Source organism: Sorex fumeus, unplaced genomic scaffold (genome assembly GCF_029834395.1).
Source record: "Sorex fumeus unplaced genomic scaffold, SorFum_2.1 ptg000037l, whole genome shotgun sequence".
Taxonomy (NCBI): Eukaryota; Metazoa; Chordata; class Mammalia; order Eulipotyphla; family Soricidae; genus Sorex; species Sorex fumeus.
Window position 1 is genome coordinate 62036211 of NW_026606094.1, and position 72089 is coordinate 62108299.

A 72089-nucleotide genomic window follows, 5' to 3' on the forward strand; every position below is an offset into this window, starting at 1 on the left:
ACCACTTAAAAATAGCGTTCGGAGTATACTATCTCGTATTCTTTCCTCTTCTCACAAATAACCTTGATCACTAATCTCTTATTTTGACATAGCCCACAGAATTCCATTTACTCTTGAAATATGTAACAATATGATATTCCCTCATCAAGAGCATTTCGCTACACAGAATAAATTGTGAATATAATTGAACACATATTAAAGAGAAACCATATTGAGAAAGAAAATGTTTATGAGTGCCTAAAAAATTGACAGGGTGAAATGTACTACATATGAATTATATCTTAATAGAGCTACTATGAATATGAAACTAACAAAAATGCCATATTTGTCAGCATATTCTTTTCATGATGCCCTAATTTTTCCACTGGTCTCTTAAAATCATTCAATTCACTGTTCATATTGCTGTTCCACTTTCCCCTTGGGCAGCATTTGGGGGTTATTACTGATTCAAGAGAGAAGATAAAGGTCTCCAGTGAAAAAGTCAGACAGCTAAGAAAGATAGAAATACCACTGACCTTGGGCTTGCTTCTGTAATTTCATTCAGGGCATGTTCAAAGGATTTTATGAAGCTCTTTTTTTCACTGGCCGGCCATGCTCTTTGATCCTAACTTTACAGTTTTCATCCTGGAAACTACTCCTCCATCCATCTCTCCAGCCAGCTTCTCACTAGCAGCAGATCAGGTGTAAATACCAGAGGATCACATTTATTTAACACAGAATGAGCAAGTAGGAATAACAGATCTGTACATGGTACCTCCTGGACAGGTGAACCTATTGCCTTGAAAAGTTTCAAATATTCTGTCATATTATCAATTTTTAAAATGGAATGGAGAGGTTAAATTTAGGTGATGAAATTCCATTTACTTTGTGTTTGACTTAATGCAGAAATTTAGAAAAGCAGATCCCTGGGCCACTGTTAGCATTTAAAAGATCAACATCTTGAATTACAGGTGAGGTAGAAAGATTTCCTGGTATAGGAAATATTGCAGAGGTTAATCTGAAATCACACTTTTTCATGTACAATTGCTGTGAGTCTCCCCATTATTTATCTCCTATATCTTGGAGAACTAAAGCTAGTGAAGGTGACCTGGACAGAGTCTCCAGGAGGGAGCACATAACAAATGAGAAAAGAGCTTGTTGAAAGGTCACAGACTAAAGATATTGCTGATTGGGCTCACTTATGAGCAGAAAACTTAAATTGGCCCAATCAGAGGAACTTTTCATGTGTAGTTTTCAGAAAATGCTCTGATACTGACTACAAGTCATCCTGAATAGGATTGGCAGAACACTAGATGAAAGACAACCATGCGAGCAAACTGGGTTCCGCAAAGGATTCAGCATGATTGACCATATCCACATGATAACCAAGCTCATTGAGGTTTCTCGGGAGTTCAAGATGCTGCTCTGTCTAACGTTCATTGATTTAAAGAAGGCCTTTTATTCTGTTGCAATGAAAGCAGTCATCAAAGCCCTAGCCAAACAAGGCATTCAAACTCAATACATCAGGATCCTCCGTGATCTGTATTACAGCTTGACTACCAGGATCTCACCATTCTACAAAGTGATCATCCATGTCAAGAGAGGTATTCGGCAGGGTGATACCATTTCACTGAAACTCTTCAGTGCCACCTTAGAAAACGTCATGAGACAACTGGAATGGGAAGAAATGGGAGTGAAGATACATGGTCGGCAACTACACCACCTCCACTTCGCTGATGACATTATTTAATAACACGAAACATTAGCCAAGTGGCACAGATGCTGGCTGACTTCAACCGTGAGTGTGGAAAGGTCAGACTACAGCTGAATCTCATGAAAACAATGTTTATGAGAAACAGTCTCGTTCCTCGCATTCCATTTTCTCTCAATGGAATGAACATCTCCAAATGCAACAGTTATGTGTACCTAGGTCGAGATGTCAACATGATGAATGACCTGGCACCTGAGTTGCACAGGAGGAAGAGAGCGCTTGGAATGCCTTCAAGAGCATCGAAGAAATAGCTAAGAGGACGAAGAACCTCTGGCTTTGGACACATCTCTTCGATTCCACTGTACTTCCTGCATTAACATATGCCTCAGAGACCTGGGCCTTACAAAAACAGATGAGAACGTTATTCGGATCTCTCAAAGAGGAATCAAAAGGGCTGTGCTTGGAGTATCACACTTCACTCAAATGAGAGAAGGAATCCAAAGTTTTGACCTCTGTCGATGGTCAAGAATCAGGGATGCTGTCTTGTTTGCCAAGTCATCGAAAATCAAATGGGCTGGACATGTATGAGAGTTGGAGACAACCACTGGACTAGAGCCTTTACTGACTGGATTCACGGGATGTCAAAAGACCCCGTGGCTGACCACCTACAAGATGGTCAGACTTCTTTGTAAAGACCCTAAATGATCAGTTTGAGGCTCTTCGTGTTCCTAGAATGAGCAGATGCCATTGTGCTACACTAGCACGTGACAGGGAAGAATGGAGATGTTACTGGTTTCCGCTTGACCAAATCGATGAGTATTAGGATGTCAAGTGATCAAGTGATCAAGCTCTGATTGTACAGAACTTGGGTTTTTTAGAAAACTACAACAAAGACTTTGGACTGTGATGTAACCTGATTTAATTTGTGAAAGGAAATAAAAACTTCGGTCTAATAAGTAGTTCAGTGTGTGGTGCTGAGCCTGAAAGTAAAGACTGATAAGGCCAAGGGAGAGAAAAGATGGAAGTGAACTGAGGGCAATGAGCATCTCTGTTTATCAGGCATTGGTACCTAAGACTGTCCTTTGCCAACAGGGATAACTTGGAGAAAAACCTAACTCACACAACTGGCTGAGATTTGATAATAGGAAAGAAGAGAGCCGAGGGGCATAGGAGCAGCAGCAGCAGCCTCCAGGTCCAAGCACATTTGTAGGGGGGATGCAACTGGGTCCAACCGATCTCCAATTTCCAAGATGTCAGTGATTGGTGCAGCACTGTAAACTTCCAAATCCCTCACTGATTTGTTGTCAAACTAAAACAAAACCATTGTTTTGTTTATGCATCCTAAAATTGAAACTCTGGGGAACTGGGGTAGGGGAAACGTAAGGCTGACTTTTTTGTTGTTTTGTTTTGTTTTGTTTTGTTTGCAACCCCCTTGTCCCAATATTGGGACAAGTAAAATAGTGGGCTGCTTTGTGAAGCATAAGTATGAAACTAATATAAGCTAAGACAAAGAAGTGAAGGGAAGAAATTTTATTACCCTTTCGAAGCAGTAACTCTTGCAATGCCTGAGATTATCTATGGAGTGTTCAGGTACAAGAGAAAATAAATTCTCTGTCCAAAAGCAAATTTGAAATAGGCGTTCTAATACCATTTCGCAAAAAAACACTAAACGACAATCTTAACATAGTACTGAAGTGTTTGCTTTAGCTGAATATCTTAGTAGTTTAAAAGATAGTATTAAGTAATATTATATTCCTCCTAGAGAAAACAACAGTTATTTTGTATTTTTTGCTTGCTATAATAAGGACTGGAGTGATAGCACAGCAGTAGGGCGTTTGCCTTGCACGCGGCCAACATGGCTGACCCGAATTCGATTCCTCCGCCCCTCTCGGAGAGCCCGGCAAGCTACCGAGAGTATCTCGCCCGCACGGCAGAGCCTGGCAAGCTCCCCGTGGCGTATTCGATATGCCAGACACAGTAACAACAAAGTCTCCAATGGAGACGTTACTGGGCCCGCTTGAGCAAATCGATGATCAATGGGAGGGCCTTTACTTACTTATTTATAATAAGGAGAAAGAGTGAAAGATATTTTTCATTAAACAAAAAGGCCAGTACAAAGAGAGGAAGCAGTTTCCATTTTGTAAAAATGGTCTCGTTTAATCAAACCATAATCTATTTCTTTACTATTTCCCCATCACATTTGCTGTGTTTTTTACCACAAAATATGTGGTAAAGGTACATCTGGAATATATATTTCCTCTGAGAAAAAGTAGGTATTTTTAATCAGTAGAATGAAACTTCCTATTTGTTAAGAATTAGTTTGGCTTTACTAGTTTATTCCTTAACCTAACATGAAAAACATCAATATTACACCAAAGTTTCCTGCTCCAAATTCTATTTAAAAGACCATTTGCTAGAACCCAACCAAAAACTACCAAGGTATGATTTTCAACTACTATCTTATTTGTTCCAATAAATAATAGGGGTTAAATTGGAAAACCTGTAAGAACAGAAAAGGAAATCATAGCTTTGCCACAGAAGAACAACTATAAAGTAAATACGGCAGAGAATGAGACTTGTTACATTCATGCTCAACCCCACGTCCCTTCTTGAAGTCATCACCCCTTTAACAGAACTCCCCACTGGAAGAACATCCAGCTACCTATAAACACATGACTATAATACTGCAGTCTCTTTATAATTTAATAATCAAATGAAGTATATGTATAAATGAATGCATCAATGACATCAAGAGTAGTTAAGGTAGTGGATGAGAGAATTTGTACAGGGATCATCATTTGCATTCTATATTGCCAACCCTTGTTTACTTCCTGATACTACATATTTTCCCTGAACACCACAAAAAGCCAAAGCCAAAACCAAAATAAATTGAACTTTTATTCAGCAGAGAATAATAAATTTAAAAAAGAAGCTTAACCAGTAAAGGGCCAGTAAAAACAAGACTTTTAAAAATAAATATTTTACAGAAAGATGTGCTTCACTGATTATATTCTGCAAAATCGATTTAACATAGTTATTAAAATGTCTCCAATTATTGATAGACCACTTTTATTGAAATACTGACATTTCAAATGAGACACAGAAGCCTAATTAGTTTAATTAGCTTTATAGTAAAAATTATTATTTTCAGGCTTTTGAAAAAGTCATTATGAAACTTCAACTTACATAAAAGTATCTGTTACATAATGCAATTTTGTTTTCTTTTCACTATGACAATAACATATTTTTTTATCCTAAAAGTAAGTTGTTTAATAAAGAATACTTTTTTTTCCTATAGAGATGAAGAAGATTGTCGTGAAATGATTTTCAAAGTGTCTTTCTTGGAGCAGCAGCTTCTGAGTCACCCTGAGGTTTAATCAAGGTTCAGATGCCACCTCAGATGTGCCTACAGACTCAGAGATCCGGAGTTTGGCCCTGGAGTTACACTCCAGCCAGTCCAGCCAGTCCTAATTTAGGTGCTTTTGCTTTTGGTAAAGTTCGAAATCTCTCAAGTAGCAACAGATACCTAGTCTAAGACGTCTTAAACTTTTTTCACCCATGACTCCTTTTTTACCTGAGAAAAAATTTTAATTTTTTTGGTTTTGTGCCACACTCAGTGATGCTCAGGGGTTAATCGTGGCTCTGCACTCAGAAATCATTCTTGGTGGTGCTAAGGGGGATCATATGGGATGATGGCAATCAAACCTGGGTCGGTTGTATGCAAGGCAAGTGCCTTAACCTCCATGCTATTTCTCCAATACCTTTACTTGAGAAAAAAATTTTTCTTGCTTTTTTGGGTCACACCAGCAATGCTCAAGGGTTACTTCTGACTTTGCACTCAGGAATTACTCCTGTCAGTGCTCGGGGGACCATGTGGGATGCTAGGAATCGAACCCTGGTTGGTCGAATGTAAAGCAAACACCCTACCTGCTGTACTATCGCTCCAGCCCCCTACCTGAGAAATTTTTATGCCCTCCAGATATACAGGTACAGAAAACAAGTATAAAAATCAATATTGACAGGTAATAAGTCATAAATAAATCTATTTTAAAATGAAAACTTTTTTTGCAACTCCTACATTTAGTTACAGGTCCCCATATGTGATCATGATCCTGCAGATTAAGAAGTGAGGGACCATGGCAAAGAGACTGGAGCAATGCACTGTTAGCAGCTTCCTATACAACCACTGCCCAGCTTCTAAATCACTACTCAGTGTGATAGTCTAATTTGTTTTAAATGGTTAAGTTTCCGAGTATTCAAAAGTGCATATTGCATAATCAATTTCATTAGTTTTTTGAATAATAAATGAGGTAATTACCCAAGTGCTTAGTGTGTTATGTGTGCTATGCTTCACACAAAAGAAACATTATTTAAGATAAGTGGAATCCAAATTTCTAGACTTTAACTCATATTCTGTTCCTTAATAGCAAAACATTTACATACATATGTATGTACTTGTATATAGAAACATGGAATATCATATACACTATATAAACATAGACATTTAAACAGAAGGGGAAGTTAAGAGTTTACCCAGTTCAAGTTCCTTATTTTACTAATGAGCAACCTGAAACCCGGTGAGACTGACAGACAGACTGACAGGTCAAAAGTGTCATAGAAAGTAATAATTAAAGATTAGAGGACACAATTCTCAATTTCTGGAGTAAAGTTGCAGTCAATGTCATTTATGTTGTGTGAATCAACATAACAATAGTACTCCTTCTGGAATTTTCTTTTTTTTGACATTACTAGTTACTATTCAATGCTAACCCTTACATCCTTACACATTCGTATATAAACCAAAATTACTGTAGGAATTGTGAACCTCCTAAACATGTGTAATTCTAAATTACACATGCTTAGCTGTATGAAATAGAAAATCAGTGTGCGATATACACACAAAACCCACATATTTCTATGGCATTCAGTAAATCCATTATGGTAAATAGTGGATACATACAAGAAAGAAGATATGTACAAATCCAAGGTTTCTGTTTATGCATAGTCACTTTTTATTTTATGCTGTCAACCAATTAGTACCAATTAAAACTTTAAATAAATTTATTATTTTATACTGAAGAATGGATTATAGTTACCCACATCTTGCATAAGCTCAGCATATGATTTTGGGGACTTCAATCACTATAGAATAGCACTTGGGAAGAAATATACAGAAAAAATGGCAAGAAAAGTTGCTCTTATTGAATACTAAATATTTTAATTAGAAACACCTTCTAAAAATTACTTTGTAATAGAAAGTCTTTCTAATTAAAATGTTTCCACAACTATATTTTCATTATTCTCCTTTTCTTACATATTGCCCCACATAGTCTCAGTCACTAAAAAAACTCAAGAAAATACAATTTACAGTAGCAAAGTATGAAAATTCTAGTTTTGATACATCCAATTAAATAATTCCACAACTTTAAAGGTATCTTATACCATATTCAAGGTTGCTTATTAGCATTGACAACTTTTAGCTCAATGTCATCAATTAATACAGTGCATTCTACTCTTCCCAGAACTATAGCTCTTTCTAAATTCAAGACTTGACATGGAATTTTCTACACTCTAGTACATGAAAGTGTGTTCTCTCCTTTATTTGTTTGAACAGTTAATGACCTACTGTTGCACACACCTCCTTAATTGGCTTCATTTGAAATCTGAAGAAAGAAAATGAGCTAGAGATGGCACAAAAAAAATTGTTACATTACAAGCTGAGCTGAACTAAAATTTCATCTGAATGCATCATTAGAGGGAAAGCCTGGAGAACTGAAAAAAATTTCTGTGCTGTTTGCACATCTGAAATGCTTTAAGGAGATTTTGATTAATGGTTTTTGTTGCTTTCATGATTTCAAGATAAGATTTAAGGGCCTTATTAATGTCCTTGGTTTACTGCTCAACATTATGATAACAAAATTAACCTTTTTTGATTATGAAAATTCATTATAGGAATATAAATATAAAAGTCAGTGGTAGAAAGAATTTATAACATTACAATTGTATTTATAAGAGCAGAATATTTTGAAATAGGTTTAAAATTCCTCTAGAAGAACTTGCTACAAATTCATAAAATATCTTTGTGTATTAACATTTGAACCACTGATTCATCCTTAAATTACATAGATTGATTTTTGTTTTTTAATTTGTTCTTATCCTTCCCAATTACAGTCACAGCACATGATTCAATGTAAACCTGAGCTGATTTATTTTGTCTTAGCCTAATCAGCTAACAAGATGTCTTGTCTTCTTAGAGCTTGAAGTCTGGAAAAACCCAGTTATTAATTTCTTACTATTCCTTCCCGAAATTCTCTGGTTTGCTGACATGTTAATAAGGTTCCAAGAATGTTCTAAAGAAAGCAAAATCACCACTGAAAATGATTGTGTCTTGAATGTACAAATTGTTTTCCTTTTCCCTCTCCCTGAATTTATTTTCAACTAAAATAAATCCTGTCCTTGAATGTGCTACATAACTCCTTAGGCAGGCTGTGTTCTCTTATCATCAAATATAAATATGGAAAGCCTTAAAGATTGTTCTTGAACCCTAATTCAAATTACCTTAGCCAACATACCAAATACCCCAGGGTAGGTGTATTAAAAGCTCTAAGAAGATTCTGCTTTTACTTTTTAGCCAAATGGACATGTTTTATTCAGGATCCCTAAACAAAATCCTTATTCAGCTCAACGCCATTAACTTCAAGGGTGTGTCTCTCTTTTTCCAATTTTTCATCTTCCAGGCTCTTCTAATTGGCTCCCTGTCCTCCTGAGATCTCCTCCTTCCAAGGACTCAGTCCAGTGGGGATCTCCCTTCTTTACCTTCCCTAGACCAGAGGCAATGATGGATCATTCTTCAGGCTCATTATTTCCTTTCTAGGTAAAACTTACCAGACCTCTCCACCTCATATGATATCACCTTGGTTATATGATGTGGCAACTTTTGCAAGTTGTTAATATAAATTCTATTTTACACTTCACTTTTTTTGTATTATTATACTTGTCTGTCTCTGTCTTTTAACACTACTGAAGTCAGAGCTCATGTTGATTTTTCACCATTATTAACATCAAGGGTATGCACAGTCTATTAATCAACTGAAAGACAAAAAAAATGAGTGATTGTCCAAAGCACAGAAATACTGAATGCCTTTATGAGACTGAACATAAGGGTAAGTATAGGCCATCTCTTTGTAAACTCTAAAGTGCTTTACGTTTACAGTGACCCAAATTCCTATATAATCTTTATCTTCCAAAAGCTCTGTAAAAACTCTTATGTACATGTGCACATGTGCACGTATGAATACACATATTCATGTGCATGCCTGCCTGTATGCTTATATACCCAGGCACAAGCACAAACATACACATTTTGGCATGAGAATGTGAGCACACACAGATATCAATTAAGAATGTTGTAATAAGCAATAAATAATATACAAAGTAATAAGCACTGTATCTTTAAAAATAATCCTTATTATTAACAATTTTGAAAAACTAAAGGACACTACATACTGTGATCCTAAAGAAGAAGTCTAGGTAAAGCAGGTTTAGCTATGTTGCAAGATGCTGAGGGAAGATCACTACTACAGCTCATATCAGCAGATAGAAGATTCTGGTGTCAAGTCATATTTTCATTCTGTCAGTCTTTCAAGAGTTGGTGGAAAATGACAGTGAGCTTCATTCAAAATGAAAAAAACCCTGCAATTTCCCTATAAATGTTTATATACATTTAAAAATTTTAATGTTCTTACTATTCTGCTATACAGTGTGTTTTTCTTTAATGCAACCAGATATTTTTTAACAGAAACATTATTTCCAATTAGTCCTGTATTTAATTTTTTTACATTAAAAATGTGAATAATGCTGTAAAACTATGGGAGGTATAAAAAGTATATAATGCTGTGTCTGCAGGCATATAAACAAAGTGCGGATCAGCTGCTCCCATCTTCTTCCTTGCCTCTTGGAAAAGAGGAGGTTTCTACATTCAAAGCCTTCAGTTGATGTGGGTATGTGTATGATGAAATTATTCTAATATTTTTTAATTTAAAGAAATGAAAAGCCTATTTGAACAGGAGAGATCATGGCTCCTTTCACAACAAAGCAGTTGAACGTATACACTTAAATATATATGTATATAATATAAATATATGTCTGATTATAAACCCATTTTTATATTTTGGGATAGCACATATTTTCACTGGGAATATTTTTCAAACTTGAAAAAAATAGGTAATACTCTTCTGAGATTCTTTCACATAAACATACTCACATGCGTGCACACACACACACACATACACACAAACACACTCATGCCCTTTTTTGTCTTTGTATTCCCCCACATCATCTCAGTCCTCCCCCAAACATTCTCATCATTTTTATAATTCCTCAGAAAAGGAGAATGCACTTGCTCTCAAAACCTCTAAAGAATTTATGAGTATTAAGGCTCCAGTTAAGTCTCGCCATTGTTTAGTCACAGGGCTTCTCATTCTGTCCAAAGTTGATTGAAGGTCTTGTAACATCTCTCTGTGGCTATTTTCGTAGTGAGAGCCCCAAGTATAGAGAAAATCATAGGCAGGTTTCCACATCATCTATAAAGAAAAAAATATATAGAAGTAGTATAGAAGTAAAACAGAGAAAAAATAGATGCTTTAATTAAAAAGATGGAAAAATCTATTAAGACTTAAAAATAAATGGAATCTCAATTATGCATAAACTTATACTGATGTCATAAAAAACATGTTTTAAAGACTATCAATTACCTATGATATTCCTAATCCTATAGATTTTTGACAAGTAAAAATCTTTCTTGTCATCAATATGTTGGGCTATCATCTATATGTTGTTCATTTTTAAGATATGAATTTAAAAACTTCCTTATATATTTTTGGATATATATTACTGAGGTGAATTTCATTTTCTGACTTTACACTTAAAGATATAATTGATTTAATTATGATTATCCAGGGTGAACTTTATGACTGAATATCTATGATGGGCCTATAGATAGTATTAAGTAGCACACATTTACTTGAGCAAGTTAAGTTAGAAAAAAGACAGTAGATTCATGACCAAGTCAAAAGGAAAGAAAAAATATATTTCTCAATTAATGAAATAACTTAATGACACATGTTATGACCAAAATAAAGATCGACAATTAACACTTCATTATACTTTCCCTGCACACCTAAATCATACCAGTGACATCATTGTTTCCATAGAAATAAATGTACGTCAAAGAGGAACTTCACATTCAGGCGTGTATGTAATGGTAACCAAGGCAACCAGGCTCAGCACAGAGACAAAGACGACAGACAAAATAAGATAAACTGTGGAATACACACACACGCAACTTAAAATGAATTTTCTCTAAGAAAATAACAAAATAAACCTGCACCGATAATTTTAATATAGAATATTAACTTTATTACTTGCTACTTTTTCTGGTTCACTAAACTAATTCATTTGTATCGTTATTTTTTGCAAATTGCAGTAACACAGGCTGTGAGCTGGATATGATGCTAAATTGCTCCCTTAAAATAGAGGCAACATTAACAGTAATACACATGAAGTAGATCCTTGGGATATAATATTTCAACCTCCTCTGATATCTCCTTACACAACTGCAGTGAAATTAATAAAAGACCTAAATAAAGAATTTCACTGTGTTTCAATCCAATCTGTATAGACTAGATATCAAGCTCAGAAGACAATCAGATAGCATGTGTCCAGAGTGTCATTACTGGGAGCCATGTATATCTCACAGTTCTCCTTCTAGACAATACTCAATTGTGGAAGGGAAAGGATGGAGGATAATGAATAGAATTACACTGCATCAAGGTGTGTATGTTGCTGCAATAGAAAACATCCCAGATGTGTATATTTTCCACTTACCAAGCTGATTCTATGGACTCTACCTTGAATCACTGATGGAACTTAAGTTAAGTGTTCTCTGTATTTCTGTGAATACTCCCAATGAAACCAAAGCTTCCAAAGTTCAGGTCAACACTTAAAAATACCCTACACACGGGGCTGGAGCAATAGCACAGCGGGTAGGGCATTTGCCTTGCATGCGACTGACCCGGGTTCGATTCCCAGCATCCCATATGGTCCCCTGAGCACCTCCAGGGGTAATTCCTGAGCGCAGAGCCAGGAGTAACCCCTGTGCATTGCCGGGTGTGACCCAAAAAGAAAAACAAAACCCTACACACCTAACTGATGCCAGTGACATCATCGGGCTTACGCTGATTAATGGACTTGATCTTGCCTGCCACTGTTCAAATGTAAAATACCACTAAATTATTCAATTGTTATGTACTGTACTTGTTGTAAATTTTGCAAAAATTCAGGCCTGTATTCTATGTAGCATTCAACTAAAATTTCTTGCTGATCAGCTAGATGCTATGTTATTTTTCCAATTTGTCATTTAATATTTAAAATTAAAATGGTAATTATAACTAATGACTCCCAAGACTTTATTCTGTTTCTTCATGATTTTCACAAAAGATGTTTGTTGCAGATATTTTATCATAGCAACCGAGAACATGTTAGTACCAAGGTGTCTTTTGAGAATCACAGAAAAGTTTTGGATTGTTCAATATGAAATTCAAATTCCCAACATAGAGACAGGCTCAAAGACCCTACTTACTTTCCTGCATAGAAAATATCTACATCTTATCTCTTGCTTCAGTATTGTGGGTTACCATGTATAGAAAAGACCTGAAGAATACCCAGTCATGAAGCAGTCTCAGTGATGCTGAAGCAGGAAATATTTGAAAGTGATTTAGGAACAGGAAATGACAAATTCAGAAGTTCTACAGCTCATGTTCCTACTCACTTATTCAGAGGAGCACAGAATCTCCCCACCTTGGTAATCTGTATCAAGAGCTAAACATTGTGGCCAGTTCCTAAAATTTGGAATGATTTGGTAGAACTCAGAGTCCTGGATCCTAATTAGGACTCTAAAAAGTTTTTTTTTTAAAAAAAAAAAAGTTCAGGAATCCCATAATTAGTCAGAAATTCAAGGAGGAAGATGGCCCTTAATGAACTTATTAAAAATTCCCTAAATTCCAAACCCTAAGCTCGCTAGAAATGGGTGTATGAGTTTTGGATAGAGAATACTAGGATAACAACAAACTTCCTAATACAGATAACAGAAAAATACTATTGTTACAAATGCAAAGGTACTAGAATTACCTATTTTTTAATTATTTTATTTATCCAACATCTAATAGGGTAGTACATGCAATTCTAAAGAATTTTAATATATAATAGAATAAAAAGCTGTATATATCCAGGATTTTTTTTATAAGGGACATAGATACTTTGATAAACAGTAACCCTATGTTTGAACAGACAGAACATGCTCACTAGTTACAAAAAAATGCCAAAATAACATGGACAATTTAATTCACTGAGATAAAAATGAAAGTTTTATTGCCTGAAAAACACTATGACACAAAAGAAAGAATAATAGATTTTGGTGTCAGAGTACCAAATCCTGATTTTGCATTTGAGTTCTACTGCCTGTTGGGTGGGTCAATTTGGGCAACATAACTGAACTTGGAATTTCTAATGTAAAAAATATAAAATTCCAAATTCCCTCATGAAAATCCTGGTATATAACTTACATTTTATACATTTTAATAGAATATGAAAAAAATGGATACTTTTGGGGCGAGATAAAAAATTGCCTGATAACAAGTTATAAAATGGAGATGACCTCTATAAAACAGGCAAAGACTCAGCATTGCTCATGATAGTGATTATAAAAGGCATGGATTTGAAGAAAATTCAGAACAAAAAAGTATATTCTTCAAGTAAGGCTAAAGTTATAAACTATAGGTAGTAAACAGAAGCAATAAATAGCATTCTTCAATTAAGTGTACAGATAAGAGCTACAAGTAATAAACAGAAGCAATAAATACAACGGAGAGAAGTGGAATTCGGGGTGATAGAAAATGAAGCAAAAACCAAGGATTAACAGCATTGCAGAGGGTTTGCTGGCATAGATTCATAGCAGTTTCCCTTAGGCAATCATTCACATAGCCTCCAACTCTATGTTCAGAGAAATGTGTTACATAGCAGATTAAAACCATCCATGTTGGAAATACACCATGGGAACAAGCAAAAGTTATAAATTAATGTTTTTCCCTTCTGGAGAAACACTAATGGAATATTTACAAGCATTCCACTTCTTTCTGTTATCTTTGCCTTAACATTAAAGGAAAAGAGAGAAAAGCCATAATAGGAAATTAATATGACTTTGGTAACATTGGGAAAGACAGTTTCAAGGAGAATGGTGGAAGATATGTGAAGATATGGATGAGTACTCAACTTAGGGAAGCTACAAAATAACTACAGTTAACTACAGTCCTCCCGTTGTTCATCAATTTGCTCGAGCGGGCCCAGTAACATCTCCATCATGAGACTTGTTGTTACTGTGTTTGGCATATCGAGTACATCACGAGTAGCTTGCCAGGCTCTGCCGTGCAGGCGAGATACTCTCAGGAGCTTGCCGGGCTCTCCGAGAGGGACAGAGGAACGAAACTCAGATCGCCCATGTTGGCTGCATGCAAGGCAAACGCCCTACCGCTGTGCTATCGCTTCAGCCCAAATAATAAATTACTATTAAAATGTAAATGTTAGGCAAGTGCATCAGCAGCTTGATGGCACCTTCAGACTTCCAGATACCCCCAAATTGCTGCTGTGCCTTTGGCCAGACCCCAAAAACTTAAATGGCCAAAAGTTCGGTATGTGGGAGACACACCCACAAACCACCTCTGACTCAGCTATGTAATTGGAGGCATAGCCTCTCTGTTTCCTAACCGAAGTGCTTAATGGGCATGATCCCAGAGACTCAGAAACAAATCTCAAAACCCAGCAGCTTTTGGCAGAAATGCGTCCAGTCCCACAGTAGGTCACAGGAGCCGGGCCACACCAGGTGGGAATAGGTTTTGTGCCTTGGCCTGTTCCCCCTGGCGGCCCGGTGGCCGCCATCCTCCAGAGGCCATTGGACAGTCAGGTTTGGGCCCGCAGTGATGAGACATGCGGGGCCTCATGGGCTGGGGGTGGAGCTGGCCCTTTCCTCTCCATCTACACAAGACCCTGAGTCGCCACCCATGAACGGCCTTTCTGGCTCCTGATCAAGCTGCCATGATCCAAGAGACTCAGGAACAAATCTCGGAACCCAGCAGGTTTTGGCAGAAATCCCTCCATATTTAATAGTTAAAATTTAGGAATTTCAAAATCGTGCAGCCACTACTGCAGCCATGCAACATCATAAGTTATTCATAACCAGCAAGAGAAAACAAATTGCCTACTGTTGCATTTTCAGCAGATCTGAGTCTTGGGGTAAAATCCCAAATAATAATGGTGGGTCTCATGTCAAAATATTTAATGTAATCAAAGTAGAGAGAGAGAGAGAGAGTAATGTGGAAATCATCTGCCCCACAGGTAGGGGGAGGGCGTGGGCTGGGGGTTTTGGGGAGTGGAGAATGGGCACTGGTGAAGGTACGGGTATTTCATTGTATGACCGAGACTTAAACCTGAAAGCTTTGTGACTGCTCTCACAGTGATTCAATAAATAAAATTATAAAAAATGAAAAAAAAATGTAAGAGTTAAAGGAAGATAAAGCGAAAAAGAGAGGCAGTATAGAACCAATATATGTTTAAAATGGAAAAATCATTAAATGTAGCACTGCACTGTAGCATTGTTCATTGATTTGCTCAAGCGGCCACCAGTAACGTCTCCATTGTGAGACTTGTTTGTTTTCAGCATATCAGATATGCCACGGGGAGCTTGCGAGGCTCTGCTGAGCAGGCGAGGTACTCTTAGTAGCTTGCTGGGCTCTCCAAGAGAGACGGAGAAATCTAACCTTGGTCGCTTGCTTGCAAGGCAAATGGTCTGCCTGGGTCATTTACTTGCAAGGCAAATGATCTGACCAGGTCACTCGCTTGCAAGGCAAATGCCCTACCCACTGTCCTACCACTACAGCAATGTAAGTATTCCACAATTCAAGGGAATGCTTGGTTTTGAAGATAAAGAGGGAAAATTATATAAAATATTTAAGAATATAGTTAAACTTAATGAAGGTAAAGAATACAGCATTAAAATAATTATGAAGTTCGGATAGATAATGAAAGGGACAAGTATCAAGGTAAATTGAAAAAGAATGGAATTAAATACTCATGCACTGATTAAAAAAATTAAGCTTGGAGAATTATGCTTTTCTTTATTATGAAAGTGTCTGCCAGATATTATATATATAACTTTTTCTCTTTGAGAACTGGCTCAACAGAAAGACACAGCACTGAATCACAGAAGACAGCAGCTCACCAGTGATCTCTCTGGACCCCATACTGAGCCATTTTAACCTGGGCACCTCAGATGGAGAAGGTCTGCCCTCACTGCCTGCTCTAGATTAAACCTCCATGGCCACGATCTTCCAGAAGCAAAACCCCGGAACGCGGGTACAAGGACTAAGACTACAGGCATATGGGAGCAGCTAAGATGGACCACCCTTTCCCATCTCCCCACCCACTAGGGGTCCTGGCTGTCAAGCCCATGATCTGCCTATGGGTGCCATTTCAGCACATCAGCAGCCTCAATCAAGAGGTTCCCAAATGAATCTCAAAATGGATAAGCTCCCGACAGAGATGTCTCTGGAAACCAACTCTTTATAATTTTAGAATTCCGGAAGTGCGTGGCCACGTGACCTTTCATGATATTCATAAGTAAGAGAAAATCAATTATCTAATATCTGCTCCTGGCAGGCAGACTTGAATGTTGGTGGAAATTTTTGAAATAATAGTTGTGGGAGAGTCTAATGGTGGTAAAATTGGTATTGAAACATTGAGTGTAATCAATTAATGTGAACAACCTTATGAAAATAAAATTTTTAAAACAGAGAGATAACTGCTTAACAAAACTTGAGAAAATTTCAGCTTTCATCAATGCAATAAAGAGTCTATTCAATTATTTTTTGTCCTTAGTGATGTGAACTTATGATATTTGCATTCACGTAAAATACTTTTAACTTCATCATAATTTCTTGTTATCTTGTATAATTTTTGGTTTTGTACTAAACAAGTTAAACCCTTATCAAAGCAAGAGCACAAAAGAAAAGGTACATATATTTCAATTAGATTTAAAAATTATATTAATACACATTAAGAGCCCAGAAGATTATAAATTTGACAATACATTGAAGAGATGTGGTGATTTTTCTCTGAAGATGTTCATATGAATAAAGAGAGCAGAATAAACAATATTATTTCTGGATTGACCTAAATGAAGTCCTCCAAAAGCTGGAAATGTGTGGTGAACTGCCAAAATCTCTTCCAGGTTTCTGTTGTCTTATAACTATTTGGAGGTTTAAAAATAGTTCTTCCACTCTTGCTCAATGTTATGCTTGAAGGAAAGATATGCACAAATTCTGCACGAATGCTTTGACAAATCAAAAGAAAAGCAAGGTCCTGAGGGTTTGTTTTTGTTAAATTATTCTTGACCACAAAACAAATTTTCTTCGTCTTCTAATCTCTGTCACAAACATTTGACACACAGGCATCTTTCTTACCCCTCTTATTTTGGATCTTTCAGGGTTAGCTTCATGGTGTTATGCATTCATCTTTGAATAGGAAGGCACAAGTCTCATAAAGACAGGGAATTGTTCATTTTTCCTCTATGTGCTTTCATCTCCTTCTATAAAGGGAAGCAGCACCAGTAAGGATTTAATCTGTCAATGTTGTGAAGTGCCAGCATTTTTGTAGAAGAAACACTTGTTTATTGTCTAGGTATTAGAGGAAAAGACAGAGATAAAGAACAATGTAAAAGTAACAAATGGGATGCAAAAGAAAAGAAACTGGAATAGAGATTATAAAATATACTTGTCCAAATTTAGACTACTTTATTCCCAGAACCCAATAAAACTCATTAGATAATGTACTGGATAATGAGATGCAATGCGAATAAAAGCAATTCACATTTGAGCATAGCATTTCATGTCTTTTTTTAGCTCATAAAATATGAATAGCATAAAGGATGCAATTGGTTTAACTACCTTTGGATAATTACATTTTGCCACATTAAAGGATTAATAATCCACCTACTTTCCTCATAAAACTATAGGAGCTATTATTTTTTTGCTTTAAGTAAAATTAACTGAAGAAGTATTGAAGCAATTTGCCTTATTAATGATAAATACATGTTCCTATCTTTAGAAATTAATCTACAATAACCAGGGTGGGACTTTCGTCATCTGTAATTTCTCAGAACATAAATATAGTCCAAAATAAGGTCACTGGTGTCTTTAGAATACAAGAGAGAATAACATATAAATACTTCTGAGTATAAATCCTCAAGAAGGATGGTTAAAAATCTTAAGAGTCTCTAAGAAATATCTCTTTGGGTATAACCAGCTCTGTTTAGTCAATGAACAACCACTGAGGTTAGTCTAACATTATAGGAAAACTTGCTGTTTGAACCAATCATTTATTTAGAGCAGCACTTGCTGTTTCTTTATCATTTATCTTTAGACCACTACAACAACTATATGTTGGTAGAGATATCTACATTTCAAAGTGCAGAGAAATAATTTTTCTCCTTTATAATTTTTAGTGACCAGTCCGTCCTACTCGATCCCAAAACTACCAGCACTGTGAGCAGGATTCGAACCTGCGCGGGGAGACCCCATTGGATTTCGAGTCCAACACCTTAACCACTCGGCCATCACAGCCGCTGGAGTAATAGCACAGTGGGTAGGGCATTTGCCTTGCATGCGGCCAACATGGCCGACCCGAGTTCGATTCCTCCACCCCTCTCGGAGAGCCCAGCAAGCTACCGAGAGTATTCGATATGCCAGACACAGTAACAACAAAGTCTCCAGACACAGTAACAACAAAGTCTCCAATGGAGACGTTACTGGGCCCGCTCGAGCAAATCGATGATCAACGGGAGGGCCTTTACCTTTACCTTATAATTTTTAGTGGTGCAGTTAAAAAAAATAAGAAGCAATGAAGTCATAAGTAAGAGTTCTAGAGTTAGAGAAAAACATTGTGCGTCTGACTCTATTCTCTTGATTTACTAGCTTTAGGACCATGGTAAAAATATAAATATTCTCTAGATTCTTAACTTCTCCTTCTATAAGATATGGATGGAGAAGTATATCTTAAAGCAAAGTCATGAAGCATTGTCATCTACACACAGTAGCCAATATAAAAGATCTTGGCATATTCTAGGTGCTTGGTCAATTCAGCTATCAGTAACTACTAACCCTGAATAAAGGGTTAAAGAAGAAAACCATGGTAGTGTATAGAGGGAAAATAATCCAGGTTCCTAACTAAAAATGCAAGGATATTACACTAAAGTATTGTTACAATTTTTTTCATTGTTAAACATATTTAATAAATGCTGGTTTAAGCCCTAGGATTGTTTTTGATTGGTTGGAGTAAATGTCAATAAAGAAAGTAAATCTCAATAAAGAAAATCTATATCAAATATTACTATCTCCAAGCCCATTTTAAATATATTTGCATACTAACTAAAATAATATTTCTATTTGCTTTTAGCGTGGTAATGAGACATAGAATATAAATTCAAACTGGTCCTAGAGAGAGATCACAGTGTGGAGAATTCTATCCCCAACACCCCATATGGTCACCCAAGCCCCATCAGGAATGATCTCTGAGTGTAGAGCAAGGAGTAAGCTTTAATACCACCAGGTGTGGCCTCAAAACAAGTCAAGCAGGGGGCTGCAGCATAGCACAGCAGGTAGGGAGTTTGCCTTGCACACGGCCAACCCGGGTTCGATTCCCAGCTTCCCATATGGTCCACTGAGCACCGCCAGGAATAATTCCTGAGTACATAAGCCAGAAGTAACCCCTGTGTATCGCTGGGTGTGACCCAAAAAGCAAAAACAAACAAACAAACAAAAAAACAAGTCAATAAAAAAAAAGAGTTAGATTTAAACCTAAGATCATAACAATACCATGGATTTTATTGTAATATCTTTTTTTTATGCCAACACTTTAAAGAACGGGGTCTTTTTTTAAATTAACAAACAGCATTGTATATTGACTATATATTGAAAATATTTTGACAGGTTGTCACATCTCTATCATAAATAACAAAGCTTTGATTACTTCTACTTTACAAAAAAGTAAATATATTGCTTTCTTCCCGCAAAAGAACAGCCAACTGCAGAATCAAGTACTGGGGTTTGGAATGAATCTTGCCAGATGAAAAAACAGACAATGGAACATTCCCATAAGCAGATCTAGAAGTTGCTGTGTAAGCCAGAAAAACTTGAGCTCAAATATTTTATCTTTTGCAAAAATTATCTTCCAAGGAAAAGTAAATTTTACAAAGAAAGTAAGTAAAAGCTGATCTGTCAAGATCTTTCCCCCATTTTTCCAATTAATACCATTTTTACCACGTTCTCAAAAGAGAAGCCCTGAAATCACTGTTGACTTTTCCCTTACCTACATTCTATAATTACACAGCGTATCACTAAAAATTGCTGTACTTTATTTCTTTCTCCAAATCACTCTGTGTCACAAAGTTGCCAAATTCATCTTTCTCTTTCAGTCAAAATAGTAACTAATATATATGCAGTAATTCTACTGCACATACCCCAAGTATTTCACATACCTTATTTCATTTAATCTCAAACTGTTTGGGAAGAGACATTATTGGCCTCATTTTTACAAAAGAAAACAATAATAATTTATGTTAAAATCAAGTAACTTGTGCAAGATTTTAAAACCAACTTGCTTGACCAGGAATACAGGTAAAGAAACTTAACTCCTCTCCTATGGTAGTGATTCAAATCTCTCCTCCATCAATTTTAAAGTATGTGTGTCTTAATGAATCACCAGATAATTGTTAAGATGAAATCTCCTCTTTAACACATATGAGTGATTAAAAAATAGGTGTTTTCTAGGCAGTGGGGTCAGGTGAGGGGAGGGAAACTTGATCATTCATAGAAGGAAGCTGACATTTGAAGATGTTTGAGATGGAACACTGAATGCCTAAAACTCTCTTATTGATAGCTTTATAAATCACAGTGAATAAAAAAGAAAGAAAGAAGCCATAGTTAGTTTTGTTGTTCTTATTGTTGTTTTTTTGGGCCACACCCAGTGGTTTTCAGGGCTTACTCTGCACTCTGGAATCACTCCTGAAGGGCTCAGGGGACCACATGGGATGCTGGGGATCAAATGCAAGAGAGCCTCATGCAAGGCAAATGCCCTACCCATCATACTATCACTCCAGTCCCCATAATAAGTATTTCTAACAGTCACACAAAGGTACACTTTGTTTCGGTGATGAAAACTTTTAAGATCAGTTATTTTACCAACTTTTAAATATATAGTACTGTATTATCAGACATAGCTTCCGTGACATTATAGTTTTAGAAAAGTAATGATATCACATTTCTAACACTTTTGCCAAGTTTTTCTTTTATAGCTGAAGTTTGTGCTTTTGATTTAACACATTTCTACTATCTTATTGCTCAATTTTAAATTAAAATTCTAAATACTTTCAGAAAAACTCCAATAACTTTACTCCATTTTTTTCATGGTAATAGTTTAGACATATTTATCATATACTAATATTTTTAAAGTACTCAAAAAGTTTGCTTATAATTATTTTTAAAGCCTAATTGTGTTTCTTTTATATAGATACTCTGTCATTAGTAATGTTTGAAGCATTTCAGCACTCTCCTCACTTTGTTCATTGATTTGCTCGAGCGAGCACCAGTAACGTCCATTGTAGACTTGTTGTTACTCTTTTTGGCATATCGAATACACCACAGGGAGTTTGCCAGGCTCTGCTGTGAGGGCAGGATACTCTTGGTAAGGTTTGAAGAATTTTTAAAAATTTAACTTGGGGAGCTAGTTACTTTAAAAATGATATACTCAGATGTATCCAGACAGAGGTTTTTCACCTTATATAATCTTTTTGATTCCACTGTTCTTCCTGCATTAACATACACCTCAGAGACCTGGGCCCTACAAAAACAGGATGAGAACGCGTTTTGGGTCTCCCAAAGAATCGAAAGAGCTATGCTTGGAGTATCATGCTTCACTCAAATGAGAGAAAGAATCCAGAGTTCTGACCTCTGTCGATGGCCAAGAATCAACGATGCTATCTAGTTTGCCAAGGAATCAAAAATCGGATGGGCTGGACATAAAATGAGATTTGGAGACAACTGCTGGACTAGAGCCGTTACTGACTGGATTCCACGGAAGTCAAAAGATCGCGTGGCTGCCCACATACTAGATGGTCAGACTACTTTGTCAAGACCCTGAACGATCAGTTTGAGGCTCGTCATGTTCCTAGAACGAGCAGACGCCATTCGGCTACACTAGCACATGACAGGGACGAATGGAGATGTTACTGGCGCCCACTTGAGCAAATTGAGAGTTACAGGATGTCAAATGACCAAGTGATCAAACAATAAGAAATGACCAAAAGTAATCAAGAAAAATATGACATACTACTCAAAATCAGCAATCTTCAATTGGTTTGAGGTTCCATGAAAATTTTAAGGCAAATTTTAATTTATATTATGAAGAAAAGAAAGAAGTGAAATGATTTATTTAAACCATGAATAAAGAAGATGGCCATATCTCCCATCACCCTGTCACACAGCCACCATTTTGGATATAGATTGCAAATACAGGGTGTAATAGGCAAAGTACAAGGACACTGTGGTCAAAAGCTTCTAGTCCAAGCCAGTGCCAAGCCTCTTTTGCTATGTATGGTTTCAAAACTTCCTTAACTTTCTTACATCATAGATAATATTTGTGTCAGTCAATATTTTATTGAAAAACTTAAATAAGTTAACCTTTGTAGCCTCACTGGAGTATTTTCAGAAGTTCCAGAAATCTGATTATAATGAAATAGAACAAAAGGAAGAGAGAGAATTTGAAGGAGAGTGAATTGAAACACAGGACTCGGTCATTGTCACAAGGGAAGGGAAATTGATATATATGTGTACTCTAAGGAAGTGAGATGAAAGAAACAAAATCAACACTGGAAGCACTCGGCCTGTTTGTTCTTCCTCCACCCAGTTCCAGTTCCCACCCTATGCCCATATTCAGAACTAATGGTTTAATATTGTTGACTTGTAAATTGAAAATATTTAAGACCTACCTCCTTCTCAAGAGACAAGAACAATTGTCTAACGATTTTCCAGGGAGTTGGAATTTAACACATTCTTTAATTACTTGACCTAAAAACTATAGAATCCTATAGTTTATTTAAAAATGACTTCAGGTCACTATATCATGTATTATATTCTAAGCACTTAATAACATGGAACATAGTACAGACTTAATATTAATCATAATAAATTATACAATATCTCCTAGGGAAACTATACCCAGGGGTTTTTCTTTCTACTTCTGAATAATTATCAGCCTCAGGCATAGACTTAGTCATTTATGATTTGGGCTGTGTAAAAATAAGTACTAGAACAGTAGGCTGTCAGTTACCCTCTACCCAGATTCGAGGTTATTTATAAACAATCTTATTAGAAATCGGATGTTTACCAAAGTTAAGAAAATAAATGCCGGGCTGGAGCAATAGTACAGCAGATAAGGCATGTTTGCCTTATACATGGCAACCCGGCTTCAATTCCCAGCATCCCACATGGTCCCTGAGCACCACCACGAGTAATATCTGAGTGCAAAGCCAAGAGTAACCCTTGTGCATCGCCGGGTGTTCCCCCCAAAAAATAAATAAAAAATAAAAAATGCCTTTAGTTTAAAAAAAAACTTTAAATTGGTCTTAATTTTAGAAAAATTTTAGGTTTACAGCAAATTGAGAATATAGATTTCCCATATATTCCCCAACACCATACAATATAGGCCCCTCTAACCTCCACCATAAATGGCATTTTTGTTGTAACTAATGAATCTATATTGACACATAATAATCACCATAGTTTACCTAAGGTTTACTCTCAGTGTTCTACATTCTATTTATCTGGATATATGTATACCGACAAGAACCCGTCACTACAGTATCACACAGAGTATTTTTTACTCTCCCCAAATCCTTTGTGCTGTGGCTGGCCATCCTTCAGTCCACTTCTCTCATCCCCTTGGCACCAAATTATCTTTCTACCATCTGGATAGTTTTGCTTTTGCTGAATGACAGGTAGTTGAAATTATATTAATGTAACATATTCAGATGAGTTTCATTTGCTTATTAATATGTATTTAATAAGAATTTGGGCTTCTTTCTGTTGGTCGATAGATCCAGGCAGAGACTCTTGCATTGTCTGGCTGTACCACTGCTTAAGTGTCCATTAACCTGCTAAAGATCATTTTAGTTTCTTCCAAGATTTGACAGTGATGATTTATTTTGATATAAACAGACATATGGAGAGTTTAGTGTGCTCATAAGTCTTCAATGCCTTTGTTAACATACCAAGGAGCATGAGCTATTGTATAGAAGGTGTATGTTTATGAGAAGTTGCCAAAATGCCTTCCAACAATGACCACTTGCATTCTTCCCAGAAACAAATAAAGGTCCTATTATCCATATTCTCCACAGTATTTGACGTAGTCTACTCTAGAATTTGACCATTCTATTAGAGGTGTGTGGTATCACCTGTAGGTAACTATTCATAAATTAACTGAAATATCAGAATAGAATATCCCTCCTAATGGTCTTTTCTCTACACCTTCAATGTTTCTTGTCTTTAACTCATTCTGTAAAGACTGATTTGTAAAATATCATGCCCCTCTTACATATGGAGATAAATGTAGTATTTTTTTCAAAGGAAATAGGTCGTAACTGCTCCTAGATAAAGACTCTTGTTTAAGAGAATACTTGCCAGGAATTAGGCACCAGGAATCAAGACCTCCAAAGGCTGGCATTGTATAGTCTTATCTTATATTTTACAAAGAGCAGCTTGTGTTCCCCAGCTACTTCCTCAAACCCTGATGTCAACAAGCCTTTGCATCACTAGGACCATTTTCCCCCATCAGATTACTACTCTTTTCTACTTTGGTCTACTTTTTTTATTAGACTTCTATAAAACCCAAGTCCCAGTCTAAGGGTAAGACAATTTGGGTACGAAAGTGCACCATCGTCTGTTTTCTGGCATCTGAATAAAACTATGATTTTTGAGCCAGCACTAATCTTTCTAGTATTAGCCTCTTAATGGAGAACAACCAGCCTTGGATTTGTAAAAAGCAGAGTATTTTTTATCAAAGGGAAATTTTTCTTTGTCAAGAAGCCAGAGATGTGAACTAGCAGAAAAGTACATGCTTCCTATGTACTTGAGACTTGGGTGGCAAACAATCAAAAACAAAACAAGGGGCTGGAGCGATAGCACAGCGGGTAGGGCATTTGCCTTGCATGCGGTGGACCCAGGTTCAAGTCCCAGCATCCCATATGGTCTCCTGAGCACCGCCAGGAGTAATTCCTGAGTGCAGAGCCAGGAGAAACCCCTGTGCATTGCTGGGTGTGACCCAAAAAGCAAAAAAAAAAAAAAAAAAAACCCAGAATCTTAATTTGCATTTCTTTTTGGTAAATAAAAATTATGCCTAACATATTTTAAGTTATGCTTAACAGTATATATTTATTTTTATATTAACAAATTAAATTTAATTGGAAAATGTTTGCCTTGTTGTAAGAATTCTATTTTTGATTGCTATCGTTCATGTTATATGAAAAATTGGTAAGTTCTGATAATAGTTGTATGCCCCAAATACTTAGGAGAGTGTCTCCTAACTAGTTAGCTAATATGGTCTGATCTGTTCATTCAGTCAATGACCATGCTATTATGTAATCCAACAGGAGAACAATTTCAAAGATCCTCAATACTTTTATTTATCTTATTTAAAAATAATTTCCTTCGCCAATCCACTTTTTTTAAACACTAAGGTTTACAAAGTTGGCCTTTTAAGAATAATGTATGTACATTTCAAATAATATGAGGTTACAGCGGCAATAAATTTAGCTAGTGGTCCTCTAAGACACTCCCCCAATTAATTTATATGTGTGGTGTCGGATGGATTTACATAGTCTGCAATTTTTCACTATTGAGTTAGAGAAACAGAAATTCTACCTCATCAGCAATGACTCCAGTCTTTCCTCGGTGCGGAATTTCATATGCCTCCATTTGTTGCTTTGTCAGTCGGGCTAACTTTTCTGCCAGTTCCCTCCAGCCTTTTCCAAGCTTGACAGCTGAAGTCAGAATAACAGTCTCTTGGATGATGTGTGCTACTAACCCTTGACAATCCATCTTTAGCAGAGCCTGAAGCAACAATAACATGCAATAATTAAATGTAAATACATTTGCACTCTTTCCTATAAATTAAAACTTTCATTACATGTTCTAATTGGGATATTTTTCTCTAAATTAAAAAAGTTCAATATACGTCCTAGCAACTGACATCCTCTTTCATTTCATATATATATTTGAATTTTCTAAAATTAAAAATGTTGATTTGCTTTTTAAGCAAACCAACTAGCAACTCATAGAAGACAGTATACTAGAACTAGGGAGAAATTGAGGACTAATTCAGTTCCTATATGTTCTGAAATAATATGCTTCCAAATATCCCTAGCTGATAAAGGAGCACACTGAACTAGACACTTACAAAGATACCCTGAGGTACTAGCAATCAATAATTTATAAACTCACAGGTGATTATGAATCCTAAAATAAATAATAATTCTTTTCCTTACCAGAGGGCAGACTAGAGGATTTCTATAAGAAGTGAGAACACTGCTTCTGGTTTGCATTGTTCTATATTTTATCAAAATGTGATTTGAAACTTCCCAGAATCATGCTGACTGCATAAAATCAAGACATTCCGACAATTTTGAACATAGCTACTGATATCAATCACCTGAGAAAAAATAATGAATCCTCTCCCTTCACCACTGAAGTAATTGTACTAAACATAAACTATAAGATATTAAATATAAAATATTGTCTTTAACAATATAAGTTTTTCCCTTAATTAATCATTTGTAAATTATTCATATATTCTTCAAACACATCTCAAGCTTTCTTTTTTTGCTTTGAGTATATTTTTAAAATGAGATTAGATCTATGTACATGCCTTTTCTGTGTACATAAAAGCAAGTACAGGCACAGAGAGACAGCTCAGAGGGTTAAGTGCATGCTTTGCAGGCAGGATGCCTGGGTTCAATCCCTAACTCTGTGTGGTACCTGATTAGGACCTGAATACCACCCAGTGTTGTACCAAAAGAACATACATAAATAAGTAAACAAATAAGCATATTTGTTAGTTCCTCACTATTTAGTAACCCTAAGCTTTATCTATCAGTTCAAAACAATAAGTAAAACTGAATGACTAATTAGGACAACTATAATCCAGAGTTTTTAGACCAGTGAACTCATTAGAAGCACTGTAATAGAAGAAAAATTAGAGAAAATAGTAAAAGAACCAGTAGGCACAAAAGAGGTATGTATACTTTCAGTAAACCGTGGAATGAGATTAGCGATGTTTGTGTCAGTTTCTTGTTTAAAGTGGAAAAAAAAATCTATACGTCGGACTAATAAAATCTGAGTTTAAAATCCAGCTTACCTTTTCCATGAAATTGAAATATCAAAAACACTTCCGAATATTTTCTATGAAGCAAATATCACCCTGATAACAAAAGCTGACAGAGATACCACAAAGAAAGAGAATTACAGGCTGATATCCCTGATGAACACAGATGCAAAGAGCCTCAACAAACTATTAGCAAATAGAATCCAACAACTCATCAAAAAGATGATATACCATGACCAAGTGGGATTCATCCCGGGGATGCAAGGATGGTTTAACATTCAGAAATCAATCAACATAATCCATCATATCATCAAAAGAAAAGATAAAAACCATATGATCATATCAATAAATGCAGAGAAAGCATTTGACAAGATCCAGCACCTGTTTATGATGAAAACCCTTGCCAAAATGGGGATAGAGGGAGTACAGTGCCACCAGCAGGTCAATCTGTACCTGTGAGGCAAGTGCATCAGCAGCCTCGTGGCACCATCAGACTTTCAGACACCCCAAAATTGCTGCTGTGCCTTTGGCCAGACCCCAAAAACTTGGGGCAAATTTTACCAAGAAAGTAAACGGTCAAAAGTTAAGGATGTGGGAGACACACCCACATACCACATCCAGCTCAACTATATAATTGGAGGCATGATCAGGTTCCTGATCGAACTGCTTGACAGCCATGATCCCAGAGACTCAGAAACAAATTTCAGAACCCAAAGGCTTTTGGCAGAAATGCATCCTGTTTCTGCAGTAGGTTACTGGCGCTGGGCCACTCCAGGTGGGAATAGGTTTCGTGCCTTAGTCTGTTCCCCCTGGTGGCCAGGTGACCACCATCCTCCAGAGGCCACTGTACAGTCAGGTTTGGACCTGCAGTGATGACACATGCGGGGCCTCACCAGATGGGGGTGGAATCAGCCCTTTCTTCCCCATCCCAACGAGACCCCATGTTGCTGCCTACAAACAGCCTCTCTGGTTCCTGATCGAGCTGCTTAGTGGCGATTATCCCAGAGACTCAGAAACAAATCTCGAAACCCAGTGGCTTTTGGCAGAAATGTATCTGGACTGCATACAAGGTGGCCACCATCTCAGAGCTTATTGGAAAGGCAGGTATGAGCCAGTGGTGATGATACAACTGCAGTCTCATGGGAAGGGGGGTGGTCCCGGCTCATCCCTCACACCCTACCAAGGTCACAAGTTGCCCTCCACAAGTGGCTCTCTGGCACAGCCATGGCTTCAGAGGCAAAAGGACTTAGTCCGGAGCCTGGCAGCTTGCAGCAGAAAAGTGAATGGACCATGCATTAAACTACGGCACCATGCCTCTCAGGGAGATAAATGGTGCGCTGCCTTCCGACCTTTTCCCCCTGGGAAGCAAGATAGTGGCTGCCTCAGAGCTTATAGGAAAGCCAGGTATGAACCAGCGCTGATGGTGCAACTGCAGTCTCATGGGAAGGGGGGCAGTACTGTCTTGTCCTTCACACCCCACTGAGGTCACGAGTTGCTCCCCACAAGTGGCTCTCCGGCACAGCCCTAACACCAGATGCACAGAAACCAATCTCATAATTATCTGGCTCTTTGCAGAAATCCAAAATCGCGCGGCCACATAAGCTACAATATGATTCTCATAACAGCTATAGAAAACAAAGTATTTCACAATGCCTTTTCAGCAATTCTAATTGTTGGCGGGGATTCTAAACAATAATGGTGCATTTTTTGTCGAAATAATGAATGAAATCAATGTAGAGAAGAGTTAAGTGGAAATCATTTGTCTCATAGGCATTGGGAGAGGTGGAGGGGGGTATATTGGGGTTCTTGGTGGTGAAAAATTAGTACTCGTTGAAGGAGGAAGTGTTTGATCATTGTATGACTGAGACTTAGACCTGAAAGCTTAGTAACTTTTCCCACAGTGATTCAATAAATAAATATAAGAACAAAAATAAATATACAAATAAAACTATGAAAAAATAAGTAAGGTGGAGTTCATACCCAATTCAATCAGCTAATCAGTGGCTAAATAAATAGCAGTACTCCTACATAAAAAAGGGGGATAGAGGGTACTTTCCTCAATATAGTTAAAGCCATCTACCACAAGCCTACAGCAAGCATCATCCTCAATAGGAATAACTGAGAGCCTTCCCCCTAAGATCAGGGATGAAACAAGGATGCCCACTCTCTCCATTGCTGTTCAATATAGTACAGGATGTACTTGCAATAGCGATTAGGCAAGAAAAAGATATTAAGGGCATTCAGGTAGGAAAGGAAGAAATCAAGCTATCATTATTCGCAGATGATATGATACTATACTTAGAGAACCCTATAACCTCTACCAAGAAACTCCTAGAAACAATAGATTTGTACAGTAAAGTTGCAGGCTAAAAAATCAAAACATAAAAGTCCATGGCTTTCCAATACGCAAATAGTGAGAGAGAAGAAAGTGACATGAAAAAACAATCCCATTCACAATTGTGCCCCAGAAAAATCAAGTACCTCGGAATCAGCTTAACTAAGGAAGTAAAGGATCTGTACAAAGAAAACTACAAAATGCTACTTCAGGAAATAAAAGAGGGTAAGAGAAAATGGAAAGATAACCCCTGCTCGTGGATCAGGAGAATTAACATTGTCAAAATGGCAATACTTCCTAAAGCATTGTATGAATTCAATGCAATCCCTATAACGATACCCATGACATTCTACAAGGAAATGGAGAAAACACTCCTGAAATTCATAGGTAACAATATACCCTCATAAATAGCTAAAGCAATTCTTGGGAAAAAGAAAATGAGAGGAATCAACCTCCCTAACTTCAAACTCTACTACAAAGCAGTAATAATTAAAACAGCATGGTACTGGAACAAAAGGAGAGCTGCAGACCAATGGAACAGGGTTGAATATACTGATATCGCCCCCAAACACATGATCATCTAATTTTTGATAAGAATGGGAAAGGATATTCACCCAATACATATCCGACAAGGGGTTGATATCAAGGATATACTAAGTACTTGTTGAACTCCACAAGAAGAAAACATTCAACCCCATCAAAAAATGGGGCTACGAAATGAACAGAAACTTTCTCAAAGAAGAAATCTGAATGGCAAAAAGATACATGAGAAAATGCTCTACATCACTAATCATCAGGGAGATGCAGATCAAAACAACAATGAGATATCATCTCACACTACAGAGACTGGCCCACATCCAAAAGAAAAAAAGCAACCAGTGTTGGTGCGGATGTGGCAAAAAAGGGACCCTCCTTCACTGCTGGTGGGAATGCCGACTGGCTCAGCCCTTTTGGAAAACAGTATGGTTGATTGTCAAAAAATTAGAAATTGAGCTCCCATTTGACCCAGCAATACCACTCCTGGGAATATATCCCAGAGAGGCAAAAAAGTATAGTCGTAGTGACACCTGCACTTGTTTGTTCATTGCAGCACTGTTTACGATAGCCAGAATCTAGAAAAAACTTGAGTGCCTGAGAACAGATGACTGGTTAAAGAAACTTTGGTACATCTACACAATGGAGTACAATGTAGCTGTTAGAAAAGATGAAATCATAAAATTTACATACAAGTGGTACTACATGGAAAGTATCATGCCAAGCGAAATGAGTAAGAAAGAGAGGGATAGACATAGAAAGATTGCATTCATCAGGGGAACATAAAGTAACAAAATAGGAGACGAACACCCAAGAAAAGCCGAGATTAGTACCAGCAGGTTCACTCCATGGCTTGGAGGCCAGCCGCACATGCTAAGGGAAAAGGCAGATCAGATAGAGAAGGGAGCACCAAATAAAAGGTGTTGGGAGGATCCTCCCAGGATGCGAGATGCATGCTGAAAATAGACTATAGACCAAACTTGATTTCCATTCAATGCCTCTTTTGCAAACCACAGCACCCAAAAGGAGAGACAGAACAAAAGAGAATGTTCTGCCACAGAGGCAGGGTGGGATGGGGCGGGGGGTGGGTGGTGGGATACTGGGATCAGTGGTGGTGGAAAATGGGTACTGGTGGAGGGATGGATATTTGATCATTGTATAATTGAAACCCAAGCAGAAAAATTTATAAATCTACAACTGTGCCTCATGGTGTTTCACTAATAAAAATTAAAATAAAATAAAATCCAGCTTCACAAAAACTGGAAGTCAGATAAATCATAGAATACCTATATTTAATATGGGTATTGAAAAGAGAGGGCTGGAGCATAGCTGGTAGGGTGTTTGCCTTGCACGTGGCCTACCAGGCCAACCTGAGATGAATTCCTCCACCCCTCTCAGAGAGCACAGCAAGCTAAGAGAGTATCTTTCCTGCATGGCAAAGCCTGGCAAGCTCCCTGTGGAGTATTCAATATGCCAAACACAGTAACAAGAAGTCTCACAATGTTAATGGGCCCACTTGAGCAGATCCATGAACAACTGGAGGACAGTGCTATAGTGCTACATTAAAAAGAGATGAAAATGGATACAATGGTTGCACCACCCTCCTTTGTATCTCACATGGAATGTTAATCAGAAGATAAAATCTTTAGAGATTTTTAGTGTGATAAGGTTATAAGATCAGACAGTTTCAATGTATAGAGATGAAAAGAAGGATTAGAATCACATTCTTTATCATCTCCCTTTCAACTACCTATGCCAAATTTACATAGAATCCAAACTTTCAAGAGATGACCTCTGTACTATGTGCATTGTCTTTAGGTGAGATAAGTAGGCCTGAAATCCTTTCACAAAGATTACCTAATGCCTTCACTGAGGCTCAAAAGAGATCTTTTTTTTTTTTTAAACAAAGCCACCATAGCTACTATATTAATTATAAACCACTATAGTTTAAGTATAATTAGACTTAAACTTCCACACAGTTTAACCCACATAATCGTTTATTAATTTTTGCCAGTAAGAAAAACAAGAGATAATTTTCATTCAAAAGTACATAAGTCTATTACTTGAACAAGAGCTAGAGAGGGAATCAGCTATTGCAAAATATCTGCAACTTAGGTAGATCAACTAGATCAGCCGATAACTGAATTAATAGACTAGGCTAGATAGCAGTATTTCACAGTATCATAAATCTACTTAACAATTGGTTATTAGGACTTTCAAAATTTAACTGCTTTCAGTCAGTGTAGCACTGCACTGTCCTCCTCTTGTTCATCGATTTGCTTGAGTGGGCCCAGTAACATCTCCATTGTGAGACTTCTTGTTACTGTGTTTGGCATACCAAATACGCCACGGGGTGCTTGCCAGGCTCTGCAGTGCAGGTGAGATACTATCGGAAGCTTGCTAGGCTCTCCGAGAGGGGCAAAAGAATCGAACTTTGGTCGGCCAAGTTGGCCGCATGCAAGGCAAATGCCCTACTAACTCTGCTATTGCTCAGTCAGTATAGAATCATAAGAATAAAGGAAAGCTAGTAAATGTCTCACATACACTTATTTCTCTAGTAAATACATCAGTAATACCCCAGAAAAAAATACATATAAAATATTTGTTTCCTTATGTAGTTCCTTGACTAAAATTTGGCTGTTTCCATCACCTCTTTCAGGGCACCAGTATTACACAAACATAAACTACATTTACACATGCCAACACATATAAACAAACAATTTACACACACCATCAAATCTGCTTCAATAAGTAACTTTAAAAGTGGCTTAGTTGGAGTGAGGGGGGAATTGAGAGGTAGAAAGATGATACAAAGGTGATTGTCTTGCATGTGACTGACCAGGGTTCTATCCCTAGCACCAAGTATGATACTTAGAGTCCACCCGGCATAAGCCCAGAGCATAGAGGCAAGTGTAATCCCTGAGCACTTCTAGGTGTGCATCCTTCCCTCTCCCTCCAAAGAGTAATTTTGGCATCAAAAAACTTTCAAGTGTCATCTCTAATATCAATAAAATGTGAGACTTTAGGAAAATTATTCAATTCTCAAGACTTTGTTTCTTCTATTTGTAAGATGATATTAAGTATACATGTTCCATAAAGCCATTGTAATGGCAAATGAAAATAGAGTGCTCCCATTATTATTTATACATTCACATTTTAGCCAGTTAGAAGTCTGCTACTGAAATACTTCACTTCTACAAAATACTGAGTTTCTATTTTAAAGACAAAACAGTTCTTCATATTTTTAATAATTTCCCTCCAAGTCTTGCTATGATTAAAAAAAAAAGTGATACTGAGTCCTGTCAAAGTGTGAGTATTAAGAAGAAAGTGAGCAATATCATTTTGGGGATTGTAATGAGTTGCATATAAAAGAAACATCAAATTACTAGAGTAAAGGACGCCGATTTTAAAAAACACTAAGAAACATGCCAATAGCAATGACCAAGTTAGTTTTGTTTTAGTTTGTCTTTATTTGTTTTCATGTTTTTGAAACGTCCCTGAAATGTTTAGAACTAATCTGAATATAAGAGTTAGGGGGAGATCTCAACTGTTCTTTCCTATTACAAACAATCCCTAACCTGTGAAACATTCTGGGGAACCAAGGATTTCTGCATAATTGAATCACTAATCTAAGAAACCAAGTCCATGATCTTGCAGGAAAAGCTCTACGTTCTTAGAAAAGTATCTTTATTTGTTTTGTTTTGACTACTGAAAATTTCTAACCTCTTTTGTATGTTTTGGTATAAATATTTATTATCAGGTTAAAGGGTTCTCATAGTAATTAGTACTCACCACAATAAGTTCATAGAGAAACTTTCTGGTATTTTTATCTGCATGGCAATCTTCTTTTAACTTTTTTACAACATAAGAAACTTTTTCTGATTCTTTGTCTTCTTCTATTTGATCAAAATCTTCTAGGGCCAGATGCGAATAGCCCAGGACATCAGCTAACACTTTCCAATCATATACTTTTTCTGATACCAGTGTCAATACAGCGGAATAGATGTACGTCAGTTTTTTAAAAGGCAAGGAAATTTGTTCAAGGAGATTTCTGGTTGTGAAGATACTATGTGACATAGACATGACTTGCTTTTTGGCAATGAACTTGACATTTTTGCAATGCACCAATCCAATCTTACCTCTCAGGACTCCCACATACCATTCCTTCACTTTGGACTGCCCAATGGCTTTTACCTTCTCTTTTCCAAGAAGAGCCACCGTGTCCCCTTTGAAATATTCAAGTAAATAGTCAATTTTGTTTTGCCTGAGCACTGTCTTCAGAGTTACTGCATAATTGGTGAACTTCATTATTTTGTCTTGAAATGTGGGGTACTTAATAGGCACTGTTGGTAACAAAGAAGCAGACTTGACCATCTTTTGCAGAACATTTGGTGGATTGGAGAGTCTTTTTAAGTTGGGGGCTGGGTCAGGGGTAGTGATAAAAAACTGTGTAGCTGGCCTACCAGTAGAAGACTCTACCTTAATTTTGAACACAAACAAGTGCATTTCTCTGGAGTCAACTAAAGAAAATAAAAACTGCTGATGAACTACTTGGCCTGCTTGTAACTGATTTTGCTTAATTTTTTGCCTTTGTCCGTCTGCCTTTACTTCAAAATCAGGATCACATGAAAAAGCACAAACAGTTAAATCTTGTGGCTTGTCAAGTAAGAAGGAATGTTTCCCCCAAAGATGAAATACAACTGGAGACGTGTTTTTTCTTCCCTTCTTAACATCAGAGATGGTAAGTTTCCCAGGCATATAACTGTGTCCACAAACTGTGAATATAGCAGTGAAAGTGGGATGTATATATTTGGGCCCATAAATTCCAACTGAGGTGGTTTTGTGAATATAATCCCAAATGGTTGCATATGGTGATGGAGTAGTTTTAGCTTGTGCAGCCACCACTAGATACATCACCTGATGCAAATCTATTAGCTTGACTTGGATGGTGTCCTTATAAATGTAGCAATTGTTTAACACGTTGAAAGGCCCTTCTTTACCCAAGCTGTGTAAACACACCACTTCTGTCATGACTTGACTGAAAGGATCCTTTCTCACTTCAGCCCCAATTTTCATCTCCAGCAAAATGGTTTCCATTGTGTTAAGGTTGCTTAACATGATTTCCAACAGTGGGCTAACAGTGCATGAAAGATTGTGGTTAATCATTTGTGGAGGATCAAGAAAAGCCCTTAGAGATATCTCTTGGAATTCTCCCACAGCCACGTGGCCTTGTGGTACATGAACAGTAATGTCTGATTCAGGTAATTGCACCGACCCTCCTTGATGGCTTAATTTACAAATGGTCATTGTCTCTGCAACTTGTGTTTGGGCCCATCCAGGACTCTGATTAATTGTATTAAAATCCAAGCAGGAGCGGGCTAGCTGCCGTTGACTTAACCAAGCCATTTTATAAGCTGTACGATCATTTTGGAGCCATTCTAAATCCTGTTCGAGGATCTGGTCAGAGGCGTGCATATTCTGAAGAGCATGTGCCGTGTCATCTAAAATATCCAAAAGTTCTGAAACACTTTTAGCTCTTCCAGAGTTTCTTGAGGAAGACTGCCCTAACATTTGATGCACATCCAGTTCATCACCAGAAGAATCAAAAGAATTTCCAGTTTCAATATCTCTTAAAAAAAGATAAGGATCTTCCTTCAAGATAGATGTATTGTCTCTCTGTTTGCTACTTCTTAGCTGAGTGATGTCATCCAAAAATGGGTTAGAAGCAGACAGTTCACTCCAGAATGGATTTGCAGCACTGATGGTATTTTTGCCATGAAGTACGAAAGCATCTGGACAATTGAGAAGCAAAACTGAGTCCAGACATTATTATTTTAAAATTCAAGACAAAGATGAAACAACATTCTTTTTTTTTAATTATACCTTAAAATTCATAGCATTTTGTTTTCCTACTCACCTCTAATTCACTACAAAATTAATACTAAATTTGGTCAAAATTTTATTACATGAGGAAAGAAAATTACTCTATTAGGTTTTTTAAATGTATGTGTTATTATTTTATCCTGAGAGAATGATTTATAGAATATGATTTAGATCTAAATTATTTTACACATGTCCATAAAAAGTAACTCAGATTATGAACTCCTTTTTCTTACTATTCTATCTGTTCTATGCTTCCTTGATAGAAAATAACATTTAACTAGCAGAATAATTCACTAATTATCCAGAACTTTCTTATCATTGAAAGGTTAATCTCCAATTGTTTCTATTCTTTTAATTAAATCTTTTATGATGATAGTCAACAAGTGAAGAATATCAAATAAATCTTCAAACAGCTGAAATATTATAATATGCCAAATTAAACCAATATTTATTTCTTAGATTATTTTCTGGTAAATTTGTACTAATCAATGTCAATAACATTGTTAATAACATCATTTATTAATCAATGTTAATAAAAGATAAACTAATCAGTTAATAAAAATTAACATTGAAAAATTAGATTTACATTAGATTTTTGTTTAATTACAACAGTTAAAAATTTCTGTACCTGTAACATTGGAATTTTTTGAGAATTTTGGGGCTTCCATATCAACCAAATGTCCTTCAGATCTACTTCTTGAAATTCCTCCTGACCAAAAATGGGTCTTTTCAATGGTTAACATTTTCCCACCTATAAAATAAATATATAGATATATATGTGTCTTTTTGTAAACATGTACAGGTTGGCTGAGAAAACAACCTACTGCATATAAAAATACATTATATGGGGTGACTTTCTGATTGTATGCTGGACTAGATATCTCATTGACAAACACTCACATCCTGGATAAATACAACAAGAAAATACACTACTAATAATATAGAAAATAATAACAAAATTTCCAAAGATAACAACTGTACTCTTAAACTTCAATGGACATTTTCTGCATATTGAGAGAAATGAGAAAAAGAAAATTCTCCCCAGATGCTTCTATATGTTTAATACAGTTTTGAGAAAAATCACAGCATTTTATGTACTATTTTGTAACTTCTTAAGTAAATGAAAAATTATATGGAAAAGGAAACAGCCAATATTCAGGGCAATCCAAGAGAAATGATGATAGTCACCTATACCATCACATACCAGCACTTATATATAAATATGTGATAAATAATTCGAATATGAACAGAAATAGACTGAAGACCCCAAAAAACAGACTCTCTCTCACAGGAAAATTTAATACAGAAATAGCTGTGGAAATTATTTATTATTTTGTGGCACTGTGGCATTATTGGTTGTCTATTCTAAAAGAAAAAAACTACATTGATAACACACACACATAAAAATCAGTTACAATATATTTATAAACTTGAAAGCAAAACTTTAGGCTATACTTTAAATAATTATCTCCATACTTTCTAGAAAACAAAATTCTTAAAGGACAAACACAATTGTTTTCTAAAAAAAGAATGAATAACAATTTTCAAAGTGTAAAAATGCGAGCCAAATATTGGAAGGCGGTAACTCCGTTACACATGACAAAAAAAATTAAAAAAGGATTTATTTCTAGGCTATATCAAAGACTTTTACAAAAAAAATAAGCAAAATAAAAAGATTATTATTGAAATAATCTGAAAAGGTATTTTTCTCACAAAAGTAAAAACTAATAACCCATAAATATATATTTTAAATGTACTAAATTTCTTGACACTCAAGAATTATGAGATGAAATCACATAATATATAAGTACCCATAACTTTGAAAGAAATTTAAAATGTAACAATACCAATTAATTGTTAAGATGTAGAACACAAAACATTAAACATTCCTAAACAAAGCATCAATGGGTACTTAGAAGTCAAGCTAACATCGTCAAGTGAAGGTACTATAATTGCCCAGTGATTCAATTCCAATTATTTTGTAGAATAAAATCTTTCATGTGTACATCAGAAAAAATATATATGCATATATATATATATATATCAGTGTTAATTGTATTAACAGAAAACTAAATTCAACAAAAAATACTCTCCGCTATGACTGAAAAAAAAATTGCAATATTTATTTATTTATTTATTTATTTATTTTGCTTTTTGGGTCACACATAGCAATGCTCAGGGGTTACTCCTGGCTCTGCACTCAGGAATTACCCCTAGCAGTGCTCTGGGACCATATGGGATGCTGGGAATCGAACCTGGGTGGGCCTCATGCAAGGCAAATGCCCTACCCGCTGTGCTATTGCTCCAGCCCCCTAAATTGCAATATTTAAACACAATGGTGTACTATGCAGCTATGCTAACAGACAAATTACAACTCAGAATAATACATATTATTTATATTATTTCACTACTGAGATTCAGTTTTGTTATTTTCTTAGCTCAGAGACAACACTAAGAAATAGACATTTTCAAGTCATATATCGGGTGCTGTAATAAAAGAGTATCCCCCCAAAAATCTCAGCAATTACACACAACTAACCAACAAAGCCAAATTGCTAGTCGATGACTAGTCAAGAACTGATTACTTACGTATATTATAGCTGCTCCATAGAGAGCACACCCAGGATGCCACAGATGACTATTGACACAAAATCTTCCCAACTTACATTTCAAATTTCTAGTCATGCTAAACTTGCACTTTGTCTTTGTATATTAACTGCATGTCCTTTACCTTCTATTTTTATTTTTTAGTTGCTATTCTTTCATGATCTTGAGATTTTACTTCTAAAAAAATTGCTTTTTAAAGAAATGTCTTTCTCTCATATAAAAGAGAACAGATTAAAAGAGACAGAAGAAGAAAAAAAGAAAACCAAAAAGAAAAAAAAGTAACTGAAAAATTTTTTAAAACATAATTCAAAACTAAATGCAAAAATTATCTCAGAAGGTGAGATATTCTAAATAATATTCTAAATAATTATATTGTGCAATTCTAAACTTTTTTCTTGAAAGGTGAATCTACATAGAGACTGGGTAAAAACCCAAATTATGCAATATGCAAGTTGTACAGAAACTTCAAGCTTCAATCTATCCAAATATTTTCCTGGAGGATTTTCAAAATTCTGTGGTTGATTTTACCAAATTTGATGTCCAAACCTTAATCCAAGTCCTTAGCATGCCATTAGCTATCCAATGCTTTGAAATAGAAAAATTAAGTTCGTATCCTTCAAAAGAATAAGCAAATAAAATTAGACTAAAAAATATGTTTAAATGAAAAGATATTCTTTCCAAAAATATAAAATCACTGTGTTTGGTTTTGTTTTCCCAGCAGTATTGAGGACTTAATCCTGGCTCTGCACTCAGGTATTATTCCTAGCAGGGTTTTGGGGACCATATGGATGCTGGAGATATGAGTCTGGGTCAGCCATGTCCAAGACATACTACTGGACTGTCTCTCTACCCCTAAAAAAAAAAAAGAAGAAGAAGAATCTTGTGGATATCTGTCACTGTCACTGTCCTCCAGTTGTTCATTGATTTGCTCGAGCGGGCCTAGTAACATCTTCATTGTGAGACTTGTTGTTACTGTGTTTGGCATATCGAATATGTCACGGATAGCTTGTCAGGCTTTGCCACGCGGGCGAGATACTCTCGGTAGCTGCCAGGCTCTCTGAGAGGAGCAGAGGAATCAAAAGCAGAGGAATCGAACTCCGGTTGGCTCAGTATGCCGCGTGCAAGGCAAATGCCCTACCTGCTGTGCTATCGCTCCAGTCCCTTGTGGATATAAAAAGCAGAAAAAGACAATTTATATCTAGAGTTTCTTCAGTGCCAACAACACTGGATGTAAAACTAGTTGTAACCTAATGAAAATAGACATCTTTTACAGAGAATTAGAAATGTTATCTAAAGCAACTATGCTCCTGGAGGACCTTAACATATCATAAACAAGTCCTCATTAGCTGGAATTCCTTGTGGAGTATCTTGTCTCATTTTGTCACCCAAGCATATCTTCATTGTATTTCAAAGCAGTGGTTCTAAATACCAGTGGTACCAGAAATACCTAGAAGGTTTACTCAAACACATTTTGCTGGATTCAACCCAGTATTTCTGATATTGGATTTCTAACAAAGGGACAAACTGATGTGATACTGTATTTCTAGGGGTATACCTTGATACCCCCTACTTTTTTTAACCTTTTGGTTTTGAATCACACCTAGAAGTGTCCAGGGCTTATTCCTCGTTTTGTGCTTAGGAATTTCTCCTGGAGGGGTGCCAAGAATCGAACCCAAATCTGCCACGTTCAAGACCAGTGAACTACCTGTTCTATTGTCTCTCTAGAATACTTTTCTGAAAATCATCGCACAGTGGGTAGGGCGTTCGCCTTACAAGCGGCCAACATGGCCGACCCGAGTTCGATTCCTCCGCCCCTCTCGGAGAGCCCGGCAAGCTACCGAGAGTATTCGATATGCCAGACACAGTAACAACAAAGTCTCCAATGGAGACGTTACTGGGCCCGCTCGAGCAAATCGACGATCAACGGGAGGGCCTTTACCTTTACCTTATCCTGCAAAGTACTTTCCCAAGTCAATTTGATCAAATAGATTTCACCCTGTTCTCCTAGCATCTATTCCCACATCCCCCCAAATGTCCTTCTTCTACAGAAACCACAATTGTTTGTACACACACACACACACACACACACACACACACACACACCCTACCCATAGAACTTCGTACTAAGTCTGTGCTTTCCCCCTTTAAATACAAGGAGAGGTGCTAGAGAGGAAATGTCTTTGCCGGAATTGCTTGTTTATACAGGTGCAAATGGCTCTGGCCACATTTATCACTTTCCTGTGTTCTCTTCCAATTGAACTTCATGCTTTGAGAAATTCCTGTCCAAATTGGGAATTTTGAAAACTTTGTCTCAAGAAACATGAGTCAGCCTCAGTTGAAATGAACAGTCTCTTTCTCATTTCACTGAGATTCTTGCCTTTTACAATGCATTTATTCTAATTCTACATGATCCATCCTCTGCCCACCCTCCCAATATTTTACCCTTAGTTAATTCATAATAGGCTTTAGTGACTTGAGAAACTTACCAACTTTTCAAAAGAAATTTAAAAAAAGTTTGTTAGAGACAAAATCTAGTGTTTGGAAAGGAGTAATAAGAGAAAGATACCATTTAAAAGGCACATTCCTTGATATGTGTTCCTTTAAAATGTATTCCTTTAAAATATTTATGTTAGTCATTATATACTGAAAGTTAGTAACAGTAATTACACAGAAAAGTAGATTTATTTTCCAATAAGCAATTGAATTCTCAGATCTTCTTTAAAAAAGTTTCCATTACTGTATTTAATTCTTGACACATAATATTCAAAATATTTTAGAGGTTGTACTTAGGTGCCGGCACATGCTAAGACATCTAGATTTTCACTATTGAACCCACAGACTTTGTCACGTCCGCCAAAGACCAAATATTGCCAAATAACTTTCCCTTAAAATGCAAACAGTATCATGATTAGTTGATGATGACCTGCTGTAATTCTACTGGATATTGCTGTGTTTTGTGTGTACTTACTCTGTATTACTCCAAGACACCTGCAGATGGGCTAGTGGCAATCTCTGATTCATTGATCATAGATAGCCTATCATACTTCATTAAATCATATTGTTAAATCATAAGCAGTGCGGGTTAGCACTGGTCATTATGACCAAAGATGACACTACGGATTATTTAAAAGAACTGATCATGAAAATGTCAAGCTATCATTTTTTTTCCTCCACAGGAAGAAAGCTTTGCAAAATTTCCCAGAGTACATTAAATAGTATGAGTAACACTCCATAATTTCTATGATACCTCCAATCTTGTTAACAGAAACATCCCATCAATATGTCATCTTACTAAAAGCATCATGTCAAGATGTCTATCTAGCACTTTCTTTTATTCCTATTACTGTTCTATCACCAGCAGAACTAAAGCCCAAGAAAATTGCATTAATTGTGCTAGATAACATCATTTGGTGAGCACAAATAAGGAACAGAGTAACAGCAGGTCATATTCTTTTCAGCTTTGTTATGCAGCTAAGAGCTGTAAAGATAAAATAAAAATGACAAGAAATAAAAATAAATAAATAAAAATAAATAAGGGTTTTTTTTATGTTCCAGTGTGGTGCATGAATTTTCTCACTTGTAACTTGTAAGACATCAATAAGGAAATAAAGATTCAAGGAGTTAATTTCCCCAAGATTATGGTGGTAATTTTATAGTTAATTTTCCAATTATATAGGTGGTAAACAGAAGATAGTGTCTGAATTTAGGTATACCACACTTGAGAGAACAGATGGTTGAACTATATACTACTCAGCTATGGGTAAAAATTTTTTCGCTTAAGAGACTAAAGTTTGAAACTACTCTGGGTTTGTTACTAAGGATTAGCAGTATCCAGGCAGGATCCCAAGAAATCTTCACTCTATTCACAGCAGGGTCTATATTATGTGTGCAGCCTATGCAATCAGGCTTTCCCTCTCGTAAAAGGGAAAACCTTGTAAATAAAAATAAAATATTTTTTATTTCTATTTTGAAAACTATGTTTTGAGCAAGAGTTTCTGTTTCCACTTAGCATTGCCACTGAAAAGTGACATAGCCCATCGTGCTTGTGTGGTTAGCAACCTTTAGCCCATTCCCACAGAAACTGCTGGAATCACAAGTGACCACGAAGAGGAGAAAGGCATTATTTTAGATGAAAAATACTCAATTTTCAGGTGATTAAACTGAAATGAAGAGAATTTAAACCGTTTGTTTAAGGTAGCAAGCTTATAACTGGGAGGTTAAGAATCAATCACGGTCATGGTCACGGTCCTCCCGTTGTTCATCGATTTGCTCGAGTGGGCCCAGTAACGTCTCCATCATGAGACTTGTTGTTACTGTGCTTGGTATATTGAATACATCACGGGTAGCTTGCCAGGCTCTACCGTGGGGGCGAGATATTCTCGGTAGCTTGCTGGGCTCTCCAAGAGGGGCGGAGGAATGGAACTCGGGTTGGCCATGTTGGCCGCTTGTAAGGCAAAAGCCCTACCGCTGTGCTATCGCTCCAGCCCACATAAATATATACATTGCTCGAGAGCGATAGCACAGCGGTAGGGCTTTTGCCTTACAAGCGGCCAACATGGCCGACCCGAGTACAATTCCTCCGCCCCTCTCGGAGAGCCCGGCAAGCTATCGAGAGTATCTCGCCCGCACAGCAGAGCCTGGCAAGCCACCCGTGATGTATTCGATATGCCAAACACAGTAACAACAAAAATATATATATATTATAATATATCAGGAAGAGGACTGGAACGATAGCAAAATGGTGTTTCCCTTGCATGTGGATGATCCGGGTTTGATCCCCAGCATCCCATATAGGTCCCCCGAGCACCTCCAAGAGTAATTCCTGAGTGCAGAGCCAGGAGTAACCCCTGTGCATCACTGGGTATGACCCCCCCCAAAAGAAAAGAAAAAAAGATAACAGGAAGATAATTCTATGGCTGAAACACATACTTTGCATACAGGGTCCCAGATGCGTTTTCCACCACTACATGGTCATCCAGAAGTGACCACAGAAAACTAAACCAAAAGCCGCCAATGAGCACCACTGATGTAGCTCAGAAACCAAAGAAAGAAAAATAAAAGAAGGGTATAAAGAACAGTTTGACTCATCTTCATTTTGTGAGTGCAAAAATAAGCATCCTTAAAATTCCAAAGCCATATAATATTGAAAGCAATAATAGTTTAGATTTTTAAAACCTTATTCGAAAGAAGGTAAAAATGTAACTCAAATGAATTAAAGTAGTCTTCTATCCCGAAGTCCCCAAGCATTAGGTCTCCTACCAAAAGGGGCTCTGGATATGACAATTTGCTCAGATGAGAAAAAAGCCAGTCTACAAAAAGCAACTTATGTGTTTAAATAAGTAACTCTTATTCATTAAAATAGTTTTTAAAAAGTGGTGAAATAAATTATGATAACACTTGCAGGAATTGGTAGAAAAATCAAAATAATTTTAGAAACATAAGGCAGCATGTTCCAATATATAACTAGTCTAAGAGTTATGTTTGTAAAAATCTAAATAACTTTACAAATATTAGGCTGTATGTGCCAGTATATTACTAGTGTGACAGTACTCACCTCTTTACTTTCTAAAAGTGACCCTAATTAAAGAACATAAGTTACAAGCTTCCTAGTGCCCTTATGTTACAAGCAAGCCCCTGAGCAGAAGCACCAGTGTCACCAGGAATGAGTAGTTGCTTGGATTGCTGGGGATGCTAGCCCCTCCTGCTCTAACCACTTGTGCAAGAATGACTCTCTTGAGTCTCCTTCAGTAAACTCTTTTTCCTTTTCTTTTCTTTATTTTTGGGGGAGGGAACGCAGCATAATTGGCAGTGCTCAGTGATTACTCATGGCTCTATTCTCAGGAATCACTCCTGGAGGACTATATTGTGTGCTCAGGATCAAAGCCAGGTTAGTTGTTTGTAAGACAAACACCCTGCCCTCTGTCCTATCTCTCCAGCCCCTCTTTTGCTTAACTCTTAACATGCTGAAGGCATCTTACCCAAAGACAATTCTGTTAAATCAGATGAAAACCTGTAGGTCCCTTGAGCTTCCCTAAGCTAAGGCAGGAATACATGTTACATTACGAAAGGACTAGAGAGAGCATCTGATCTGGTAAAACTCACCCTTAATGGTTTCTCTCAACTACATTTGTTTCCACTTTTCAAGATATAGGTCTTCTTGATCTTAATGAGTGTCAAGTGTCACACTATTTCTTAAAGATCCAATTAACTAGATAGCTAAAGATATGACTTATGCTCAAGAAAACTGATACAAGAAACTACAACAAAAGTATTATTTTTGGGGGGGGGCACACCCGGTGATGGTCAAGAGTTACTGTACGCTATGCACTCAGGAATTACCCCTGGAGGTCTGTGGGGGACCATATGGAGTGCCAAAGATTGAATCTGGGTCAGTGGAGTGCAAGGCAAACACCCCACCCGCTGTATTATTGCTCTGGCCCTAAAATGTAGGCTTGAACAGAAAAACATTCTAGCTCTGCATTTTGTTCTCTGTAATAAGGGCTAAGTTTACTTTATAACACAGTTATGGCTTCCATGAGAAATATATGACTATTAAGCTTCTACACGACAGAGCAAAGTTTCAGTATTTTTTTCTGTGGAAAACAGTTAATGTAATTCCTGAGTTACTATCTAATATGCTCAGGGAGGTGCCTCCCAAGTTTAACTTTAAGCACTATACGTGCCTAGGGAAATGAGCTGAAGAAAAAACAAAAACAAACAGTTCCTGGTAACCAGATAAACTAAATTTTGCGATATGACTTCAGCTGTGTAATAGTGAACTTAAACCATTTTTGTTTTTCTGTATCTCCATTTTAAGAGGAGGAAACTTCTGTTTTACATTTCAGAAAGGTCAAAGACCAAAAAAAAAAAAAAAGGACAAAGACCAACTAGCGATTCAGAAAGGATGGAGCCAGAATCAGAATCAGTTTTAGAGCGTCACTAATGAAGCTGAACATTAGGGTGGCTCACTTGCTTAGCTCTCAGCTGAAACCTGCTTTCCCCTAGGCCTCATGCACTTTTGAAAGACACTGTGTGCAATACTTTACATCATGAGATCTCATGTGCTCTACCCTTTCAGGAGTGTTCCTTTTTCTTATATGTAAATGTATTTTTGTCCGAGTATGGAGAATAGTCTTTAGAGTTAAATTCACTTGTTTGGCAGCATGATGTAAAAACTTGGGCAATTTACTAAATATTTCTGTGATTTCATGATAAAAAAGAAAGAATAATAAGATAAATGTTTTATTATTAATAATGCTATTATTATTATTATCCACCAACATTTTCATAGTGCCCCTTAATAGTGATTTTTCCAACGGGGATCACTTTATAAGCTTCTCCTCTCATTCAGCTACTTTAAGACTCCATCCGCACACCCAAAGAGAAAAATGATTGTCTCTCATTGGTACCTAGAACTCCTATGGTTCAGTGCTCTAGGAAAGCTCCAAAGTCATTTGCATTACTCCTACCTACAGACTGGGTTCCTAACAATTGAGGCAAATGGGTACATAGAAAAATTACAGGTTTTGAAATTACATCCATACAGGGTTAAAGAAAAGCTTACAAAACAATACACATTTCTGAGCATTATTTTTCTCTGGGTATTCTTATAAAAATATAAGAATACACAGAGTATAAGAATAACTTCTTTACATAATTAATGTAATGGGGTGTGCATTTCAGCTCAAAAAAAAGCTATTTAAGTTGTAAAAATTAAATCAAATAGCCTAAGTCACCAAAAACTAGCAATTGCTGTTTAAAATGATGGGTCTAGTCTGTTTTATTAAATTTTTCTTATTTGTGCCAATTCTATTGGCTTTAGCAAGAATAATAAGTGGGCGCTGACAAAGATATACCAAGAACTCTTGGAAAAGAAACATCAGAAAGGCACTTTTGAAGTTTAATTGTCGTTTTAGCTTCATTGATTAGTTAATCTGACAAGGCTTTTTCACCTCTTTAAAGAGGTAATTGAAACATTAGTGTACTATTTTCCAGCTAGATTTTATGCCAATTTGCAACAAAATATCATTTATTTAGTCAAAACTTGCCTTGATATTATAGGAGGATTAATTATAAGATTTCTAATGTTATTTGCCAAGATAAAAGCACCTTCTGACATTTTGTGGAGTCCTAGAATCTTCCTTGGTTTGAAATTAGAATATTGATGTGAATTATTTATGTATTACCTAACAAGTTAGTCTTCTGGACAGACAGTAAATATAAACATTTAGCTGTTGATTAAATGAGCACAGAGTGTTCATGCACTAACACTTGCTAAGAGAAAGAATATTAAGATGAAATTTGTATTACTGACAAGATTAAAGGATGAAATACTCATTATAACAATTATCCAATATATGAAACACCCTTTTCCCTTCAATTCTCAATAATTCATCATGCATAAGTTTTAATGCTTCGGGAAATTTGAGTTTTCGTTAGCTTTATAAACTGCTAATCAAGTACAAAGCATGAACTGCCCTTTGACAAAAGATAAACATAAAAATGAACATATATGAATGCTTTATTTTCACATACATAAATACACAATTACAGGTAGAAGTTCAGAAATAAATATAGGTATGCAATGTAAATGAATAAGAACAGTTTTGTCACTGATAATTGCTATTAATATTTGTTATTATTACTATTAGTATTTTTAGCTTCATTGTTCTCTGAATACCGGAATCTAGAATATCATTTCTTAGGAAAGACAGTTAAATATTCAAAATTTCACTGATTTGAAGATAATATCAAGCATTGTTAAAGTGTAAAAGATGTCTTAAGAAAGAAATTAATCATGGATAGGAGACATAGCACAGTGGATAGGGTTCTTGCCTTACAAGCAGCCAATCCAGGTTCACTCCCAGACACCCCACATGGTCCCCAGAGGCTCATCAGTAGAGAACTCTGAGCTCAGAGCCAGGAATAAGCTACCTGGTTCTGGGCTGGAGTTCTCCTAGACAGCTATTCTGGAGCTTTATGCTGCTCTTGTTACCATCTGAAAATAAGCTCTCACAAGTTTAATATATAACGGTAGTTCTCAAATGTTCCTATGCATCAAAATAAGCCACAGAATTAAATAAAACCAAACATTAGGACAGTCAGAACCTACTCCAAGAGTCTAAGTGTAGTCCACTTAGTAGAGATACTACATTTACAAAAATCACTTAGAAAATTCAAGTGCACACAAAGATTGAGAGCCATTAAGTCCTAAGGCTGAGCTAATAAGAATAGTTTATTTCATGTTCTGTTTTAGGCAAAATTGTGTTGGATGTAAAATATATGTCAACCCCAAATGCTTATCCCTGAAAGGCAACATTTTTGGTAGAAAAATCATTGGGACCTTGATTAGATTGGGAATTTCATGTGAAAAAAAAAAAAAAAGAAAGTAGAGTCTCTCTTTCCTGTGGGTAGCAAGGCCCTTTCTGGTATAATAATTGTTCTATCAGTATCTTTTCCTGGGGTTCATGTTTCCTTGAGTTTTGTTTACCTTATAATTACAGATTCTAGATTGATGCTTTTCTACATACTAATGTACTGTAAATATCTGCTTTTAGCATAAGTCCTGCTTTAGTCAGTTGCTCAGGCATAAAGATGTTCTTATAGTCCAAGTGGCCTTCTCTAACTCACCACAAAAAAAATTCAAGCATACAGGTATAAAAGTATGGTTATGTTATTCTAAAATTATGTCCACCAACCAGACAGCCTGCATCCCTCCACCAGTGTCCCAATTACCCCCATGCCTTCCTTTGCCAGTCACCCCAGGTGAGTTCAGTTCTATAACCAAAATCTTCAAGTCGGATGATTTTGACTATTTGTTGTTACCTTATCATGCTTTTTTCCCTCATACTTGGGTACACTTTACCTTTGGGGAAGTTGAGAACATCAAGATGAACGAGCATACTCAATATCATATTTCTGGAAGAAGAGGAAACAGGAGTCAAAGTCCAAGAATCTTGATATTGATTGACTCCAATGACTATATGGGAGTATCTTTGGATAATGTCCTGAAAGAATTTTCTGTGGGCAACTATAAAAATTACCAACACAGGGGTAGAGCTCTTGGCATACCCATAATGGAATTTCAGTTATAGAACCTTACTTTCTTTTTTCTACTTCCTATACTGCCCCTCCAAGAATGTTATCTCTAAATTCACAAAGACAGTCACACGAAAGGTTATTTGATATAGTCCCAACTGTCTTTTATGAATGAACTCTTAGACTTAATTTTGTATTCCAAAGTGATGAATACAAGGACATCTTGGATATGAAATAGTTATAAGTAAGAGATGTTATAAAGATTGAGTGAAAATTATTCAATCTTAATTTGTAAGTAATGGGGTCATAAGTTAAGGTAATATAATATACACCTTAAAAAAACTCCAGATATATAGGGATTGGTGTTACAACACTGTAAGTCTGAAACTAAAACATGAATAACTTTATAAATCAGGGTGATTCAATTAAAAAATAATAACCTTACATGCTTCTTTCCAGATCATCTTACATGCTTCTTCAAATGAACATAACATGTCTGCTCAATGTACACACACACACCTCTCTCTCTACATATATAATACATGTTATATATATATATCACATAAATCTCACAAATAATTACAAACATGTCAAATTGATAAACTAATTTTGAACTCAAATCCCATTGTTCAAAACATTTTGAACCAATTCTTTTAAATTTTAACTATTTGTTCTATATTTAAAACAACAAAATATTAAAATCTTAACACTCAAATTTTAATATAAATTTTGTATAACTGACAAATGAATGTGTCAGGACATACCTAATAACAATTCCTACTTGTTGATATCTTTTCAAAGAAGAACTGGCAGTTTCTTTTTCTATTCCCACAGCTTGTACAGATAATTCCAAAGTATGAAAATACTGAAGCAGTTCATATTTTTGTAATGTAACAAAATCCATAACTAAATTCAGGGTTTTTTCTTAAATGAAACCAAGAGAAATAGCAGAGTTGTTTTATTTTAATCACAAGTTCTTTTCCTAATAATAGCCATCTTTTAAAAATGTATATGAGTCTATGAATTGTTAATGACAGAATGATAAGTGTACATATTGTGTGACTTCTGCTGTTACAAAATTCAATTTGAGAATGACAAGATAAATGAATATTATTTCCAATAATATTTTCTTCCTGTTTCTTGGGGATAAAAGTCTTTCCTGGTACAACACATCCGGTATTATGTATGCAATGCCTATAACCAATGCCTATAACAAGAAAGGGTATTAAAACTCTGAATACAAAATCCCAATACTTGGTAAATGACTTGTTCACATTTCTGTCATACCAGCTGCACTAAAATGTACTATTTCCTTGAAGGGCATTTTAACCTCATGTACAAATTAGCACAGCGGGTAGGGCGTTCGCCTTACAAGCGGCCAACATGGCCGACCCGAGTTCGATTCCTCCGCCCCTCTCGGAGAGCCCGGCAAGCTACCGAGAGTATTCGATATGCCAGACACAGTAACAACAAAGTCTCCAATGGAGACGTTACTGGGCCCGCTCGAGCAAATCGACGATCAACGGGAGGGCCTTTACCTTTACCTTTACAAATTACTAACAGTAAAACATTGTTGCTGCATCACTCAAGTTTCAGGAAGGAAAAGAAACCACAGGAGGTGCTTCAAGCAGATGAAACCAGTTTAAAAAGTGTTTAGAAGTCTAAGAGAGCAAAAAAGCAAAATGTGAAATAACCTAGATACTGATAACCTGCAGAGAGAGCTGCTCTCCCAGGGCCAGGAAAAAAAAAATCATAGAATCCAAGAGGCTGCACAGTAATGTATTTCTGGGGTAGCTCAAGGTCTAGGAAACAACAGCAAGAACTGCCTCTGCCAGTTCCTGGACCATCCTGACAATCAAAGAAGTGGGTACTTGGAGAGCTTAGTAGAGGCTTGTTAGTGCCGGGCTGCTAATTGTGTTTGTAACTGGTACTGAAATTCTCAGCAGGGAACACTGAGCTGGAGATGAGGCTCTCAATGATACCTTTTATCAGTGCTACTATTGTGAGAGAAGAGCCATTGAAAAGATGCTGGGATTGCTAAAATAGTGCTGCTGCTATCATTAGGAAAAATTCTGTGCAATGGGCACTTGAATAGCCAAAGTATACTGGAGTCCAGAGATTCTGTCCTCTGTGGATACAGAACCAGATGCTGAAAACAGGAAGTGAGCCATACTCCCCCCTCTACCCTTCATTTTTTGAGTGTCTTGCCAGGTGCTGGAGCGACTGCACAGCGGTAGGGCGTTTGCCATGCACGCAGTGGGCCAGGCCAGCCTGAGTTTGATTCCTCTGCCCCTCTCAGAGAGACTGGCAAGCTACAGAGAGTATCTTGCCAGCGCGGCAGAGCCTGGCAAGCTCTCCGTGACATATTCTATATGCCAAACAGTAACAACAAGTCTCACAATGATGGAGACGTTACTGGGCCTATTCTTGCAAATCAGTGAACAGTGGGAGGACAGTGCTACAGTGCTACAGTGCCAGGTCCTCTATTGGCAAAACCTAAGAGTTATCTTGTTGGTAATGAAAATGGAAAGGTAATGTGTGAGACTATCAGAAGCCTAGAATGTAGAAAAGCACACAGAACGATAAAAGTCAAGGTTGAGGACACATAGGTGGGTACATGTTTTATATACATTATTCTTAAGTGTTTGTCATGATTATGCCCAAGTTTATTAATTAGAATTTGATGCCTCAATATTATTGTGTAATTAAAGGCATAAGTAAATTAGATATATGAGAAAATAAGATGCACAATGCACACTACGCAATACATAACTATGAAATAGTGATTTTATTCAAGGCTGTTATTGAAGAAATGACACTTTTTCAACTTTTATAAAGGCACATTTGTAGGTTAATGCAAGTTACAAAAATCTATCTTTTCTTACTGTGTTAAATAATGTAGAAATTCTACTTACGCTGTATAATTCTGTTCAAATTCTAGTAATTGGTTTCTACTAAAGAGTAATTATGCAAGAAGTGTACACTTAGGAAAAATTTATTGGCCTGTGATGGATTAAAGATTCAATTCTTTGCTGTCCTCTCTGTAAGACTCTCCTTTAATTTAGGCTGGCTTGTGGTGCTTTAGGTAAGTAGATCATAGGGAAACCAATGAGCTTGGAATTCCAAGACTAGATCATAGACTTCTAATACTAGATCCTGCAGTTCTTGCCCATTTCTTTTTGAAAACTTGCCCTGGGTGAAACCAATCACCAGGTAATAAGTGTCCTGATATCACCACAGTGGAGACAGTACCTATAGACACCTTATTTAACAGTTCCATATGAGCCTTGACTTGCGATCATACTGGACAAAGCACCAGATGTGAATATGAACCATTTTGAACTTGCAAGACCAGCTCATCTGCAGCTAAGAATCACAGTCAGGAGAGCTGAAAACCACCCGGACAATTCCTACCTAAATCTCCCAGTTACCAATAACAAAATGGTATGAGAGATACTAAAATGGTGACTTATTCTGAACGATGAAACTGAGATCTTTGTTAAATAGCCATAAAGGAGCACAATTTCTCTAATAATCACAGAAAATACCAACCAAATCAGATACCCAGGTTGAACATACCCAGGTTTTGCTGAGTAGGACAATTAAACTACAAATCACTGTACTCACGAAGTTTTAGGGACAAAGGATCCTCAGACTTTCAATGAAATTGAAAATCATTAATGTGTTTGAGGGGAACCCCTTTGGTAACATGAAGCATTATTAAATCGTAGAATTCTTGTAGTCCTTCTCAGTAATTTATATTTTTCCCAAGAAAATAATTTACATGAAAGAGTGTAACTAAGCTTATAAAACTCTTTTCATAGCATTATACAGAGAGAAAATAACCTGAAAATAATCCAAATATTCTATACTAAATGAATAAGTAATCAACTTGGGAAATGATGTCATCTTTTAAAAAAGTAGCAAGGTCACAAACAATTTGAGAAACTGTTTATAATATGTCTAAATGAAAAAGTTAATCTTAAAAGTTTACATAAACTATTATCTATTTAAACTATGCATGTATTAAAATGTATACATTGCACATAAAAAAACTAGAAAGAATTTTGGAGAAGTGAAAACAATTATATCTAGTGAGAACTATAACAAGCAACTTTGTTGTAAATTTTATATTCAGTTTTCATCTACGTTTCTTCCAATAATAATGATTGGTAAGAAACTGGTAAGTGATGCAAGCTATCCCAGAAAGGAACTTTTGAGGTGTTTTTTTTTTAAAGAGACAGTCTGTAAAAGTTGTGGCTAAACTAAGGAAATTACTGTAATGTCCAAAACCTGGGAAACTGGTCAGGTTGTGAAATGGCACTTCTTGCTTCTTTGGCAAAGTGTAGTGTGGAAAACTAAACCTGTCATTGGGAAGGTAAATGCAAACTATTAGGGAAATTTGACTTCTTTCTATTCCCCCTTTTGTTTTTCCTCATGAAAGGCAAAATACAATTATTAAGAGAAAGAAATTTGAATCAACACTATTCTTCATCACAAACAGGCTTAAGTACACACACACACACACACACACACACACACACACAGCGCCTTTAATGAGAGAGTAAGAAGGAAAATGTCTGCGATAGAGGCAGGGGGTGTGGTGGGGTGGTTAGTGGGACAGATATTGGCGGCATTGGTGGTGGGAAATCTACACTGGTGAAGGGATGGGTGTTTGATTATTTTATGACAAACTAAATTATGAAAGCTTTGTAACTATATCTTACATTTCATTTCATTTCATTTCATCATCCTGTTAATCGTCGATTGCCTCGAGCAGGCCCCAGTAACGTCTCTTTCATCCTAGCCCTGAGATTATATTCACGGCTCTTTAGGAGAATGAGACCCATCATTGTTACTGGTATTTGGCATATTTGGTAGGCCACGGGGAGTTTGCCAGACTCTGCCCTGTGGGCAGGCTACATTCGATAGCCTGCAAGTTTGTCCAAAGTAGGAATGAGATAATAAGATGTCGCGCGGCCGCGAATGCGGCCGCGCGGTTCCGGGATCTGGATTTTATAGTCTCTGAGTCTTGGCCGCTGATGGGATTACACGGCGCCAGGGGGCCAGGTGGTGGGTGTGACCCCCGCCTACTGGAATTTGGAGGATCTGGGTGGAAGATGCTCGACTCCAAATCGAGTAGGCTTGGAGGTCTCGGCCCCGGAACCCGCGTGGCTTTGTCCCTCTGCCAGTACCTTCAGGTGTGCGGAGAGTGGTCTCAGCATGGTGGTGGCTGGTCCTGGAGGTCTTCGGTGCCGTAGCCCTGGTCGGGGTGGGGAGGAAAGCTCAACCCGCTCCCCTCCAAGGGACTCCGGGAAGGAACACCCAGGCGCGGGGGCAGAGACTGCACTTTTCTCGTCCACCCACCACCTGGCCCCCTGGCGCCGTGTAATCCCATCAGCGGCCAAGACTCAGAGACTATAAAATCCAGATCCCGGACGGACGAGAATATCTTACATAATTCAATTAAAAAAACCTTTAATAAGACATGCTTAATGAGAACATTAGCTATTTTAATAGCATTTTTAAGAAATCATGCAGTATTAGAAGAGAAATAACCAGAACTGCAAGATCTGGAGACTATTTCTGGTTTTGTGGTTACCCTGTCTTATGACCTTCAGTGACGCCTTGCTTGCAGAAAATCTCCATTGGTCAAGTGAAGGATTTTTAACATGTGTTCACCAAGATCCTGCCTCGTCACCATCATCTGACTCAGTTCACAATGTAATGGGAGCCACTTAAAAGGGAGGAAACTTATATTGCCACATTGCTCATAATGGACTTTATCTTTTTTCACATCATAATTTCAGATCCCAAATTCTAAGATGATAATATTTTAGGTAATCAAAACAAATTTTAATAGTTCAAGTTCTGACACACACAAATCAGTGATTCCATTAAGGCAAGAGCCCAGCTTTTCTTCTTTCCCCCAAACAAGTACAGTATTACAAAGTGATGGTCTGCTCTCTTTCATAGTCTTTATTTTTCAGTTTTCATTAGAGAGAAACAAAGGGAGAAACATTTTTATCTGGCCCCATAAGACATGAATAAAGAGCCTCAACTTAGACAGATCTTAGTCTTTCTCTGGTTCTTGGAAAGCTCACACCTAATCAATTGGTGGCTGAAAGCCCAACTCACCCTCTGGGGTACCCTGGTTAAGGTTTAGCAGTCAACTGTGAAAGCAAGACCACATCACAACTTTATTTCCATACAACACATCATTTTGCTATGTTCAAGCACATGGAAAATCTATCTTCCAGACATACAATTTCTCTCTGAATTTTTAAATGACTATAAAGTAGTTTCCATTGAAAGCCTTCCTAGGCTGAATAGGGGCATGGAGCACACAGTTCTGCCTCAAAGGGGAAGCTTTCAAGAAGCCACATTACTTCAGTCTTCTGTTAAATTTATTTGTATAAAATGATGGTTTAACACTACTGCCTTGTGACAACAATTTCACATAAGGAATTTCTCTATTTTTTGTGATAGTATTATCAGAGAATGCAATTATCAGAGATTGTTCATGTTTCTTTATATCAAACCATGTATGGCAAATTTTTCTTAGTTTGAGAATATGAAATATTTCCACTTCACCTAATGTTTTTCCTCTCTTTTTTCCCCTCAGACAACTGAAGAATCAATGTGAAAGTATAATTTATTTTACAAATGTTTCCAGGTAAAAATTTAGAAAGTAAAATAAAATTTCACACTCAACCAAGTTTTCAGACAAACTTAAGCTAAATCGTGGAAATTTTTATTGTAGGTGAAAAGCTTCAAAGTCATGATTCTTGCACTCAATTTCATAAGGAACAGAAAGTTTCGATCAAATGCTGATCTTCTCAGAGTCAACTTAATGTCACAACTCTTAGCAGAAATGCTCCCAAATCTATCATTTATCTACTGTATATTCCATTGGTCATCAATTTACTCGAGCAGGTACCAGTAACGTCTCTATTCATCATAGCCCTAAGATTTTAGCAGCCTCTCTTTACTCATCTTTCCAAAACGATTGGAGGCTCTTTTAGGGTCAGGGAAATGAGACCTGTTGTTATAGTTAGTTACCAGTTTTGGCATATCAAATATGCCACAGGGAGCTTCCCAGGCTCTGCCTGTGCATGTGGGATACTCTCAGTAGCTTGCCGGGCTCTCTGATATATATATTTCTCTCTATGATTTGTTGTCTACTGTCTGAACTCCATCAAACATGGTGTGGTAATTATGGAAAATGGGCAGGAAGTGTCTTATGATGTGTCCGGAAAGCAGCCTGGAGCGTGGTGGAGGCATTTGGGTAGTGGAGGTTGACTGCTGGGGCTGGGTCCCTTGGGGCGGGGAAGGCTCTCGCCCACCCCCCTCTGGGGTGCCCCAAGTGAAAACAGCCTGGCGCAGAGTCTGGTGGCATGGTTATACTCCCATCTGGGAGGAGCAGCCATGAGTTCTGGAGGATGGTCGATGAGGAGATTATCCATCATTTATTATAATCTACCATTTATTATATGTTTTAATTTTTATTGTTTACAATATAATGATATTTTCCCCATCAGTATATATGGGAAATCTTTTCCGTAGAAATGTAGATTTAATAAAAAAATATTTGATCTTAAGCAATTTCAAGCATAACAAGAAGAGAGTATCTCTCTAGTGGTGAAACCTTTAAAGAGCAGTCTTGAGGGCAGACTCTCCCAGTTACTCCAGTGACTCATCCAGGTAGCAAAGCGTACAACATGAAAGTCTGAAATTTTTGTTAACCAGAAAATGTTAACAACGAAATTTCAGAAGGACTATAGGTGTTAAGTGAAGACATGTAGGTGATAAATAAAGACATCAAATACTTGAGTCATGAAGGAGAAGGCTGGGAAGAGAAGCAAACCATTGCCAAAAAAGATATTGATCAAAGCATTGTGTGATCTTTTTTTCTGAGGGGCTGGAAAAACCTGGCACTAATTAAACTAATGCCTGGGTAAAGTCCTGGGGACTTTTCCGAATCAGAATTAAGCACTGAAGCCAAAGGCAGCATAGAAGATCAAGAGGGATAGACAACAGTATCATGATAGTTCAGGATATAAACAATGAACAAAAGGAGGCTTGCCAAGAACTCCAGTTTAATGGATGTTTGTCTTCTAGTGGGAGAGACGGGATAAGGGGATCAGTCAGCCAACGTAAACATTTAAGTCTTATCCAGTCAAGTAAACATTTAATCCAGGATCCACCCTTTGATTATTCAATCAGTCTTGATAAGCTCTTACAGTCAGCCCCTGGTCTTTGCCTTCATTCTAGTTTGTCATTTAGATATTACAAATGTTTTAACATCTCTCCTTTTAATCTTCCTCCTCCATTCTCTCTCTCTCTCTCTCTCTTTCTATATATATGTGTGTGTGTGTGTGTATGTATATATATATATGTTTATAGTTCTGTAGAATAAGCAGTTTCTCACATGTGTAAGGCATGATGCAAAATTGTTATGATGGTTACCAACTTATAAGTCAAACTAGTTTATAGGCACTACACTGTAGCACTGTCCTCTCGTTCATTGATTTACTCAAGCAGGCACCAGTAACATCTCCACTGTGAGACTCATTGTTACTGTTTTTGGCATATCAAATACATCACTGGGAGCTTGCCAGGCTTTGCCATGTGGGCGAGATACTCTTGGTAGCTTGCTGGGCTCTGCAAGAGGTCAGAGGAATCAAACTCGGGTCAGCCATGTGCAAGGCAAATGCCTTACCCGCTGTGCTATTGCTCCAGCCCATATACATACATCACAGTCACGGTCCTGGTCCTCCCGTTATTCATCGATTTGCTCGAAAGGGCCCAGTAACATCTCCATCGTGAGACTTGTTACTGTGTTTGGCATATCGGATACACCATGGGGAGCTTGCCAGGCTTTGCCATACGGGCGAGATACTCTCGGTAGCTTGCCAGGCTCTCCGAGAGGGGCGGAGGAATCAAACTCAGGCCGGCCATGTTGGCTGCATGCAAGGCAAACGCCCTACCCGCTGTGCTATCGCTCCAGTCCCATATACATACATACAAAATATTATTCAAATTCCATCAAAACAAAGATTTCTGTATATATCAAGACATCTAGTATAAAATAAAATTTTTGAATGAGAGACAAAATAGGACTAGGAAAAAGTATAATTAAATTCACACCTAAAAATGAAGTTAATAAGATTTACAAAGGACCGAATAAATTGTCTATAGAAGAATAAAGCGGAGACTATAGACGGCTTCTGAATTACTGATCATTATAAGATACTTCAAAGCATGCAACACCCCCTGTATATGCCAGAGCGTTATTACTCTGCTGGTAGTAAAAAGAAAGAAGGTAATGATAGTAATTTGAGCTTACAAAGATCCTCTCATCTTATACTTACACTTATACTTTTGAATATCATCTTATTAATTCACATGATTCTCTTGGGAGAAAAGCAATCACTGTTGTTAGCTCCTTTTTCAATTAAGAAATTGAGAATAATCAGATTATATTCTTGTGCAAGGGATCTGGGTGTAGAAGGAAAAATTATTGCTTACACTAGAAGTATAAATGTCTGTGGTAAATAGAATACATAAAATTTACTTCTTCCTGTCCAGACACATGGAGAAAGCAGGCATCATTCCAACAGAAGTTCTCTGATGCTAACACAGAGTCCATATAAAGGAACTTGAATGCCACTTAAGTATACTGCCAAAGGGCTTGGCTTCTTTGCCCAATACAATGAATCTATGGTATTCTTTTGGCCTAAAATCAACCCCCTGATCTAGTCCCATACTCCTTCCACCCTGTGTTCCAATACTACCATGAGGATAATTGCAAATTCATCAAGAAACAATCTCTTCAGAACCACAATCTGAAATGAGGATTTGAATAAGGGGATAAGTACAGTTGCTCAAATTAAATAGGAAGCACACATCAATGAAAGGAGTACTTACTAACATGAGAATTATACATCAAAGTGAATGAAGAGGAACTCAAAGCTGAGTGAAAGAGTACTTAAAATATAAACAAATATGGTACTATAAAAGTCCCTTTCAAGGCATACCAACAGGTTGGAATAAAAAAAAATTTGATCTAATAATAATAATTATAATTGATTTTCTTTTTAAAAAAATGAGTTTTAAAATAAATTGAGATAAATGTTTTATAAATTAATGAAGGAAAAATTGTAAATGGTACACATTTTCATAAGGGAAAAATGTCACATGAACTGTGTTTTTAGAGTTGATGCAATTTTGCTGAATCCTGAAATTATTAACAAGGTATAAAATGAAGGAAAATAAGTGGCTATACCATTTTACGTGTACATGCATGCTCATAAAATTACTATAAATTAAAGGTTATTGATAAAATGAAAAAAATCTCTCCTAGAAAATATTCACACACACAAAGGGATAATACCCAAGATATATAAAATAATAATAAAACAACAATACAAACCAAATAGGGCTCCCCCCACCAAATTGGGATAAGAGCCGAAAAGACACTCCTAAAAGATATAAATTGTGAATGGGGACATGGTAAAAAAGTTCACCCTCACTGATTACCAGGGAAATGCAGAAAATGAAATGATAATAAGATGTCGCATTACATAAAATAGTCTATATTAAAAGGGCAGGGAATAGCAATAGCTGGCAGGGATGTGGAGAAACAAGAACCCAATTCACTGTTGGTGAAAAAGGTAATTAGTTAAACCACAAAAGAAAAACAGTATAGAGGGCCAGAGATATAGTTCATCAGGTAACAAACTTATCTTGAATGTAGGTAACTAAGAGTGCAATCCCTGCAATCATAGCTGGTTACCCTGTACAGCCGGGAGTGAGATCTGAGTATAGAACCATAGGAGTATGCCCTCATCACTGCCAAGGTGTGATGCTTGGCCCCCCAAAAATACAGAAACAAAAAAGGATAGGAAAAATAGTATGGATATTTCTCAAATAAACAAAAATAGAACTACCACATGACCCAATTTCCCTCCTTAATATCTATCTCAAAAAGACAAAAGTAGGGTCCAGAAAGATAGCTTCAGGTAAGTTGTTTGCCTTGCTCAGAGCCATACCAAATTTGATCCCCAGTGCCCCATATAGTCCCCTGAGCACAGCCAGGAGTGATCCCCAAGAACAAAGTCAGGAGTAAATCTTGAGCATTTCTACGTATGATTCCCTCCCAGAGAAAACAAATAAGAATTCAAAAATATATGCACAACTATGTTCACTAAAATACTGTTTATAATAACTGGAAACAACTTAATTTTCTAAGGACAGATGGGTGAATAAAGAATTTATATATATATACATATATATACATATGTATGTCTATATAGACAATGGAATAATACAGAACCATAAAAAATATGAAGTTTTGCAATATGCTTACAAAATGGATAGAATTAGAGGGTATCATGTTAAGCCAAATGTTAGGAGGAGAAAGATAATTATGGTCTTGTATGGTCTTGTATTTACTGGAGCTGTATTACAGATTCACTACCAGGATCTCACCATTCTACAAGGAAATGATCATCCATGTCAAGAGATGGATTCGGCTGGATGATATTATTTCACTGAAACTCTTCAGTGCCACCCTTGAGAACATCATGCAACGACTGGACTGGGAAGGAACAGGAATGAAGATAGATGGTCTTCAACTACACCACCTTCACTTCGTTGATGACATCATTCTAATAATACCAAACATTAGCCAAGCAGCACAAACACTGGCCGACTTCGACCATGAGTCTGGAAAGGTTGGACTACAGCTGAATCTCACGAAGACAATGTTTATGAGAAACGGTCTCTTTCCTGACGTTCCATTCACTCTCAATGGAATGAACATCTCTGAATGCAACAGTTCTGTGTACTTAGATCGAGAAGTCAACATGACGAATGACCTGGCACCTGAGTTGCACAGGAGGAAGAGAGTGGCTTGGAATGTCTTCAAGGGCATCGAAGAAATAGCTAAGAGGATGAAGAACCTCTGGTTCCAGGCACATCTCTTCGATTCCAGTGTTCTTCTTGCATTAACATATGCCTCAGAGACCTGGGCCCTACGAAAACAGGATGAGAACGTTCTTTGGGTCTCCCAAAGAGGAATCAAAAGAGCTATGCTTGGAGTATCAAGCTTCACTCAAGTGAGAGAAAGAATCCGGAGTTTCGACCTCCATTGACGATCAAGAATCAGGGACGCTGTCTCTTTTGCCAAGGCATCAAAAATCAGATGGGCTGGACACGTAATGAGATTTGGAGATGACTGCTTGACTAGAGCCATTACTGACTTGGATTCCACGGGACATCAAAAGATCACTTGACTGCCCACCTACAAGATGGTCAGACTTCTTCATCAAGAACCTGAACGATCGTTTGAGACTCTTTGTGTTCGTGGAGCGAGTAGACGCCACTGGGCTACACTAGCATGCGACAGGGACAAATGGAAACGTTACTGGTGTCCGTTCAAGCAAATTGATGAGTAATGGGATGTGCATGTGTGTGCACACACTTTGTATTTATGGTATGTATATAAGAATACAAAGCACTATTAATACAATATCCAAATAAAACAATCCCTTCTACTCTGACTACGGAATTGAGGTTACCTAGAGATTAGGGGAAGAGTCCAAGAAGGGCAGAAGGTATTATATTGTAATTTGTACCCCAAACACACACAAAAGTATTCCCCCTTGTAAACAAATGTTAATTCAAAGATATATGTATATATACACATATATACACATATATATTTATATTTTTTCAGATATATGTATATTTATATTTGAAGTGATACATTTGAAGTAATATATAATATTTGAAGAGGTTTCTACCAAGAAATCTCTGGTGTCAGTCTTCTGGAACAGTAACTGGTCATCACAACAATCTTAGAACAGAATGTAAATTGTCTAATTGCTGCAGCCAAGTGCATAGGTCAATTATGGAGAATTTCAGCTCTAGCAAACTGCCAAATTCTTCAAGACATCAGTGATAAAACAATGTAATTATGTAATGAGGAAGTTGACATAATGGCTCCTAATTTTCTTTTTGCTGGAGTCAGGAGAAATATTCTCATTTATGCATAGGTAGGCTCCTAAAACAGATCCATGGGTTCTATCCAGTCCTCAAAATTTGTAAGAGCCAGTTTATGAGAGTGGGTATTTTCATGCCTGCCTTCTGTTTCTAGGCAGACTAGATATTTAGTCAGAACACCTGGCCAGCATCATCCATTCTGGTGTGTTAGTATCTGGCCCATAGCCAATGTTAAATACATTCAGTAATGTTTAGTAAGCAGAAAGGTGGAAATCTAAACCAACTCAGGAATTTGTTCATCTCCCTTTTTCAAAGTACTCAAGCTTGCTTGAGTATAATATGGTAGGGTGACTTTATATGCTTATGTTTATTTATATAAACTATAGTCTGTGGGTACAGAGAACTAGTAAGGAGTTAAGGTAGTTGCCTTCCATACTGCTAATTCTGATTTGATCTCTGGTACAGCATATGGTCTCCTGAGGACAACGTTCAGGACTGAGCCTTGAACATCTGAACATAGTGCAATCCCTGAGCACAGTAAATTTTAACCTAAATTATTCCCCCCTCCACACACACACACACACACAATCATACAGTCTAAAGTATACCATAATAGTAATAGTTATAGCAATATTTAATTCAATTTTTGGACTTCAGCCTCCAATAATTGAATGGCTTAGTGTCTGTAATCAGAACAAAAAAAAATACATGATTTGGGGAATGTCCTTTATCTGCTCTATACTAATTAAATTAAGTATATTTTAATTTATAATATTTAAAATTTATGATATTTTCTTATCGGAAAGTGTGTTCCTAGACAATGGGTGCAGTTTCTTTTTTGATATTAGCATCAGTTTCTTTTTTTTTCCTTAAATTTGTATTAGTGAAACACCATGAGGTACAATTGTAGACTTACAATTTTTTGTGCTTGGGTTTCAGTTATACAATGATCAAATACCATCCCTCCACCAGTGCCCATTCTCTACCACCACCAGTCCCAGTATCCCTCCCATCCCCTTCCCCCCATCCCCCATCCCACCCTACCACTGTGGCAGGGCATTCCCTTTTGTTATCTCTCTCCTTTTGAGTGCTGTGGTTTGTAAAAGAGATATTGAGTGACAATCTTGTTCGGACTATAGTCTACTCTAATCATGCATTTCCCATCCTGAGAGGAACCTCCCAACACCCTTTATTTGGTGCTCCCTTCTCTATCTGAACTGCCTTTTCCCCTAGCGTGTATGGTTGTCCTCAAAGCCATGAAGTAATCCACCTGGTACTTATCTCGGCTATTCTTGGGTGTTAGTCTCCTATTTTGTTACTTTGTTACCCAGATGAATGCAATCTTTCTATGTCTATCCCTCTCTTTCTGACTCATTTCACTTAGCATGATACTTTCCATGTAGTACCACTTGTATGTAAATTTCGTGACTTCATCCTTTCTGACAGAACAGTGGGTGCAGTTTCAATGAGATGTTCTGAAAATTAAATCTACTGTTCTTCTATATACATATGCACATATTCATCTATAGAAATGTGAAGATAATAAGTTAACTATTTTAAGAATATTTGTGAAATTCATCAGAATGCAGCTATATATTTCCCACTACTTTCTTTTTAAGAAGGTAGTCCTTCTCAGTGTCTGTATTGCAAACCATAATGCCCAAAAGTAGAGAAAGAGTATGGGGAATATTTTCTGCCATGGTGGCAGGGGGAGGGTGGAAAGGGCGGTAGGGAGGGTATACCAGGGATATTGGTGGTGGGGAATGTGCACTGGTGGAGGGACGGGTTTTTCGTTATTTTTTTTTTATTTTTGATTTTTTCTGCTTTTGGGGTCATACCCGGCGATGCACAGGGGTTACTCCTTGTTCTGCACTCAGGAATTACCCCTGGCAGTGCTCAGGGGACCATATGGGATTCTGGTAATCGAACCCGGGTCGGCCGTGTACAAGACAAACGCCCTACCCACTGTGCTATTGCTCCAGCCCCAGGGGACGGGTGTTTGAATATTGTGTGATTGTAACCCAAGCATGAAAGCTTGTAACTATTTCACGGTGATTCAATAAAATTTAAAAAAAAATAAAAAATAATTTTAAAATAAAAGAAGGTAGTCCTTAGGGAGTTTTTCCCAGCACCACTGGAAGAATTCCCCCATTTGACCCTACATATTACTTGTCACTCATTGGTTTACAGACAAGCATATGTTTAAGTTTTAAACTGTAGTTTGATTCAAAAATTATAATGTATCATCAAATATTTTTATCTGCACATCAAACTACCAATCTAAGATAAGTCCTATGGCCCAGGACTGATAGCTTTACAGTCTTGAAGAAATGGGCTGTAATATACATCACTTTGATACCTTACCTTCATCAGCTACTATGAACCTTTAGTAAGGCTTTCAAAGTTCAAGAGCACAAAGAGAAGGAAGGAAAAAGAGAAATTAAATACAACATTTTACTCAACTTTGTGTTTGAAAAGCCAGTTTCAGTGCATTGTTCATTACTAATTCTGTGTGTGTGTGTGTGTGTGTGTGTGTGTGTGTGTGTGTGTACGCGCACGCATACAGGTTTATGGATACGTATGAGTAAAACTGAGCTTTGGGTGAATCCTCAGGAGATGCAGATACACTTCTTATAGTGTAAGAAACATATCCTCCCGATCTGCCTCAATCAGCTTTGGTTTTCCAGGAGAGAAACGCATTGAACTTTCCAGGAATACTAAATCAACTTGCTTTAGACTTGAGATACATAAAAGAGCAGCCTTCCTAATTTCTATACACTACAGTCTCAGAAAATTCTCTCATTATTTTTCTTCACTTTAGTTTTCTTTATAATATGGGAGTTAGCAATGAGCTCAAGAATAATGACAATGTTCCCAATTAGAATTTTGTTCTGGTACCTCAATTCATTGTATCTACAATAAATTGTCTGAGAATCTTAGTCAAATTTTTAGTTCAACATACTGCCACTGTGCATAAATAATCTCTGTGGCTATGTTAGTAATTATTAAATATAACAGACCAATAAATAACAGAGGTTAAATAGAAATAATGGGGGAGTGGGAGGCTTAAGCATTTGGTGGTGGTGAGGTGCAGTAACTTTGTACTCAATATCATAGATTTTAAGCCCTATTTAAACCTTATTACTTAAATTATAAGGTAAAAATATTTTTTAAGAAGACCACTAAATAAATTTTGACATATTCATGCCCATTGTGGCAAAAAATACGATGGCATCTTCATATGCAATGATGTGGGTAAATGATCAAATATAGTAAGTGAAACAAGGAAGGACACCAGACACCACATGTACATTCTATGTTTATTACTGGAAAAGTTTTTTTAAAAAAAGGAAACTAGAAGCTGCCACACTCTGCTTCTGACTTGAAGATCTCATAGACTAGAAATTTAAAATCTGAACTTACTTTATATTCCGTATGCTTTTATATGATTTGTAATTTTAACTTGTGTAGAAAACTTGTTTTAATTTTCCTCAATATCTTTCTAAATAGAACTGGATACACAGTAAGATCTCAACTCACTGTTCAATATTTTGTTCAATATTTTAAAATTTTATTTTTAAATATTACTCCTTGAACAATATCTCCAGTATTTGTTTTTAACATTCAATTATATCTGCATCAATGTACAAACAAAATTCATTTATCTGATATAAATAATCAATTCATTTATAACATAAGCATTGGAAATGTGAGTAAAACACTGACAGAATAAATGGGTCTATAATTTTAAATAGTTAAGAGAAGGGGCCAGAGAGCTAGTACATGGGTTAATGCTCTTATCTTGCTGACCCGAGGTCCCCTAAACATCACCAGGAATGACTCCAGAGCACAGTCCATAAGTAAGCCCTTAGCACTGCTGATATAGCTCTCTCTCTCTCTCTCTTTCTCTCTCTCTCTCTCTCACACACACACACACACACACACACACACACATGTGCACATGTGCACGTGCACATGCACACGCACACACAGAAAAAGGTTAAGGTAAGAAATACATTTTCGTTCATAAGGAGAGCACAGGAAAATGGATTAAATTATAAGCATAACATAAAAACTGAATTCATACTGGTAAGCATGTAAGCTACATGAAAATATAAACTAATTAACTTGATTCCTTGAAAATTAAGTTTGATTCTTGACACTGAAAAACAAATAATGTGGTTTTTTTTTTTTCACTTGAGTATTAAGTGTTTCATTTGACTAGATATCATTCAAAGTGAGAATGACTCAGAGAGCATAGACTACTCACTTCACTGGAGGCTTGGATTTTTCAATTAGTGAAGGAAGTTTCTCTTTAGATTCTAAGTTTCTCTTCAGATTCTAAGACTTTAGAATTCACTTTATGCCAAAGACATCAAGGAGAAAGATTTGAAGCATTCTTTCAAGTTTGATATGTGAGTTTATTTATAAATTAACACATTTCTTTAACATGAAAAAAGAATGAGAAGTAAAAACCACATGAAATTTACCTATGAATAATTTGTATGAGGTCGAAACTGGCCAGTTTCTAATAATGTAAGCTTGGTTGTAAAATATTTTCTGTAATCAGCAAGGAGGAGAACTTGAATGCTGTTATAGAATTAATAAAATTATACACTTAATTTTATTCTAAAGGAAAAAAATAATTAAGAGAAAAAACTATAAATCAGAAAATGAGATACTATAAAAGTGTCTTTTTTTTAGGATGAAGCAGATTATGGAAGAAGCTCAAGTCTCAAAATACCTTTCCTAACCCTCCTGTTTGCCCTGCCTTTGGCTTTCTTTATTTGGCTGCTTAGGTCAGGATCGCACCATCTCGAAAACTTTCTCCTGCTCTGCCTTTTAGAATATCCTAAAGGCTTCCTGCCTTGGTTTTCATCATTTCAAGTTTCCTTCAAATCAGTCCACTTGTTACATGTATCTAAATACCCATCACAGTTGGTATTTAATAATTATTATTTATTTTAATTTTTATTTTATTATTTAATCAGGTATTATTTATATTCCTAGTGATCTCTTTGTTCTATTCTAGCCCACCTATGGAAATAAAGATCTTTGCCACTAAAGTTATTTGTCTGAGCTATAGAATCATAATACCTCTTGGATGTCTCCATGTGAATGCTGCTCAGACCCTTTAAATAACCATATATACCTAAAATCAACACATCTAAAATAGAGCTCCACTCTTCCTTACTTACACCAAGAAAGTTTGTTGTTAATTTCACAATATTCTCAGTCATTTAGAATTAAAATCTGGGACCCTTTTAAGTGCCACCCTCTTTCACACAACTCATAGCTATTTGTTAGATAAACCAATGCTAAGACTCTTTCATTCTATTAACATAACTGTCCCAGGTTAGCACATTATCTTATTTTTCTGGAGACCCAGTAGTGTATCCATTGCACCAATATCCCACTTTCTAATTTCTTCCTTAAGTCATTCTAACTACCACTTAACATTATCTTTTTAAAGCATAGTGCAGTCAAGTCATTGTCATGTCTGTATCTGACACTCTATTGAAACTTCTCTGGATAAGATTTCCAGTGAAACATATTAATTTGTTGATATATTAGCAGTAGGGTTTGGGGTACATACCCATCCAGTAAAACTTTAAGGACACTTCTCATTCCTAGTTGCCTCTTGGAGACTTACTATATGGTTAATTTCTCATTATACAGAAACTTCCCTACTAGAGTGTTCACTCATTTTGCTATTCATTAGATTTATTCCTACATTTCTAGCCTTTCCTTCTCACTCTTCACTGTGTCTCTTTCCTCTTGTAATTATCTTTAATGTTTTTATATAGAAGACACTGCCCTGAGTTCCCTAATGTTCTCATGCTCTGGTACTTAACACCTTTAGAAGATCCCACCCATATTCATATGGCTTTAGCTATACCTGGAATTATTAATACCCACACCTATCCATCTTTAACCCATTTGTACCCCTGACACTCAATCTTGTCTAACTTCTTAAGAAATTTCTTCATGTCAATTATTACATGTGTATCCAAGCCCAGTGCCTCATCCGAATTCATTTATCCTTCCTCCAAAACCTGTTCCTCCTGCTTCTCTATCTAAGAAATAAGAACACCTCCATTTGCCAAATTAATTACCTATGTCACAACCTGGAAAGAAATTCACAACAAATTTTGTTCCTCTTCCTTCCCTAGAATCACTGTCCCTAATCCATTAATTACAGTAAAAGTGATATTTCTAGGAGATTCTATCATATTTTATTATTAATGTAACTTTATTTGCCAAGGCTCATTTTTTCTCACCTAGATTTTTCACAATAAATTCTACCTAGTCTACTGTCTCTAATCTTTTCTGCCCTCCCATGAGAATATTTTAAAGTTAATATTTTCTGAAACACAAGCTTCATCAATTCAATATATATGTATGTATATATGTATATATATATGCACATATATATATACACACACACATATATATATATAGGCAGTGCTCAGGGGACCATATGGGATGCCGAGGATCGAACCCAGGTCAGCTGTGTGCAAGGCAAACGCCCTACCCGCTGTGCTATCGCTCCAGCCCCATCAATTCAATATTTTGTTGAATGGTTTATCTATATGGATTTTCCTTCTATTGTATGTTTCCTTCTATTGTACTAAATTCAAAGATTTAGTGTGTATTATTGACCTATAATTCAAATTCCAAAACTTTATCTTTAAAACTAATGAGATACATTCTAAGATTGTATAACAATATGCCACATGCTATTATTGTTGGGTAGGGAACAAGTTTTCAATAGTAGAGAAACAGTTAAAATATGGTTTTATGCAAATTAAAACCACAATATAATATCTATCACCTTATACACAAGATAATGTCCTATCAAAAAGATTAGAAACAAGTACTGGAATGAAGGAAAAGAAACTCTGGTATATTGGTGGTTAGAATGTAAATCGGTGCAGCCTTTAAGAAAAACAGCATGGAAATTCTAGCTACTTAGCCAAAGAATATAAAACCACTAATTTGAAAGAATACTCATACATTGACATTTACAACAGAATTACTCACAATAACAAAATCACGAGATAAATTTAAAAAACCATGGGTATACGGTTGGGCTGGAGCAATAGCACAGCGGTTGGGCGTTTGCCTTGCACGCAGCCAACATGGCCGACCCGAGTTCGATTCCTCCGCCCCTCTCGGAGAGCACGGAAAGCTACTGAGAGTATCTCACCCGCACGGCAGAGCCTGGCAAGCTCCCCGTGATGTATTCAATATGACAAACACAGTAACAACAGAAGTCTCCAATGGAAACGTTACTGGTCCCGCTCGAGCAAATCGATGAACAACGGGAGGACAGGGACAGATGGGTATATGGCTGGATAAAGAAGCTTGTAGTATATGTACTCGATAAATGCTAGCCCATCATTTACAATATTAAATCATACCCTATGGGACATATGCATGGCCTTTAAAGTGATTGTGTTTGTTAAGTAAAATGTATATGAAAGTGACAGGATTCCACTAATTTACTGAATTTAAATGATTAAGGTAGACAAACTAAAAAGAAAAAAAAAAGACAACTATTTATTAGACTGTGAAAATTATGGTGGTTACCAGAGAGAAAAGGGACAGGGACCATTTTTTGAGGTGTAACTGGAACTTTGGTGGAAGAAATTGTAAAAATTACACCTATGTAGAGTATGTTGCTCAACAAAAGCATAAACAATTTAAAAACTGGACTCCTCAAGCCCATGTTCTCCTTTGAACATGTACCTCGCTTGCCTTTCTGTTTCTTTGTTCACTTCTTTCCACTCTGGAGAGGCCTGTGTTCTCTTTTGAATACATACTTCTCCCTTGCTCTCTTCCCTACATCTTTCTAAATATGTTACAATTAAAAATTATCTTAAAGGTAAAGGTAAAGGTAAAGGCCCTCCCGTTGATCGTCGATTTGCTCGAGCGGGCCCAGTAACGTCTCCATTGGAGACTTTGTTGTTACTGTGTCTGGCATATCGAATACTCTCGGTAGCTTGCCGGGCTCTCCTGGACCAAAGAAATAGCTTGACAAGCTGAGCACAAGCTTCGATTCCAGAGGCCCAAGTTCCATCCTAGCACCACATGATCCCTTGAGCACTGTCAGGAGTGACCTCCAAGCACTATTGGGTTGGCACAAAAATCAAACAAAAGTCATTTTAATTAAATATAAGTAAATTATAATTGCACAAACAAATGTATAATTTACATTACTTATAAAGAAAAAAAAGTAAAGGCCCTCCCGTTGATCGTCGATTTGCTCGAGCGGGCCCAGTAACGTCTCCATTGGAGACTTTGTTGTTACTGTGTCTGGCATATCGAATACTCTCGGTAGCTTGCCGGGCTCTCCGAGAGGGGCGGAGGAATCGAACTCGGGTTGGCCATGTTGGCCGCGTGTAAGGCGAACGCCCTACCCACTGTGCTATCGCTCCGACCACATTATTTATATTATATATTATTATATTATATATAATTATTGCATTATATTATAAATAATCGTATATTATATATAATTTATATTATAGTCTTTATATTAAGGAAGAATAATGACCAGGTATGTTTAGCATATTGATTACTATTGCATAAACTATGAGTCAATCAGTCCTAAATGTACATCATAAGCATAAAGTGACTAACAGGATACCCGTAAAAACCTTAAAGATATACAAGATATACAGCTGACTGGCAATACTTTTGAACTCACACACAGTTCAAATATTATTTATTGGAATAATTTTCAGAAAAAAGAATGCTTTTTAAAAACATGATCAACCATGTTGCCAGATTTCTTTCATTCTGGACATCATCTTGGAATAGCTCCCAATGGGCATTCCCTCTCCTTACAAACTTCTTTATCTTAGTTAGATATATTATCTTGTGAAAAACCTTGCATTAACATCATATAATGAGATCATTTTTATTTACATATTTATCACTTCCTTTGTAATATGTCCTCCTTTATCTCTATATCCTCAGACTAAGCAAAGCACAGGTAGAATAAATACTTACTGAAAAAATAAAGGAAAAATGCCAGTCACCTCACAGTGACTCACCAGTGCATTTCTGCTTTCAGAATAAAGTGTACACTCCTTAGAGTGACATTTAAACTTCCATTGTAATTAGAGTTAACCTATCTTTATAATCTAACCTATCTTTACAATCTAATTCCATTCATACTTTTTTCTGCCCCCAATGACCCAGTTGCCATATATTCCAGTACATCCACCTATTGAGAATGATCATGTCTTTCTTATTTATTTAGTTATACCACATTTATCCCAGTACCTCACACACAGTTCAAATATTATTTATTGGAATAATTATCAGGTAAATTGCTATAGCATAATAAGTGATTATTACTTCCCCATATTTTCTAAAAATCTGTCTCTTCCCTCTATTTTTGCCTCTTTAACTTCCTTTCTCTTATCTTTATGGCTCTATAGCGTTTGATCACCAAAAATAATCATTTCAAAATGATCCTTCTAAGGCAAAATTGAATTCTCTTTAGTACAAGCACACGTATTTATTTATCTGAAAATTTCTCACTACTTACAGTCTTTTGAAACTATTTAAATATTCACTAGATTCTAAATATATGGAGGTTAGAATATGATCCTTTGGTGTCTCTCTATTCTGTTTCCAACCATCCTAACTTAAAAAGAATTATCCCTACTTACCATTGATGTAGGAGATTCTGTTCATCTCTTAAATTGATATTATCTGACTCCCAAAATTAACCAAGAAGAATAATATGACTCAATGGCATGGAGTTAACATTCTGATGATGTCAATAGTTGTTTCATTATTATAATAATGATAGTTATTAATGCAATTGCTATTAAAATAAATGTTTTGTTCTGGTTTGGGGGCCATACTCAAGCTGTGATCAGGAGTCACTCCTGGCAATGCTCAAGGAATCATATGTAGTGCTAGGAATCAAACCCAGCTTGTGTGTGTGCAAGGCAAGTGTCCTACCCACTGTACTGTCTCTCTAGCTGCTAAATATCTGTAGTAAAATGGACACAACAGTTAATCTCTCACATTATGGCTGAAAAACAAGGATGTTTATTTGAGGTCAAATTTTACAATTCATTTTAAAAATTCCAGTGTGCCAGATATATGTGAGTCCTAAACAACACAGCATCTGGTTTGCAGGTACATCTGTGAGTTCAAAGGGCCGAACACGTGTTTTGCATGCAAAAAACCCAGATTTAATGACCAGTACCATGTGGTACCATCAGAAGTGACCCCTGAGTACCAAGCCAGAAGTATTTTCTGAGCAGTGCTAATGAAGCAAAAAAATAAAAAAATTAAAAAATAACAAAAAAAGTTGACATAGGAATAGGGGAGGACGATCATGGGCATTCTGGGATGTGCATTAACTTTATACATCAATACCAGACTTGAACACTATTGCAACCTATTACTAAAGTGTAATAAAGAAATAAA

The 72089-nt window shown here is 36.7% G+C and overlaps 1 protein-coding gene and 1 non-coding gene across 2 annotated transcripts; both read right to left on the reverse strand.

Annotated features, from left to right (window-relative positions):
• Positions 1–10059: 10059 nt before the first annotated feature.
• MACC1 (MET transcriptional regulator MACC1) lies at positions 10060–36721 on the reverse strand. Its single transcript, XM_056118654.1, has 4 exons — positions 36607–36721; positions 33888–35923; positions 25768–25956; positions 10060–10272 (listed from the first exon to the last, which is right to left on the reverse strand). The coding sequence occupies exons 1-4, from the start codon at positions 36719–36721 to the stop codon at positions 10060–10062; spliced, it is 2553 nt and encodes an 850-aa protein (XP_055974629.1).
• TRNAS-CGA (transfer RNA serine (anticodon CGA)) lies at positions 18336–18417 on the reverse strand. Its single transcript has one exon. It is a non-coding gene; the product is annotated as a tRNA-Ser (tRNA).
• Positions 36722–72089: the final 35368 nt, after the last annotated feature.

Excerpts from the sequence above, each read along its gene's own strand:
- MACC1 (XM_056118654.1), bottom strand. The coding sequence starts at position 36,721 with ATGTTAACCATTGAAAAGACCCATTTTTGGTCAGGAGGAATTTCAAGA. Across the intron at positions 35,924-36,606 it reads AAAAAATTCCAATGTTACAG|AATGTCTGGACTCAGTTTTG; the intron begins GTACAGAAATTT and ends TTTTAAAATAAT. Across the intron at positions 25,957-33,887 it reads TTCTCTATGAACTTATTGTG|GCTCTGCTAAAGATGGATTG; the intron begins GTGAGTACTAAT and ends TTGTTGCTTCAG.